Source organism: Mirounga angustirostris, unplaced genomic scaffold (genome assembly GCF_029215605.1).
Source record: "Mirounga angustirostris isolate CCGP_5_RB_7025 unplaced genomic scaffold, mMirAng1.0.hap1 SCAF_9, whole genome shotgun sequence".
Lineage (NCBI taxonomy): Eukaryota > Metazoa > Chordata > Mammalia > Carnivora > Phocidae > Mirounga > Mirounga angustirostris.
This window is the reverse complement of record NW_026991717.1, coordinates 98,127,241-98,199,329: the sequence shown is the minus strand read 5'-3', so window position 1 is coordinate 98,199,329 and position 72,089 is coordinate 98,127,241. Positions and strand designations below refer to the sequence as shown.

General features: G+C 41.4%; 1 protein-coding gene across 1 annotated transcript; it reads right to left on the bottom strand.

The window, feature by feature from the left end:
• Positions 1-28,205: 28,205 nt before the first annotated feature.
• Positions 28,206-46,890, bottom strand: PTGDR (prostaglandin D2 receptor). Its single transcript, XM_064571052.1, has 2 exons — positions 45,580-46,890; positions 28,206-32,664 (listed from the first exon to the last, which is right to left on the bottom strand). The coding sequence occupies exons 1-2, from the start codon at positions 46,414-46,416 to the stop codon at positions 32,425-32,427; spliced, it is 1,077 nt and encodes a 358-aa protein (XP_064427122.1). The 5' UTR covers positions 46,417-46,890; the 3' UTR covers positions 28,206-32,424.
• Positions 46,891-72,089: the final 25,199 nt, after the last annotated feature.

Genomic DNA, 72,089 nt, shown 5'->3' with positions numbered 1-72,089 from the left:
GGAGTTCGAGGTCTGTGTCCTTCCCCAGATTAGGGAAGTTTTCAGCTATAATTTGCTCAAACAAACCTTCTGCCCCCTTTTCTCTCTCTTCATCTTCTGGGACTCCTATGATATGAATGTTATTACATTTTAAGAAGTTGCCAAGTTCCCTAAGTCTACCTTTGTGATCCAATATCTTTCTTTCCCTCCTCTTTTTAGCTTCATTATTCTCCATAATTTTAATTTTCTATATCACTGATTTGTTCTTCTTCATCCATCCTCATTGTTATGGCATCCATTCAGATTTGCATCTTGGTTATAGCATTTTTAATTTCAGCCTGACTAGATTTTAGTTCTTCTTTATCTGCAGTACAGTATTCTCTAATATCTTCTATGCTTTTTTTCAAGCCCACTAGTATCCTTATAATTGTTGTTTTAAATTCTAGGTCAGACATCTTACTTAAATCTGTATTGGTTAAATCCCTGACCATTACTTCTACTTCTTAGTCTTTCTTTTGGGGTGAATTCCTTCATCTTATTATTTTGTCCAAGAAAAAAAAAAAAAGCGGCTAGACCCTAAGTGTGTTGGTCTCCTTGTTAAAAGAAGCTAGATCCTATTTCCCCTAGAGCTGAAGCTTTGCAGCACTCTGAGATCAGTAGACTTGGTCCAAGCAAGGGGCTCGGTATAAGTGGCTCTGGTCTCCACGTGGTGGTGCTGTTTAGCTCACTGAAGTAGGTCAGACTGATGGGCAGGGGGTAAAATGGTGTGGCTTCACCTTCTAGGCCTGGAGAGAGCTCGCACCTGCCACTCTTCAGGAAGCCCTCACAGAAGAGCAAACAATCTCCTCTCTTGTGTCCCTGGCTTCCATCAGGTCCCTGCCTTCACCTTGTCCGTGTCTGAGCTGTCAGCCTGCCAGGTGGCACAATAGTCCTGTGTTTTATCTCGGGCACTTGGCTGGGTTTCTAAACTCCAAATTTTAGGGACTCATGTGGTGAGGTCATATGCTGATCCTCTGGGGTAGGGTCTTGCCATACTTTGGCCATTTGGTGGTCTGTCCCACGAAAGTGGTTGCATAGCCTCCCAGTGGTTCAGAGTTTATGGCTAAGCAGAGCAGAAAGGTGACACCAAGATTCACTGCCCTCAGCCAGCATTCTCACTTCCATGACTGGGAACAGTGCAGCACATTGGCACCATCCATTCTTCTGTCCCCAGAGAGGCCTTGCCACTGCTCCCAAATGCACACAAAGCAGGAGAACCATATCTCCTCGTGGGAACCAGGGGATCCTCAGACCACACTGTCTGCTCCTGGCTCTCTATCCTCCTTTCCCACAGAAGCATCGATAAGCCAGGCACAACCCTGCAGTGGTGGACTTCTAAAACTTCAGATTTTATGCTCTGCTGCTTAGGATACCTTACGGTAGTCTCCGTAGGCAGGCTCCCTCCCCTCTACAGTCCCTGCAGCTCTTATCTCCCCCAAATCAACTCTCTATAGCTCCTACTTTCCATGATTGTACTTGTAGACTTGCAGTTTTATTCTCTCAGTCCTCAGGCTGATTTCTTTGGTGTTCAGAATGATTTGATATTTATCTAGCTATGTTCAAGGGATGAAGCAAGCTTAGGGTCCCCCTACTCCTCCACCATCTTAACTCCTCCTATTTTCTTTAAGATTAAAACAAAAAGCATTACCCATAGAAAACTCTACTCCTTGACCATGTTATCATTCTTTGAGTCCTGCCACTGCCAGAAAAGTGTTACTTGACATGGTTTTGAAAAGCGGTGAAAAATGAGTTAGCTTATGCCCTAGAGGTCTGGTCACTTCTATTTCTGTTACCTGTGCCCAAAACCCAATATGTAGTGTCGCAAACCATGAAATACCAACTCCTCACTATCCCTTCTCCTGAGTTTCTACATTTTGTTTCCTGCAGTGTCCTCACATCAAATCCAAGAGAAGTAGGAGGGAGAAAAATATGGACTCAAGTAGGATAGCGAATGAAAATGTGATTCATTTTTATTATGTGGGGACATATAGACATATCTTATGATTTGACATTAAATACTGTTGTCACATAGGTGTGTTTTAGTGATAATTGTGTGTTAAAGGAAAATTCTACAAGATCACTGCTGACTTCTGTTTTCTCTTTTCCATAGCCCTTATTGACCATAATATATCAACAACTTAGTTATCTACTAGTTTTTGCTTGTTAAAAAAAGGGATTGATAAGATGTTGGTTGAAAAAGGGAAAAAGAAAAATTCAAAAAGAAATAAAAAGACAAAAAAGACAGTTAAAAAAAATTAACTTTAAAAGACTAAAGAATCATGGTAAAAAAGCCGTGAATTCTATGTGCAGTAGTCCCCTAGCGCTGGAGTTCTGCCGTTCTCATTGATCGGTAAACTTGGTCTTGGCTGGCTGTTCTCGCTGATCTTCTGGGGAGGGGCCTGTTGCCATGGTTTCCAAATGTCTCTGCCGGAGGCGGAATTGCCCCGCCCTTGCCCCCTCCCCGCTAAGTAATCTGCTCGGGTTTGCTCTCCGGGGCTTTTGTTCCCTGCGAGCTTTCCGTACAGCTTTGGAGGCGGAGAGTGAAAATGGCGGCCTCCCAATCTCCGCCCCAGAGGAGCCGAGAACTCGGGGCCCCGCTCCCCAGTGAGCCCCCAGAGAAAAGCCGTCAGTCACTCCCGTCTCCCCGGTCTCCGGCCACAATCCGTGCTCACCCCGCCTGCGACCGCGCGCCTCTATCTCCGGCACTGGACCCCGGGTGGAGTCTCCAAACCCAGCAGATCCCTGCGGTGCGCTCCCGCGCGGCTCCTCCCGGGGGAGGAAGGTGAGTCTCCCCGGATCTGCCGCTTGTTGGGTCCCTGCTGGAGGAGCAGGGGCCCGACTGTGCCGCGGATCACGGTTTATGGCCACCCCGAGCTGAGAGCCCGCGCCTGGGCTCCGCCTCTGCAGCCGGCTTCCCTGCTCCGTTACCTGGGAGCTCTCCCGCACTCAGGCACCCCCGGTCTTTCTGTGACCCCGAGGGTCCTGAGACCACACTGTCCCGGAGGGTTCCACCCCCCGCTTAGCCACCAGAGTGACGTCCCTCGGCGGAGCAGACTTTTAAAAGTTCCGATTTTGTGCTCCGTGGTTCTATCACTTGCCAGAAGCGGCCGACGGAGGCCCCTCCCCCGCCGTCTATCCTCCCGAATATCGCCTCGGATTCACTTCTCCGCACGTCCTACCTTCCAGAAAGTGGTCGCTTTTCTGATGAGAGAGTTGTTGCTCTTCTTTTCTTCGATCTCCTGTTGGGTTTGTAGGTGTTCAGATGGTTTGATCCCTATCCAGCTGAATTCCTGAGAGGAGACGAAATCCAGGTCTCCTACTCCTCCGCCATCTTGCTCCGCCCCTTGGGGTTCCTAGTTTTTGCTTGTTAAGTGCCTCCCTCTGATAGAATATCTGTCTCTTTACTTCATTGGTGTGTCCCCAAAATTAGAACTGTGCCTGGCATATAGTAAGCACTCAATAAATATGTGTTGATATTGCATGGAGCACTGGGTATTATATGGAAAAAATGAATTATGGAACACTGCATCAAAAACTAATGCTGTAGGGCGCCTGCGTGGCTCAGTTGGTTAAGCGACTGCCTTCGGCTCAGGTCATGATCCGGAGTCCCTGGATCGAGTCCCGCATCGGGCTCCCTGCTCGGCAGGGGGTCTGCTTCTCCCTCTGCCCTCTTCCCTCTCGTACTCTCTCTCTCTCATTCTCTCTCTCTCAAATAAATAAATAAATAATAAATCTAAAAAAAAAACTAATGCTGTAATGTATGGTGACTAACATAACATAATAAAATTAAATTAAATTAAAAAAAACAAATAAATATATGTTGAATGAATAAAGAGGGCCTGGCAGGCTGGACTGGTGCTACTGAGAAGCCTAATACAATGAGTGCAGAGAAGTAGCCACTGACTTTTATAGGAGGTACTTCACTGGTGACCTGCTAAGAGCACTTTTGGCAGCGTGGTGGGGGAAAAAACCTGACATGAGAGGAGCTAGGGGAGAGAATGGGGAGAGAACCATAGATGAGAAAAGAAAGAATAATGAAGACAACTATTTGGATGAGTCTGGAGAGCTATGCCCTCTGAGAAATTCAGTGGTGGCTGGAGTGATTGTGAGGTAAAGAGTTTTCTTTTTAAAATGGGTGGTAGCATGTAGATGGAAATCACATGTATAGAGGGAGAAAAAGATGATACAAAAGAGGAAATCAGTACTTGCCAGTGCAAACAAGTTAAGAATTTTGAGAGGAGAAAGATTTAGGGCACAAGTAAAGTCATGTCAGAAAGGGGAGCGGGCACATTTCTGCCACTGAAGCTGAATGGAATCTGTGGTAGTTGGGAGGATGAGGAAGTTGTCCAAAAAGAGAAGGATGAGGAAATGTTGGCAATTCCAGGTAGAAATAATATGTAATTACCTCCTGGAGTAGGAAAGTGCATTTGTTGGGAAGGTGGTTGCTTATATTAGAATAAGCTGTGGTGAAAGTTGGCATTTGTAAAGGCAGCATTCCATACTCCCCCTCAAGCTGGATTTGCATCCATTATTCTCCATCTCAATGAATATGCATCATTGCTCATGTAGTTGCTCAAGCCAGAAACCTGGGATCATCCTTGGCTCTTCCCTCTCCCTTGACCTCTACATGTAACCACCAAAACCTGTTTGGACACTTTTCTGATTTGTCCACTTCTTTCTATCTGCACTTCCACTTTCTTAGATCTGGTTACCTGGTTACCTGGTTAGACTGCAGGTTAGGAGGCTTCCTAACTGGTTTTCCAGGCGCTAGTCCCGTTCACCTTGGTTCAGTTCTCCATATTACAGCCTGATTGGTCATTCCAAAAAGGAGATCTGATCATTACACTCCCCTGCCTATGTCTAGTCAGTGTCTTCCCACTGCATCAGGTTAAAGTTTAAATTCTTCAAGTTGGTATATGAAACCTGTCATGCTCTGGTCCTACCTACTTCTCTGTGAAGACAAAGGCAGTAGAAGAAACAATAGCAATACAATTTTAAAAATTATAAAGATAATGGACATAAAACTACTGATGTGGCAGGCCAGAGGTAAATACTTTTTATGATCATGAATTGTCGAGGTGACAATTAAAAGGTAGAAAATTGTTTACATGCAACAAAACACAGATATATAATAAAGAGTGTTACCTAAATTAAAGACAGAGAAGAACATTGGCAAAAAATATTAAACATACAATTGAAGACTAGGATAGAACCTGGAGGAAGACATTTTATCTGTAAAATTTAAGTTAAAAATATGTCAAAATAGGGAGTCCAGCCACTGTCCAAAGTTACAATAATTTGAACATCAAAAAAAAATTATTTAGGGGATTTGATAAAATCCACATGTCTATATATAAAGATAAAAAAGAGAAAGTCAAAAAACTCATAAGTCATAAATTGACTTCTTGCTTTGATAATGGGTAACTAAAGATAATTAAATATTTATCCAACTTCTCCTGTAATAAATTAGAGTAACAGAACAGCCTCAACTGATGAGGGAAAATTCTATTTCACAAAAGAATGCTAGCCTCAGAATGTAGAAGGAATGATAAAATCAGAAAATCATTATTCTGTCCCCTCTCTTAAAATTATTGATTTAGACAAGGATGTTCCATTGCTATATTCATAGCATTTAGGTATGCGATTCCTAGGAACTAGACATATTAAGGGCAAAACTAATACCACAGAGATCATTTTATTGATGCAAGGGGTACAAAGTATATTAATTATTCAATAAAAAGGGGCACCTGGGTGGCTCAGTCATTAAGCATCTGCCTTCGGCTCAGGTCATGATCCCAGGGTCCTGGGATCGAGCCCCGCATCGGGCTCCCTGCTCTGCAGGAAGCCTGCTTCTCCCTCTCCCACTCCCCCTGCTTGTGTTCCCTCTCTCGCTGTGTCTCTCTCTGTCAAATAAATAAATAAAATCTTTAAAAAAAATTATTCAATAAAAGACTCAAATTCTTATCCTAACTCAGGATTAGGGCAGCAATCAGTTAATATAATAATGTATCATGTATAAAATATGGAATATGTTTGTATGTAATAATGTCTATTAATAATGTATTTCTCTGACAGGTTGAAAATGCAACATGAAGTACAATATCATCTGTTATATATCCTAGCTAAAATAAAAATTTAAATTCATCAACTCTTTGGTTTTAACTCTCAGATTTCAGTTTCAAGAAGAACGAGCTGAATGGCATGACAAGGTGGCAAGCAGGCAAACTCAGAAAGGGGACAACTGACTGGGTCTCTTTAACAAGTAAGAGTCATTAAAAGAAAAAAGAGGAAGTGTGCTATATCCAGACACTTAAGGGACATAAATGACCAGATGCAAAGCATGGCCTTGGATTGGGTTGTCATTTGGACAATTGAACTATAAAGGTCATTTTGGGAACAAACTGTGGAATTTGAATCTGGGGCAGGTATGAGACAAGATGAAAATGTGTTGACATGAAAAGTTGGAAAACCTTAAGTAAAATAAGCAGATAACAAAACAGCAGATAATAGTCTCATTTTGGTAACAGACACACACACAAATATTTGGAAGCACATACACTAAGGTGTTAATAATGGTAATTTCTTGGTGGTAGGAATATGGTGTTATTTTAGTTTTGCTTCTTTTTTTGGGGGGTAACTTTCTATAATGTAAACATCTTTTTATATAATAGGATTATTATTATTATTATGAGGAGGAGGACGAGGAAGAAAGGTCAAAGAAGATGGGTGAGGGAACACCTTTGGGCAGGTGGCGAGGAACAGCGCCTCCACTTTGGCAACGGGTCCACAGCTGGGATGGAAGTCCAGGATCCTGGCTTTTTTTTTTTTTTTTAAATTTAAATTCAATTAATTAACATATAGTGTATTTAGTGTATTATTAGTTTCAGAGGTAGAGTTCAGTGACTCATCAGTCTTATACCCAGTGCTCATCACATCACGTGCCCTCCTTTAAAAAAAATATTTTTTTTATTATGTTCAGTTAGCCAACATGAATTGTCAAGGTGACAATTAATAGGTAGAAAATTGTTTACATGAAACAAAACACAGATATATAATAGTGTTACCTCCCACCAATAGTGTAAGAGGGTTCCCCTTTCTCCACATTCTTGCCAACATTTGCCGTTTCCTCTCTTGTTAATTTTTGCTATTCTAACTGGTGTAAGGTGATATCTCATTGTGGTTTTGTTTTATATTTTCCTGATGGCTTGTGATGTTGAACACTTTTTTCATGTGTTGGTTAACCATTTATACGTCTTCTTTGGAGAAGTGTCTGTTCATGTCTTCTGCCCATTTCTTGACTAGATTATTTGTACTTTGGGTGTTGAGTTTGAGAAGTTCTTTATAGATCTTGGATACCAGCCCTTTATCTGCATCATTAGTTTTGGGTGTTGAGTTTGAGAAGTTCTTTATAGATCTTGGATACCAGCCCTTTATCTGCCTCATTAGTTTTTGATACAGTGAAAGAAGTTGCTGTGGCCGATGTCAAAGAGGTTACTGCCTATGTTCTCCTCTAGGATTTTGATGGATTCCTGTCTCACATTGAGGTCTTTCATCCATTTAGAGTTTATCTTTGTGTATTGTGTAAGAGAATGGTCGAGTTTCATTCTTCTGCATGTGGCTGTCCAATTTTCCCAGCACCATTTATTGAAGAGACTGTCTTTTTTCCATTGGATATTCTTTCCTGATTTGTTGAAGATTAGTTGACCATAGAGTTGAGGGTCCATTTTCTGGGTTCTCTATTCTGTTCCATTGATCTATGTCTGTTTTTGTGCCAATACCATGCTGTCTTGATGATCACAGCTTTGTAATATAGCTTAAAGCCAGGCATTGTGATGCCCCCAGCTTTGGTTTTCTTTTTCAACAGTCCCCCTGCGATTTGGGGTCTTTTCTGGTTCCATACAAATTTTAGGATTGGTTGTTCCAGCTCTGTGAAAAATGTCAATGGTATTTTGATAGGGATTGCACTGAAAGTGTAGATTGCTCTGGGCAGCATAGACGTTTTCACAATGTTTATTCTTCCAATCCATGAGCATGGAATGTTTTTCCATCTCCTTGTGTCTTCCTCAGTTTCTTTCATAAGTGTTCTGTAGCTTCTAGAGTATAGATCCTTTACCTCTTTGGTTAGGTTTATTCCTAGGTATCTTATGGTTTTTGGTGCTATTGTAAATGGAATCATTCCTTAATTTCTCTTTCTTCAGTTACATTGTTAATGTATATAAATGCAACTGATTTCTGTGTGTTGATTTTGTATCCTGCCATGTTGCTGAATTGCTGTATGAGTTCTAGTAATTTGAGGGTGGATCCTTTTGGGTTTTGCACATAAAGTATCATGTCATCTGTGAAGAGAGAGAGTTTGACTTCTTCTTTGCCAATTTGAATGCCTTTTATTTCTTTTTGTTGTCTGATTGCTGAGGCTAAGACTTCTAGTACCATATTGAACAATAATGGTAAGAGTGGGCTTCCCTGTTGTGTTCCTGACCTTGAGGGAAAAAGCTCGCAGTTTTTCCCCATTGAGAATGATATTCACCATGGGCTTTTCATAGATGACTTTTATGACATTAAGGTATGTTCCCTCTATCCCTATACTTTGAAGAGTTTTAATCAGGAAAGGATGTTGTATTTTGTCAAATGCTTTTTCTACATCAATTGAGAGGATCATATAGTTCTTATCTTTTCTTTTATTAATGTGCTCTATCACACTGATTGATTTCTGAATGTTGAACCACCCTTGCATTCCAGGAATAAACCCCACCTGGTCCTGCTGAATGATCCTCTTAATGTACTGTTGGATCCTATTGGCTAGGATCTTGTTGAGTATTTTGGCATCCATGTTTATCAGGGATATTGGTCTGTAATTCTCCTTTTTGATGGAGTCTTTGCCTGATTTGGGATCAAGGTAATCCTGGTGTCATAGAACGAGTTTTGAAAGTTTCCCTTCCATTTCTATTTTTTGAAACAGCTTCAGTAGAATAGGTATTATTTCTTTTTTAAATGTTTGGTAGAATTCCCCTGGGAAGCCATCTTGCCCTGAACTCTTGTTTTTTGGGGAGGTTTTTGATTACTGCTTCAAATTCCTTACTAATTATTGGTCTGTTCAGATTGTCTATTTCTTCCTGCTTCAGTCTTGGTAGTTTATAAGTGCTCAGGCATGCATCCATTTCTCCCAGATTGCTTAATTTGTTGGCATATAGTTGCTGGTAGTAATTTCTAATAATTGTTTCTATTTCCTTGGTGTTAGTCATGATCTCTCCCCTTTCATTCACGATTTTATTGAGTTGGATCCTTTTCCTTTTCTATTGGATAAGTCTGGCCAGAGGTTTATTGATCTTATTAATTCTTTCAAAGAACCAGCTTCTAGTTCTGTTGATCTGTTCTACTATTTTTCTGATTTCTACTTCACTGATTTCTGCTCTAATCTTTATTATTTCTCTTTTTGTGCTTGGTTTAGGCTTTATTTGCTCTTCTTTCTCTGGGTCCTTTAGGTGTCATGTTAGCTTGTACATTTGGGATTTTCTGTTTGTTTGTTTGTTTCTTTTGAGTGAGGCTTGGATGGTTATGTATTTCCCTCTTAGGATCGCCTTTGCAGTATCCCATAGGTTTTGGACTAATGTGTTTTCATTCTCATTAGTTTCAATGAATTGTTTAAGTTCTTCTTTAATTACCTGGTTGACCCAAACATTCTTTAGCAGGGTGTTCTTTAACTTCCAAGTGTTTGAGTTCCTTCCAAATTTCTTCTTGTGGTTGAGTTCCAGTTTCAAAGCAGTATGGTCTGAAAATATGCTGGGAATAATCTCAGTCTTTTGGTATCAGTTGAGTCCTGATTTGTGACCCAGTATGTGGTCTATTCTGGAGAAAGTTCCATGTGCACTCAAGAAGAATGAATATTCTGTTGTTTTAGGATGGAATGTTCTGTATATATTTATGAAGTCCATCTGGTCCAATGTGTCCTTCACATTCTTTGTTGATCTGTTTAGATGATCTGTCCTTTGCTATGAGTGGAATGTTGAGGTCTCCTACTATTAATGTATTATTATCAATATGTTTCTTTATTTTGGTTAATAGTTGGTTTATATAATTGGCTGCTCCCATGTTGGGGGCATAGATATTTACAATTATTAGATCTTCTTGTTGGATAGACCCTTTAAGTATGATATAGTGTCCCTCTACATCTCTTACTATGGTCTTTGGTTTAAAATCTAATTTGTCTGATATGAGGATTGCTACCCTGGCTTTCTTTTGATGTTCATTAGCACGGTAAATGGTTCTCCATCCCCTCATTTTCAATCTGGAGGTGTCTTTAGGTTCACAATGAGTCTTCTGTAGACAGCATATGGATGGGTCCTGTTTTTTTATCCGGTCTGAATCCCTGTGTCTTTTCATGGGAACATTCAGCCTGTTCACATTGAGAGTAACTATTGAAAGATATGAATTTCGTGTCATTATATTGCCTGTAAAGTTCCTGTTTCTATAGATTTTCTCAGTTTCTTTTGGTCTATGTGACTCTGGGGTCTCTCCTCGCTTACAGAATCCCCCTTAATATTTCTTGCAGGGCTGGCTTGGTGGTTGCATATTATTTCAGTTTCTGCCTGTCCTGAAAGCTCTTTATCTCTCTGTTCATTCTGAATGAAAACCTTGCTGTATAAAGTACTATTGGCTGAATGTTCTTTTCATTCAGTACCCTGAATATGGGTTGCCAGCCCTTTCTGGCTTGCCAGGTTTCTGTGGACAGGTCTGATGTTATTGTGATGTTCCTCCCTCCATATGTAAGGAACCTCCCCTCCCTGGCTATTCTCAGGGATTATTTCCTTGGCTATAAAATTTGCAAGTTTCACTATTATATGTCAGGGTGTTGATCTATTTTTATTGATTTTAGGAGGGGTCTTCTCTCCCTCTTGGACTCAAATGCTTGTTTCCTTCTCCAGATTAGGGAAGTTCTCAGCTATTATTTGCTGAAATATACCTTCTAGCCCTCTCTCCACCCCCTCAGGGATCCCCAAAATTCTGATATTGGAACATTTTATGGTATCATTAATCTCTCCAATCCTTTTCTCATGTGCTACTAGCAGCCTATCTCTGTTTTCCTCAGCTTCCTTCCTTTCCATCAGCTGATCTTCTAGATCACTAATTCTCTCTTCTGCCTCATTTACCCTGGCTGTTATAGTATCCAGTTTAGACTGCATCTCATGCATAGCATTTGGCCTGATTAGATCTCATTTCTGCTCTTAGAGATTCTCTATTGTCACTAATGCTTTTTTCAAGCCTAGCTATTGACCTTATGATTGCTATCCTTAATTCTATCTCTGACATCTTGCTTATATCCATATCCATTAGTTCTGTGGCAGAGAACATTTCTCTGTTTCTTTTCTTTGTTGAGAGTTCCTCCTCCTAATCATTCTGTCAAGGGATGGTTGAGTAAATGAGCAGAGTCCAACGTCTCAACCACAACCCAAGCAATATGCACCCTAACAAAATCCGGAGTGGTCTGAAGCCACCACCAAAAAAACAAAGCCAAAATGAAACACAAGAATAAAATTTTTAAAATAAAAAAATTTTAAAAAGGGGGTAGGGGTAGGGGGGTTATAATCTCTCAGTATGGACAATACAGGGTGTTTCAGTTGTTCCTGGGTATATTTTGGTCTGTGTGTTAAAGGACACTACATCCCAAAATTATAAGAAAAGTAAAACTTGTATATATAAAGGTAAAATTGACTAGTGAAAAAAGGACTACAATATAGCATATATCTATAAAAAATTTAGGTGTGAAAAAATACAAGTTAAAAAGCTATGAAATATAAGTTGATATAATAAACATCTAGTTGAAATGAGAAAGTAAAAGAAAAAAAAAACAGAAAAAGCATAAGCAAAAGAAAAAATAAAAGGAGAATTTTATCTGACAAATAAACAAGTCATGAGGCCACACCTGGACCTCAATATATAATTTTCCCCTGATGTTGGGATTTTACAGTGCACCTATTCTTCCAGCCTGTCTTCCAGGGGAGGGGTCTGCCATGCTGTTTCTCAGGTAACCCTGCCTGGGCGGAGTTGCTCTGCTCCCTCTCAGGGTGATGGGCTCAGTGGAAACTGGTCTTCTGTGTGGCTTTTGTTCCCTGGGGGCTTTCTGCTCCTCTTCAGAGGATCAGAGCAAAAATGGCCACAGCCAAACCTCTGGTTCAGAGCAGAAAATTCACAGGCTGCCCTTTAATAAGCCCTCCAGGACAGTCTCCACTTTGGCATTGAGCCACTGAAGACTGCAGCCTCCCCTGGTGTGCGTCTGCAGCAACTCTCTCGGTGGTAGTCCCAGGGGCCCTGCAGTGCCACTGCCCTTTGTGCTTCTAAAACTGCGAGCAGCCGCGGGCTCAAGGGTGCACCCGAAGCTCCTGGATCATGTCTGAAAGCTGCTCTAAAGCCCTTTCTACACCGTTACTGCTTTGGGAGTTTTTGCCCGGTTGCAGGTGCAGGTTCCAGATTTTTTCATGCTGCCCAAGAGAAGAGCGATTATCAACCAGCCTGGCTCGAGGCTTATGGCAATCTGAGCTGAGACATGAGACATTTTGTGGCAAAACTGGGTTATAAGAAAGAGTTTATGAATCTTAGGGTTTTGAAATTTAAATCCAACAAACAGTTGAGAACGTTTAGAGTGAACTCAGAGTGAGGGCCAGAAGTAACCCAAGGACTTCTTTTTTTTTTTTTTTAAAGATTTTTTATTTATTTGACAGAGAGAGACACAGCGAGAGAGGGAACACAAGCAGGGGGAGTGGGAGAGGGAGAAGCAGGCTTCCTGCAGAGCAGGGACCCTGGGATCATGACCTGAGCCCAAGGCAGACGCTTAACGACTGAGCCACCCAGGCACCCCGTAACCCAAGGACTTCTAAAGCCAAACCCCAGCTCCTGTTGCAATTGGCATCATGGGAGAGACATTTCAGGCCCCAAAGTTGACCCTTGATCAGACTTGCCCTGCCCAGATAGAGCCCTAGTAAAATTAACCGCACATCAAAGTCACAAATTCTCTCCTTTTCTTCTGTGGAGCCCAGTCTTACTAGGATACCAAAAACAAAAACAAAAAGCAAAACCATTAAATGAGCTGACAGAATTTTTTTTTTTTTTTTTTGGAATTTCAGGGGATAGTTATTAGATTATAATTCTATGTCAGTAATGTTAGGGCTTTCAGAAAAGTTTGCATCCTAGATTTTTCCCCCTATTACTATCTTCCTCTCCACTGGGAACTTCCACTGAACAAGATTATATACTCATTGTGAGAAAGTCTAGGTCATGTAAAAGCAGCACTAATAACAGAAAATAAATGTTTTGTAGCTAGGGAGTGCCTTCTGTATATCCCTAACATCAAAGAAAACACATTAGATTATCTTTGAAGTCCCATGAGCTCTAGAATTCTGGACTACAAGTATGGTTATAACATATTTTAAGTACTTGTGCTCCACCTAGAGGAGCAATATAGAGAAATCAGTCTGTCAGCTTTTGTCAAGAGTTTTTAAATTAAATTCTGGTGGCATTTATTTTTTTAAAAGATTTTATTTATTTATTTATTGGGGGGGGCAGAGGGAGAAGCCAACTCCCTGCTGAGGAGGGAGTCCAACTCAGGGCTCCATCCCTGGACTCCGGGATCATGACCTGAGCCAAAAGTAGAGACTTAACCGACTGAGCCACCCAGGTGCCCCTCTGGTGTCATTTAAAAGAGAAAGAACTGATTTGGAAATAGTCAGAAAAACCTAGTTTCAATTAACTATAATTTTTATATTATAAAAGTAATAATTTTCCATAATCATACCACTTTAATGTGATTCCTGTTTCCAATTTGAAATATGTCCTTCCAGTTTTGTCTGCTATACAATACACAGAAAATGTTGCAACCTGCTTTTCTCTCTTAACTGTATTTTGTATGTAATATCACTGTAATTGTCATTCTTCTGAGTAAATCCCAATCATTCCTCCCATTGCTGATAGTTTCCATTATTTGATAACAACTACATGTAACATCTTTCTTGCATGTAGCATTTCCACATTTGGGATTCTGTTCTAGTACTGAATGTTAGAAGTGAAATCACTGAATTGAAGAATATGATCTTTTTTTTGGAATGACAGTACATATTTCCATATCACTTCCTAAGAGGGTTGTACCAATTTGTATATTATCATTAATGTATGAAAATACCAATTCCAGGAACCCTCCTAGCCCAGAGTATTAAATGTTTTATTTATTAAATGTTATTAAGATGTTTTCAAATGTTACCTTATTGTTTCAGTTTGCATTGCTTTGACTTTTGGTAAGGTTGAGCATTTTTCCCAGATTAAGAGTTTTAATTCCTCTTTTGAGAATTTCTGTTTACCTTCTTCAGCATTTGTCTTTTGGGGACTTAACATTTTCTTACTCTGTGAGCTCTTACTGTTAATGACCACTACCACTGCCTCTACTAACTAGCTATCATTTGTTGAGCAGCCATAATATGTCAAAGATCATGCTCACAGCTTTATGTGTATTTTTAACCCTTGTCACACCCTGCAAGGAAGAAGGAAATTGAGTCTCAGAAGAGCTAAACAGCTGACTCAAGGCCACATGATCTTGGACAGGTTACTTTCTACTACGGCTTCTGCCTCATGTAAAGATATATCTTAATTTTCTAATGAAGATATTAACCCTTTGCAATACTTTCCCTAGGCTTGTCAGCACTTTTATTTTAGTTATTGTTTGGACATACAGAAGTGGCATCTAATACTGTAAACTGTAAATCCTTTTCAAAGCCAAACCTATCTGGGCTTAATCAGGTAGTACAGAATAGCCATTTAAAGTGATAAAAAGATAAGACATGCTTGTATTTCTCCAAAGACAAATTAGGGTCTAGTTTCAAATTGTTAAACAGTTATTTGCCTATCATATATTGACTAATCTTTCTTTTCCTCATTGATTTATGATGCATTCTTTGTCATTCAGATAGTAAGATCTATAATTGGACCTGTTTTGTTGATCTAGTTATCCTTTGTACAAATACCATATTGTTTTAATTACCTTATCTTTGTAAGATGATTAAAACAGAATAGAACTAATCCTCCCACAACTTTTTTTTTCTTCAGAATTTTCTTCCCTTTTTATTTTCCAAGTAAACTTTTGGATCATTTTGTCAATGTAGGCAAAAACATATTTTTCTTTCAAAGAAGGAACTTAAAGCAATAGAGATTTTGATTGGGTTACATTAAACCCACAAATTAAATTCAGACATAGTTATTTTCATATGCAGTCTTCCTAACCAGGAATAAATATCTGGCTACTTTCCAAGTCTTATTTTATATATTTTTATATTTAAAAATTATTTTTATATTTTATATATTTTTATATTTTAAAAAAAGATTCTATTTATTTGAGAGAGAGTGAGTGAGAGAGAGCAGGAGTGAGGGGAGGGACAGAGGAAGAGGGAGAAGCAGACTTCCTGCTGAGCAGGGAGCCCTGTGTGAGGCTTGAGGCTCGATCCGGGACTCTAGGACCATGACCTGAGCCGAAGGCAGACACTTAACTGACTGAGCCACCCAGGTGCCCCTTTATTTTATATTTTTAATATAATTTGTATTTTCTTCTTCACGTGTCACTACATACCTTGTTAAGATTATTTCCAGGCATTATATGTGTTTTAAATGCCATTGCAAACAGGACCTATATTGTTTGTTTTTGTACAGGTTGCTGCTAGTATAGAAAAATGTTATTGATTTTTATATATTTCATATTAAGCCATATTTATAAGCTCTTATTAATTTTTAATAGTTTGTCAGATGATTCTTTTATTTGTATATATTTTTAAGATTTTATTTATTTATTTGAGAGAGAGAGAGCGCATAAGCCAGGAAGAGGCAGAGGGAGAGGGAGAAGCAGACTCTCCGCTGAGCAGGGAGGGGGATGTGGGATTCAGTGAGATCATGACCTGAGATCATGACCTGAGCTGAAGGCAGACACTTAACCAACTGAGCCACCTAGGTGCCCCCTTTTATATTTTCTAGAAACAAATAATATTAGTTAAGAATGATGCTTTTCTTTCGTATAACATTCTGTGTAGGAAAGAATTAACAGGGCAGGTCTGAGACAGCTGTCTTGGAAAGGCCTGCTTACAAGGTTGGCCTGTGGTTGGTTTCTGGGAACTTGGATTTGAGGAGGGTTCCCACTGTTCCCTAAGTGATCAAGGTTGATTACTGTGCCTACACTGTTTGTACAAGCAATATTGGTTTATGCTGAACACCAGCTTTCCCTCTAGGAGTCTGAAATTTTGGTATGTACGAGGCAGAGGCTGCCTATGTGAGCAACTCCCAATAAAACGCTTAGACACTGAATCCCTAATGAGCATCCCTGAAGGACAACACTTCACTAGTATTGTCTGGAGGGATGAAGCACGTCTGTGTAATTCCACTGGAGAGGACTCTAGGAAGCTTGTTCCTGGTTATCTCTGGACTTCACTCCATATGCTTTCTCCCATTGTTTATTTTGCTTTGTATCCTTTCCAAATCATAGCCATGAACACAACTATATATATGTTGAGTCTTGTGAGTCCTTGTAGAGAATCCTCAAAACTGAGGGTGGTCTTGGAGGCCCCTGATACAATTTGTAATGCTTATCTCTTAGGTGTGGTGTTTTTGTCAAGTGTAGGTATCAATATAAACAGACCTGCTCTGCCTGCCTTCAGAGGAGAAAGGTTTGGACCCTCCTGACTTTATCTCCTGCCACTCCTCTCTAATGCCTACTCCCCAGGGGCTCTGGGCTGGGGGTGGGGGTGGGGACCTTGAAAATGACAGCTGCCTAGTAGCTGTCTACAATTACAAATTTGTATCAGTGTCATATCTCCTTTATCTTTAATTTTGTTTTGTGTTGTTTTCCCAATTAATTAGTTAACTTTGTCTTTCTTATCTCTTTCCCCACTGCCAAAGAATCAGGTTTTAGTTTACTTATGTATATTTTTTTATCCTTTATTTATCTTTACCATTTTTAAATCCATTTTGCTTAGGATCTGAGTTCTTTTTCTAAAATTGCAAATAATGTAATCCCTTTCTCTTTTTTTAATATTATTTGTTGCTACAGATTTACCTCTAACATGCAGAACTGAATACACCCTATACATTTTTTTTTACTTTAACTGATCTTGTTATAATTATTTATTAAACTATTTTAGTGATCTCATTTAAGAGATTCCCTTCCTCTTCCCAGAGTTGTTTGATAGCCTGAAAACTTAAAAGAAGTCTTATTTTGGGTAATGTAGCAGGCTAGACTCTTCAGACTAATCTTCCAGTTGAAAACAACTAAAAAATGTGCAAAGATTTCAAAAGTCTAAAGAACATGAAAAAGATGGTAAGATAGGAAGGCTTTATTTATCCGGCCAAAATCTAAATGAAAATGGAAATTTAGAGGGAAAAGCAGAACACGGATGTTGCTTTTGCCTCTGAGAACATCTGCCAACTAAAAAAACTTGGTTTTTATTTGTTATGCCCTCTCAGGGCCCACAAGTTCAGAAATGCAAGTCTAAATTCTGGTAAAGATGGAGAGTTTAATAGGAAACCTACCCCCATAAGGTTAGGATCCCAAAGGGCTCTTTCCTCAGATTAAGAATGAACCAGAAGTAAACCTTGTTTTTCCCTCTCTATCCCCACCCCCGGGAGACTGTAAGAAAAATAAAATCCTTCGATGCTGAACAGTGCAGAGGCAGTAAAGAAAACCCTATGTTTTAACCACATGCTGGTAGTTTTAGCCACATGCTGGTAGTGATTGTGAGTTTGTAACCCCAATTCACCTTACCCGGATGGTCCAAAAAACCCAAGTAGTCCTGAACTGACCGTAGGCACTTGGCAAATGCAGTTCCTCTCTGGAGGAAGGTGCCACCACCTTAGGTGTCAGAGAATCTCAGAAATATGAGCAGTTAGCATAATTATCAGGCTCCCAAGGAAATGAGGGGAACCAGAAGCCAGAATCAACAGAAAAACACCTACAATGGCTTCAGGTATCCTTCATTATTGAAATTCTCATTTTGAATTCTAGGAACCAAATAGATTTGGATTTACTAGAATTTCCACACTGTGCAAAATTTTGCCACATGCTAGCCAAAGTGCAAAACTCAACAACTTAGTAGATTCAGATGATGAAACTCATAAATCAATAAGCAAAACCTCTTATAAAATGGGAAAAGATTTGCACACATACCCTCTTATAAAATGGGAAAAGACTTGCACGGATCCTTTACAGAGGGATATCCAAAGGCCAATAAACATATGAAAGGGTGCCTATCAGGAATATGCAAATTAAAACCACAATATGATACCACTGTATAGTCCCATAATGGCTAAAGTGAAATAGACTATACGAAGTATTGATGAGCATATGAATTGACTAGAACTTTCAAATACTGCTGTAGAAGTATAAATTGATACAATCCATTTTGGAAGACTGCTTGGCAGTATTTACCAAGGACAAAACCTTATGACCTAGTAATTACTTCACAGTTATATCCTTAGTAGAAATGCGTGCATGTGTTCCACAAAGATGTGTACCAGAATGGTTATTACTATTTGTAACAGCCCAGTTAGAAATAACTCAAATGTCCATCTACAACAGAGTGAATTAATCTATTAATAGTAAATTCACACTGTGGAATACTATACACTTCAGTGTTGAGAAGAAACAAAACTATCTGAACAACATGGGTGGATTTCATGAGCATAATGTTGAGTGAAAAATGCCAAGTATAGGGGGGCGGAGCAAGATGGCGGAGGAGTAGGAGACCTGGATTTCGTCTCCTCTCAGGAATTCAGCTGGATAGGGATCAAACCATTCTGAACACCTACAAACTCAACAGGAGATCGAAGAAAAGAAGAGCAACAACTCTCTCATCAGAAAAGCAACCACTTTCTGGAAGGTAGGACATGCGGAGAAGGGAATCCGACGCGATATTCGGGAGGATAGACGGCGGGGGAGGGGCCTCCGTCGGCCGCTTCTGGCAAGTGATAGAGCCGCGGAGCACAAAGTCGGAACTTTTAAAAGTCTGCTCCGCCGAGGGACGTCACTCGGGTGGCTAAGCTGGCTAAGCGGGGGGTGGAACCCTCCGGGACAGTGTGGTCTCAGGACCCTCGGGGTCACAGAAAGACCGGGGGTGCCTGAGGGCGGCAGAGCTCCCAGGTATCGGAGCGGGGAAGCCGGCTGCAGAGGCGGAGCCCAGGCGCGGGCCCTCAGCTCGGGGCTGCCATAAACCGTGATCCGCGGCCCAGTCGGGCCCCTGCTCCTCCAGCAGGGACCCCACAAGCGGCAGATCCGGGGAGACTCACCTTCCTCCCCCGGGAGGAGCCGCGCGGGAGTGCACCGCAGGGATCTGCTGGGTTTGGAGACTCCAGACCGGGTCCAGTGCCAGAGATAGAAACGCGCGGTCACAGGCCGGTTGAGCACGGAGTGCAGCTGCAGACCGGGGAGACGGGAGTGACTGACGGCTTTTCTCTGGGGGCTCACTGAGGAGCGGGGCCCCGAGTTCTCGGCTCCTCCGGGGCGGAGATTGGGAGGCCGCCATTTTCACTCTCCGCCTCCAAAGCTGTACGGAAAGCTCGCAGGGAACAAAAGCCCCGGAGAGCAAACCCGAGCAGATTACTTAGCCGGAAGGGGGCAAGGGCGGGGCTATTCCGCCTCCGGCAGAGACATTTGGAAACCACGGCAACAGGCCCCTCCCCAGAAGATCAGCGAGAACAGCCGGCCAAGACCAAGTTCACCGATCAATGAGAACAGCAGAACTCCAGCGCTAAGGGACTACTGCACATAGAATTCATGGCTTTTTTACCATGATTCCTTAGTCTTTTAAAGTTATTTTTTTTTTAACTTTTTGTCTTTTTCTTTTTGAATTTTTCTTTTTCCCTTTTTCAAACAACATCTTATCAATCCCCTTTTTTTAAAAAAAACATTTTTATTTTTCATTTTTAGAGTCATATTCTATCCCTTCATAGTAGTTACCCATATTTTTGGCTTATATATATAAGTTGTTCTCTCTTTAAAATTTTGAGATAGTTTCGTCTAACAGATTAAAATATACCCTAAATCTCTAGTATATGGTGTTCTCTATTCCCCTGCCTGATCACATCCTCTCCCTTTTTTTTTCTTTTTCTTTTTTCTTTTTTTAAGTCCTCTTTCTTTTTTCAAACAACTTCTTATCAATTCCTTTTATAAAATTTTTTATAATTTCCATTTTTACAGTCATTTTCCATCCCTTCATCGTATCAACCCTTATTTTTGTACATATATAAGTTTTTCTTTCTTTAAAATTTTGGGAGACACTTTCTTCTAAAAGACCAAAACACACCCCAAATCTAGTGTGTGGCACTGATCTATATACCATATAGATCATATTTGATCACATTCTGGTTTTTCTTTTGTTGTTGTTGTTTTGTTTTGTTTGTTGTTGTTTTTATCTTTATCTTTTTCTTTTTTTTTCTTTTTCTTTTTTCTCTCTTTCCCCTTCTTATCCCACTGCTTCAGGTCTTTTCTGATTTGTTTAGAGTATATTTTCTGGGGACGTGGTTACTCTGCTAGCATTTTGTTCTCTCATTAATCTATTCTCCTCTGCACAAAATGACGAGACGAAAAAAATCACCTCAACAAAAAGAACAAGAGGCAGTACCGACTGCCAGGGACCTACTCAATACGGACATTAGTACGATGTCAGATCTAGAGTTCAGAATCATCACTTTAAAGATACTAGCTGGGCTTGAAAAAAATATGGAAGTTATTAGAGAAACGCTTTCTGGAGAAGTAAAAGAGCTAAAATCCAACCAAGTAGAAATCAAAAAGGCTATTAATGAGGTGCAATCAAAAATGGGGGCGCTAACTGCTAGAATAAATGAGGCAGAAGAGAGAATCAGTAATATAGAAGATGAAATGCTGGAAAATAAAGAAGCTGAGAAAAAGAGAGATAAACAACTACTGGATCATGGCAGAATTCGAGAGATAAGTGATACCATAAGACGAAACAACATTAGAATAATTGGGATCCCAGAAGAAGAAGAAAGAGAGAGGGGGGCAGAAGGTATAATGGAGCAAATTATAGCAGAGAACTTCCCTAATTTGGGGAAAGAAACAGGCATGAAAATCCAGGAAGCACAGAGAACCCCTCTCAAAATCAATAAAAATAGGTCAACACCCCGACATCTAATAGTAAAACTTACGAGTCTCATAGACAAAGAGAAAATCCTGAAAGCAGCTCGGGAGAAGAGATATGTAACCTACAATGGTAGAAACATTAGATTGGCAACAGACCTATCCACAGAGACCTGGCAGGCCAGAAAGGACTGGCAGGATATATTCAGAGCACTAAATGAGAAAAATATGCAGCCAAGAATACTCTATCCAGCTAGGCTGTCATTGAAAATTGAAGGAGAGATAAAAAGCTTCCAGGACAAACAAAAACTAAAGGAATTTGCAAACACAAAACCAGCCCTACAGGAAATCTTGAAAGGGGTCCTCTAAGCAAAGAGAGACCCTAAAAGCAACATAGACCAGAAAGGAACACAGACAATATACGGTAACAGTCACCTTACAGGCAATACAATGGCACTAAATTCCTATCTTTCAATAGTTACCTTGAATGTAAATGGGCTAAATGCCCCAATCAAAAGACACAGGCTAACAGACTGGATTAAAAAACAAGATCCATCGATATGCTGTCTGCAAGAGACTCATTTTAGACCCAAAGGCACCCCCAGATTGAAAGTGAGGGGGTGGAAAACCATTTACCATGCTAATGGACACCAAAAGAAAGCTGGGGTGGCAATCCTTATATCAGACAAATTAGATTTTAAACCAAAGACTGTAATAAGAGATGAGGAAGGACACTATATCCTACTTAAAGGATCTATCCAACAAGAAGATCTAACAATTGTAAATATCTATGCCCCTAACATGGGAGCAGCCAATTATATAAGGCAATTAATAACAAAAGCAAAGAAACACATCAACAACAATACAATAATAGTGGGGGACTTTAACATCCCCCTCACTGAAATGGACAGATCATCTAAGCAAAAGATCAACAAGGAAATAAAGACTTTAAATGACACACTGGACCAAATGGACTTCACAGACATATTCAGAACATTCCACCCCAAAGCAACAGAATACACATTCTTCTCTACTGCCCATGGAACATTCTCCAGAATCGACCACATCCTAGGTCATAAATCAGGTCTCAACCGGTACCAAAAGATTGGGATCATTCCCTGCCTATTTTCAGACCACAATGCTTTGAAACTAGAACTCAATCCCAAGAGGAAAGTCGGAAAGAACTCAAATACATGGAGGCTAAAGAACATCCTACTGAAGAATGAATGGGTCAACCAGGAAATTAAAGAAGAATTAAAAAAATACATGGAAACCAATGAAAATGAAAACACAACTGTTCAAAATCTTTGGGATGCAGCAAAGGCAGTCCTAAGAGGAAAGTATATAGCAATACAAGCCTTTCTCAAGAAACAAGAAAGGTCTCAAGTACACAACCTAGCCCTACACCTAAAGGAGCTGGAGAAAGAACAGCAAATAAAGCCTAAACCCAGCAGGAGAAGAGAAATCATAAAGATCAGAGCAGAAATCAATGAAATAGAAACTAAAAGAACAGTAGAACAGATCAACGAAACTAGGAGCTGGTTCTTTGAAAGAATTAACAAGATTGATAAACCCCTGGCCAGACTTATCAAAAAGAGAAGAGAAATGACCCAAATCAACAAAATCATGAATGAAAGAGGAGAGATCACAACCAACACCAAAGAAATACAAACAATTATAAGAACATATTATGAGCAACTCTATGCCAGCAAATTAGATAACCTGGAAGAGATGGATGCATTCCTAGAGATGTATCAACTACCAAAACTGAACCAGGATGAAATAGAAAACCTGAACAGACCTATAACCACTAAGGAAATTGAAGCAGTCATCAAAAATCTCCCAAAAATCAAAAGCCCAGGGCCAGATGGCTTCCCAGGGGAATTCTACCAAACATTTCAAGAAGAATTAATACCTATTCTTCTGAAACTGTTCCAAAAAATAGAAATGGAAGGAAAACTTCCAAACTCATTTTATGAGGCCAGCATTACCTTGATCCCCAAACCAGACAAAGACCCCATCAAAAAGGAGAATTACAGACCAATATCCCTGATGAACATGGATGCAAAAATTCTCACCAAAATACTAGCCAATAGGATCCAACAGTACATTAAAAGGATTATTCACCATGACCAAGTGGGATTTATCCCTGGGCTGCAAGGTTGGTTCAACATCCGCAAATCAATCAATGTGATACAGTACATTAACAAAGGAAAGAACAAGAATCATATGATCCTCTCAATAGATGCAGAAAAAGCTTTTGACAAAGTACAGCATCCTTTCTTGATTAAAACTCTTCAGAGTATAGGGATAGAGGGTACATACCTCAATATCATAAAAGCCATCTATGAAAAACCTACAGCAAATATTATTCTCAATGGGGAAAAACTGAGAGCTTTCCCCCTAAGGTCAGGAACGCGGCAGGGATGTCCACTATCACCACTGCTATTCAACATAGTATTGGAAGTCCTAGCCACAGCAATCAGACAACAAAAAGAAATCAAAGGCATCCAAATTGGCAAAGAAGAAGTCAAACTCTCACTCTTTGCAGATGATATGATACTTTATGTGGAAAACCCAAAAGACTCCACCCCAAAACTGCTAGAACTCATACAGGAATTCAGTAAAGTGGCAGGATATAAAATCAATGCACAGAGGTCAGTGGCATTCCTATACACCAACAACAAGACAGAAGAAAGAGAAATTAAGGAGTTGATCCCATTTACAATTGCACCCAAAACCATAAGATACCTAGGAATAAATCTAACCAAAGAGACAAAGGATCTGTACTCAGAAAACTATAAAATACTCATGAAAGAAATTGAGGAAGACACAAAGAAATGGAAAAACGTTCCATGCTCATGGATTGGAAGAACAAATATTGTGAAGATGTCAATGCTACCTAGAGCAATCTACACATTCAATGCAATCCCCATCAAAATACCATCCACTTTTTTCAAAGAAATGGAACAAATCATCCTAAAATTTGTATGGAACCAGAAAAGACCCCGCATAGCCAGAGGAATATTGAAAAAGAAAAGCAAAGCCGGTGGCATCACAATTCCGGACTTCAAGCTCTATTACAAAGCTGTCATCATCAAGACAGCATGGTACTGGCACAAAAACAGACACATAGATCAATGGAACAGAATAGAGAGCCCAGAAATGGACCCTCAACTCTATGGTCAACTAATCTTCGACAAAGCAGGAAAGAATGTCCAATGGAACAAAGACAGTCTCTTCAACAAATGGTGTTGGGAAAATTGGATAGACACATGCAGAAGAATGAAACTGGACCACTTCCTTACACCACACACAAAAATAGACTCCAAATGGTTGAAAGACCTCAATGTGAGACAGGAGTCCATCAAAATCCTAAAGGAGAACACAGGCAACAACCTCTTTGACCTCAGCCGAAGCAACTTCTTCCTAGAAACATCGCCAAAGGCAAGGGAAGCAAGGGCAAAAATGAACTATTGGGACTTCATCAAGATAAAAAGCTTTTGCAAAGCAAAGGAAACAGTCAACAAAACCAAAAGACAACCGACAGAATGGGAGAAGATATTTGCAAATGACATATCAGATAAAGGGCTAGTATCCAAAATCTATAAAGAACTCATCAAACTCAACACCCAAAGAACAAAGAATCCAATTAAGAAATGGGCAGAAGACATGAACAGACATTTTTCCAAAGAAGACATCCAAATGGCCAACAGACACATGAAAAAGTGCTCAATATCACTCGGCATCAGGGAAATCCAAATCAAAACCTCAATGAGATATCACCTCACACCAGTCAGAATGGCTAAAATTAACAAGTCAGGAAACGACAGATGTTGGCGGGGATGCGGAGAAAGGGGAACCCTCCTACACTGTTGGTGGGAATGCAAACTGGTGCAGCCACTCTGGAAAACTGTATGGAGGTTCCTCAAAAAGTTGAAAATAGAGCTACCATATGATCCAGCAATTGCACTACTGGGTATTTACTCCAAAGATACAAAAGTAGGGATCCGAAGGGGTACGTGCACCCCGATGTTTATAGCAGCAATGTCCACAATAGCCAAACTGTGGAAAGAGCCAAGATGTCCATCGACAGATGAATGGATAAAGAAGATGTGGTATATATATACAATGGAATATTATGCAGCCATCAAAAGGAATGAGATCTTGCCATTTGCAACGACGTGGATGGAACTGGAGGGTATTATGTTGAGTGAAATAAGTCAAACAGAGAAAGACATGTATCATATGATCTCACTGATATGAGGAATTCTTAATCGCAGGAAACAAACTGAGTGTTGTTGGAGTGGGGGGTGGGATGGGAGGGATGGGGGGACTGGGTGATAGACAATGGGGAGTGTATGTGCTCTGGTAAGCGCTGTGAATTGTGCAAGACTGTTGAATCTCAGATCTGTACCTCTGAAACAAATAATGCAATATATGTTAAGAAAAAAAAAAAGAAGAAGAAGAAGAAGGTAGCGGGAGGGGAAGAATGAAGTGGGGGAAATCGGAGGGGTAGACGAACCATGAGAGATGATGGACTCTGAAAAACAAACAGGGTTCTAGAGGGGAGGGGGGTGGGAGGATGGGTTAGCCTGGTGGTGGGTATTTAGGAGGGCACATTCTGCATGGAGCACTGGGTGTTGTGCACAAACAATGAATCATGGAACACTTCATCTAAAACTAATGTTGTAATGTAAGGGGATTAACATAAGAATAAAAAAAAATTAAAAAAAAAAAAAAAAAAAAGAAAAATGCCAAGTATATACTGTGTGATTTTATTTACATGAAGTTCAAAAGCAGAGAAAGTTAATATATGATATCAGAAGTCAAGAAAGTGGTTACCCTTGGGTGCCTGGGTGGCTCAGTTGGTTAAGCGACTGCCTTCGGCTCAGGTCATGATCCTGGAGTCCCCGGATCCAGTCCCGCATCGGGCTCCCTGCTCAGCAGGGAGTCTGCTTCTCCCTCTGACCCTCCCCCCTCTCATGTGCTCTCTCTCTCTCTCTCAAATAAATAAATAAAATCTTTAAAAAAAAAAAAAAAGAAAGTGGTTACCCTTTACGGGTGAAGTTAGTGGCTAAAAAAGTTTTGAGGGTCTAGGATTGTTTTTCTTTCTTTCTTTTTTTGATCAGTAAATGCTAAGTTAATTTTATTACTTATTTCTGCAACTTGTGGGCATAAATAATAGAATGATATACAGTTTGGTTATCCATTATTTGAGGAGATTTTTGGAAACCCTTATATTTTGGGCCCATAATCTCAGGCTTTAACATACACCAGAATCTAAAGAATTAACTATATCATTTCCCTACACTCTCTTATATATCCTAAGTAGGTTTTCTTTCATCTTTATGGATCTACTAAAATCAAAGATTCCAAACTGCTTGTCACTTGAATAAGAGGAAGTGTATTACTCTCTGCCCATGGTATAAAATGTTACAAAAGCTCTGAAGATGGAGGGTCCTGTGGGAAATCGAGACTCACCAGCCTCCCCTGGCCAGCACTGTGTGATTGATGCTGCTTCGCACCCCCCACACTCACTAATGAAAGCGTGCTTCATGCTGGTCTCCTCCGTAAATATAAGCAAATTATAGTGCATCTGCTCGGAAATCGTCACTGCTTTCCTACAGATGCCACTCCAGATGCAGCACTGACTATCCTTCATGGACAGCCCGCCTTCCCAAGGGAAGAACAAAAGCAAAGCTTGTCAAACTTTAGCATGCATTCCTGTCACAGGAATAAAAATCACAGTATGGGAAATACAATCAATGGCATTAGAAGAGTGTTGTACGGTGACGGGTAGCAGCTACCCTTGTGGTGAGCATAGTATAAAGGATAGAGAAGTTAAAACACAGCTGCGCACCAGAAACTAATGTAACGTTGTGTGTCAAGTATACTCAAATTAAAAAAAAAAAAAAAATTCCTGGAGGGGTTGTTATAACACAGGTTCCTGGAATCTACCACCACGAGTTCTGATTCAGTAGTTCTGGAAGGGGCCTCCAAATTTACATTTCTTTCTTTCTCTCTCTCTCTTTTTTTGTTTTTATTTAAATTCCAGTTAGTTAACATACAGTGTAATATGAGTTTCAGGTGTACAATTTAGTGATCCAACACTTACATACAACAAGGGTCTGGGATTCTGATGGTATTGTTTCTTGGTCTGAGTGCTGGGTACTTAGGTATGTTTACTTTGTGAAAATTCATTCCATCATCTACTATGTGTATTATACTTTAACAAAAGCTAAAACCTTAAAAAGAGATACGGAAGAAGACCAAAGTAAATTGGGAGGTAAACCAAATTAATCAATAGATCCAGCCTAATCTCAATAATAATGATAATAATAAAACCAGCAGGTTTTGTTGTTGTTGTTGTTTGGTTGGTTTTGGTGGAACTTGGCAAGGTTATTTAAAAATTTATATGGAAACACAAAGCAGGGCCTGCTTCAAAAAGAACCAGATGGAAAAAAAAAAAAAAGAACCAGATGGGAGGACTGAATGTACCAGGTATTATAAAACTATAGTAACTAAGATAACAGGCCAGTTATCTTAGTACAGTTATCTTATAGTACAGAGAGATATCTAGAAACTTGCTATGTGACCAAGATATGACATTTAATATCAATGGGGAAAAAAAAACTTTCCAGTAAAAAGTTCAGTTGGAGACAACTGGTTATTTATATGGTAAAAATACAAAATTAGTTATCTACATAATACCATATGCAAAATAAATTATAGTCGGATTAAAACCTAAAAGTTAAAGGGCGCCTGGGTGGCTCAGTTGGTTAAGTGTCTGACTCTGGATTTTGGCTCAGGTTCTGATCTCAGGGTTGTGAGATCGAGCCCCGCATAGGGCTCTGTGCTGGGCGTGGAGCCGTGCTTAAGATTCTCTCTCTACCTCTCCCTCTGCCCCTTCCCCTCCTCCAAAAAAAAAAAACAAAAAAAACAAAAAAACAAAAACAAAAGTAAAAGATAAAACTATAAAGCTTTTATAGAATAATATAAAAAATATTTCATGATTTCAGGTTTCAGGCTAGGAAAAAAAATTCTCAAATAAGACAAAAAAGGTTAATCATGAAATAAAAGCTTAATAAACTAGATTTGAATAAAATGAAAACCTCTATTCATTAAAAGTCACCATAAAGAGACTGAAAAGAGGGATTACAGAATGGAAGACGATTTTTGAAACACATAGAACTGACAAAGTATCAGCAGGTCAGACATCTTCAAGTCAGTAAGAGAAGACAGACATTTTATGAAAAATCTAGGCAAAAGACCTGAACAAAAACTTTATAAAAAGAGAACTTCCAAGAGCCAATAAAGGTATGAAAATGTGTGCAATGTCATTATTATCAAGAAGGAAAACACATTAAATCCTTAATGAGATGCCATTACAAACTTACCAGAAGGGCTAACATCTATCAAGTCCAAAAATACAAGTAGAGCATTGGGAGCTACCTAAATGAGGCTGCTGTGTGGTGTGAACTGGAAAACAATTTTTATAATACGGTAAAATCAAACGTGCACATACCCTGTAACACTGCCATTCCACTCCTAGGTATATGCCGACATAGTATGTCCAACCCAATGCATGGTAAGAATAGTCAAAGCAGCATGATTTGTAATAGGTAAATCCAGAAACAACCTACATGTTGACTGACAGCATATGATATAGTCATACAACAGAATGCTATTTGTCAATGAAAATGTATGAACTGCAGCTACTCATACAGCAAGGCTGAGTCTCAAACAGACTATATCGTGGATGCTGCCCAGATCCCCTTTGGGGAGCCCTGGCTAGTGCTCCACCCCTCAGCTCCTGTATTGGTTGCTAATGGCTTGCAGCAGGCCCCTAATCTGGACAATTGTCCTTGGCCAAAAGGGTACTCCTGGTACACACTGGCCGAAGACTTTTTATGACATGCTGTCACAAGTATCTCAGTGGGACCAACATTGTGGTACTTTCCATGCTCCAGGGCTCCGCTGGGGTTCAAGCTGAAGCAGAGACCTCATCCTTGCTTAGCTCCTATCCCTGTCCTGCTTCCTCTGCCCCCTTTCTCCTGAGATCTCGAGCTCCACAAATTATATACACCTGAATCCCTGTCTTCACCTTTGCATGTGAGGAATCTGACCTGAGACATATAGCTAAGCTAGAGAGAAAGACACAAAAGGGTATATATATTATGATATACACATAAGTGGTAAAATAAAGGAAGTCAGAATAGTGTTCACCTCTGGAGCTGTGATCAGGGAAGGTACACAGGGGGCTTCTGGTACTGGCAATGTTCTATTTCTTGACCTGCATGGTGTCTCTGTGGATATTCACTTTATAATTATTACTTAAATTGTATGTGCGTGGGGTGCCTGGGTGGTTCAGTCGTTAAGCGTCTGCCTTCAGCTCAGGTCATGATTCCAGGGTCCTGGGATTGAGCCCCGCATCGGGCTCCCTGCTCACCAGGAAGCCTGCTTCTCCCACTCCCACTCCCCCTGCTTGTGTTCCCTCTCTCGCTGTGTCTCTGTCAAATAAATAAATAAAATCTTTAAAAAAAAAAACTGTATGTGCATGTTTATGCACCATTTAGCATGTATGATATATGCAAAAAGAAGAAAAATTTATAAGTAATTAAAGAGATTTTTTGTTGCGAGTTAAATAAGAACGTATCAGAGAAGATGAACTGTTTAATTTGTGCTTTCTTACATTTGTTGAGATCTTCCTTGTAGCCTAATATATCAAGGCTTGTAAACTATTTCATGTATCACATTTATCAATAAAATATGCTATGGATTTTTTTAAGATTTTATTTTTAAGTAATCTCTATACCCAACATGGGACTCAAATTCACAACCCCGAGATCAAGAGTCACATGCTCTACTGACTGAGCCCTCCAGGCACCCCTGTGCTATGGATTTTTATGTCATTGGTATAATGATTGTATTAGTCATCTATGACTGCTCAAAAAATTACCCCCAAATTTAGCAGCTTAAAAAAAAAAACAACACTTTCTCTCACGGTTTCTGTGTATCAGGAGTCAGGGCACGGCATAGCTGGGTCCTCTGGGTCTCTCACAAGATTGCAGTCAAGGTGTTGGCTGGGACCACAGCTCCCGCAAGGCTGGGACTCCAAAGGCTCCACTTCCAAGAATGCTCACGTGGTTGCAGGATTCACTTCCTTGTGGGCTAATTGCACTGAGGGCGTCAGCTCCTTGCTGGCTGTTGGCTGAGCAACCTTCCTCAGTTTTTTGCCTTGTGAGCCTCTCAGAGCATGGCAGCTGGTTTCCATTAGAGCAAGCAAGCAAGGCAGAAGCCAGTCTCTTTTGTCTATCTAACCCAGATGTTTACATCCCAGATCTTTTTTGCTGTTTTCTATTCATTAGAAGAAGTTTCTAGGTCCAGCTCACACTTGAGAGGAAAGGATTACACCAGAGCATGAACACCAAGAGGGGACCATTGGCAGTGATATAAATCACCAGCTGGCTTGTCCATTGTTGCTTGGAGAATTGCTAACCATCATTAAACAAACAAAACCCTGACTGATATTCATCCTAGATCACAGTATACAGAATTTCGCATGCACAAAGCAGCTAGATCACAAACATCTAAGAGCCAGAGATTCTGTTCCTTGGGACTTTGATTTTGGGGTTCCTGTTTGAAACACCGTTCATTTTCTCTGCCCACCACAGTTTTACATATGGGATGGATCTTCCTCAGTGACACAAGCTTCTTATTGAACCTGTTTGTTTGAGCTGCTCTGAAGAACCAATGCATGATTTTCTTGTGGTGCCTTTGAGACCCCAAAAGTGATCTGTAAGTCTTTATCATAGCTTATGCTTAAAAACAGACCATCCTAAATATACTCTCCCTACTGAATAGGAATCCAAGTTTTGAGTTATGTGGAACCAGAAATATGTATTTAAACAAATGTCTTTTTGTCTATTTGATCTACCTTTGATTGATGAGGAGGCCAGCTCAGAGTCTGAGTGTGTTGGGGTACAAAGGGACCCCAGAGGGGCTGAAACCTCTCTAACATGCCCCATGTGTTCTTTTACCAAAGGTGAAAGTTCTTACTTACGAACTGGGCTTACGGTTTCTTGTTTGGTTTATTAGCTGCAGCTGTATTTTCCCCACTTCTCCCCTTTGGCCATAGTGTTGCTAACCTTTGTAAACATTTAAATGTACAATTAAAGTGCTCACTTGTGCTCCATCTGAGCCACATTCTCTCTAGTTTTGAAAGCATAGTTCTCAGGAACCTCAACATGATCTTACGGTTTCCACAAAGAGCAGAATATGACTGTTAATAGGTAGATGTTAAGGTTGTTGCTATCATCCTCAATTGAGGTTGGCTGAGTCCTGGGTGGGCTTTGCTCTGTGCTGAATGCCCTGCTGCTTCACATAGCCAAATGCAGTAAACATGACTCTCTGGTAAGTCATACATCCCTGTTTTTCAAAGAAGCATAAATCCCTCCTGCAAAGAATCCATCAATATGATAAACCTATAAAACGAAGTTTCCAAAAATTGCAACATTTTGTAACCCACTCCCAAATTTTGATACCTTAACACACAAGAAACTAGACTCCAAAAGATAAAAACTAATTTTTCTTCTCTGGGTTGTGGACCATAGTCACACCTTGTCTGTGTCTACTTATTTATAGATCACCTCCCCACATGAGCCTCCAGAGGGCGGCTGGGGAAGGTCTCCCCAAACCCTGACCTGGCTGTATTCCCCATCTCATTTCTCTGTGGAGCATCTATAATTCAGGCTATTACGATACAGAGTCAACAAATCAGGTTTCACTAGAAATGAATAGGGTAAGAAATTTTAAGAACACACATCACATAATTGTAAACAGTGGTGTTTCTGTTAGCTTTGAATAAAGACCTAGAGGTCTCTAGACCTGTCAAAAAGATTAGGGACACCAGAGGTCTCTAGACCTGTCTAAAAAATTAGGGACACCAGAGGTCTCTAGACCTCTCTAACAAATTAGGGACACCAAGCACAAACGTTGGAACAATTAATATCATCATATCATCGCTTTAAGACTTTTAACATTGGTTACAATATGTGAAATTGTAGTTGCTGTTAACAACTCGAAATGAAAACATCTACCGAACTGGCTCATGAATATAGAGTGACTGCACATTGTTAAAGATGTTATCAAATAGTTTTGAAAATACATTTAGATGTTTTGTTATAGGAGATAACTTTTAAAATGTAAGTTTTTTTTTTTTTTAACATGGTTCTTTGACAGAAAATGTAACATATTCCTCAGCTTACCAGAGACTGGGTGGTAAAACAGTGTCACAGACTGGACTCCATGTTAGTTCGGCAGGAATTGCTGGGCCAATTTCTGTACATAAGAGGCCTTATGAAAATCTTGTGAAAAACCTTCCGAAATACTGGTGTTCTGAAAATTATGAAAATCCAAGGGTCCACAATGGAGATTACAGATAGAAAACGCAAGGCTCGGAGGTCTTCCATTTCTTCAGAGGTTGCATCTTTCTCATGGGCAGTTTTAAATGCTCCATAGTAAGCACGATACTGTTTTAAGGAAAAACATCCCATTATGATATTGAAAGTTTGATGACAGAAATAAATGCACTTACCTTACTTTAGAAACATTAATTTCTTATGAACATGGCAGCTTGGCTTGGAAGATTCATTTTTGGTAAATGTATAAGCCGCAAAGGCCACTGCTGTGAATGGGGGTGAGTGAGGAGCCGAGCAGGTGCAGGGCTGAGCTGAAGGCTCAGTGGAAGAGGGGTACTCCTGGGAGCCCGGGTCTCAGTCCCTGGAGGCTGTTCTGCCTGCTGTGAGGCTGCAGGGCTGGAGTCTCCAGGTCCCTCCACGCAGAGGAAGAGTTGAGGTGGAGCCAACCCAGTGCACTGAATCTCTTATGAACAGGGTCAGCACACTCCCGTAAACACAGAGGTTCTCTTTCCTTCAGTTATCCTTTCTTTCTTCTGACTGCTTCCTGTCCTCTTATTAGCCCAGAAATAAGCCTTACTTGGTGAAACGTTATGTATATGGAGACAAAAATGATACAGAAATTTTAATCAGGAAATACTCCAGTGAGAAGACTGGAGGAGATTTAGAAAAGGATTTCTTTAATTCCTGTGAATTACTTATTCTTAGAATAGATGGTTATTACCTTTACTGTGGTTAACACCCTCTTTTCAGACTAGAACACACACACACACACACAGAAATATAAGCCCACTTACTTGCGCCTGACCACCCCTATTGTCTTGATCTTCCTGGAGGTGTCAGTCCTCCTTGGCGCCCTGCAAACTGCCCCCTCGCATGGCTTTTCCTGCCATTGAGCCAAAATGGCCGACATGTCGGCTAGTACCACAGCTGCCTCCCACTCTGTTGGAGGCCAGCCATTCCTTTCTCCATGCCTACTGAGATTCTAAATCCATAATGGGACAAAATGGACTCTAATAGGACAGAAAATATGTAAACTCAACATCTGTGGAAGGGGATATGAATAACTGCCCAGACTAGACCCACTCGGGGCAATCAAGAAACATGAGATGTGTTTTCCCATAATTGTTTCCTTACCTTTTACTCTCTTTTTTATAGAGCATTTCAGCAGGCTCAGACATTCCCGTCTACCCCACTTAAGAAGATATACTTGTAGGGCACCTGGGTGGCTCAGTCGGTTAAGCATCTGACTTGGGTGCAGGTCATGATCTCAGGGTCCTGGGATTGAGCCCCGTGTTGGGCTCCACATCAGCAAGGAGTCTGCTTGTCTCTTTCCCTTTCTCTCTGCCCCTCCCCCCACTTGTGCTCACTCTCTCTCAAATAAAATCTTTAAAAAAAAGAAGATATATCTGAATGCCCTTTCCCATCATCAATTACTACCGACTACTACTAATAATAATGGCTACTGCCCATGTAGAACTTACTATACCCAGGCACTGTTCTAAGCATTCTATTTTTTAAATTTTTAAAGATTTTTCTTAATTTATTTGAGAGAGAGAGAGAGTGAGAGAGAGCACAAGCAGGGTAAAGGGCAGAGGGAGAAGCAGACACCTCGCTAAGCAGGGAGCCCGATGTGGGACTCGTTTCCGGGACTCCGGGATCGTGACCTGAGCCGCAGGGAGACGCTTAACCGACTGAGCCACCCAGACACCCTAAGCATTTTACTTCAAAAACTTCTTTTTACCCTCACAAAAGTCCTATGAAGTAAGGATGACCGTTATCGCCATTTTACAGATGTAGAAACTGAACATTTTACTTTAAAATCTTTTGGATTTTACATGCCCAAATCCTAGCTCCTTTCAAGGTCTGTCTCAAATACTACGCCCTTCAGGAAGCCTCTCTGAGAGAGTGGCTAAGCCCAGCAGCTTTGGAATCTGACTATGGGGTTGGATGAAATCCCCTCACTGGCTGTGTGAAATCGGGCATGTAATTCCATTTCCTCATCTACACAATGGGGATAATTGTACCTACCTTCCTTCTGTGACTGTTAGGAAGTCTGAACAAGATGGTATGAGTAGGACCTTGACAACAGGTCCTAGCACATAGTAAGAACTCAAAAGTTTGTTATTATTATTTTATCAGTTAGTAGGGACTCCTTTTCTCCTCTAAACTCCTTTATGGCCCCAATCACTCCATCCCTCACCCAGTATTACAGCTTACATGGGCAGATGTAATATTTTTCTTATTTTATATCCCCACAATGAACTACAGTGTGTTGAATGTTGTAGGTACCAGCTGCATGCTTAATTTGATTAATGGTTGACAATAGGCTATACACTTAAGCTGATTTAAAAAGCAAATACTTTATGTAAGTTTGTTTTTACATTTGCTCCTTCTTCTTGAAAGTGAAGTACAGCAAAATATAATTCCAACTATTTCAGAATACTTGATTAGTTGGGATCTGAGTAATGAAATGACATCTACATAACCAAAACCATTTTATTTCTATGTAGTATTTATCCATGTCAATTCTATTGCATATAATTAGGTTATTTGTATTTTCAAGTCACTTGATTTATATTAGAAATGTATTGTTCTATACCTGGCTTTTTAATTTTAATTTTATTTTAATTTTATTTTTATTTATTTTATTTTAGGTTTACTAAAAATGTGACAGAAATTAATTCATTTATGACAGTGATCAAAGTACATATTCTATTAATTCTGAAAAAGGTATCAATTTGAACTCAATTTAGACTTTCAAAAAATCTGTTGCTCAACACTATTCCTTAGAACACACTTTATAAACTGCTCCTGTAAAAGATGGCTAGATTAATGAATAACCTCAGAATATACACCCTACATGCTTAAAGTAGTTCAATTTTCACAGGGAATGGTGTGAGAAGAGCTCCTTCTATTGGACTTAGGAGTCCATGAAAAAATGTTGCTGTTGTCAGTTTGCTGGAGACTCATGTAGCTGGACATCCCTGCTGAGGAGAGCTCTCTGGATTCTAATGCCCCTTCCATCCAGTTCATCCATCACAACACCCTAGACCTCATCCTCTGCTCTAGCCCTTCAAATCCACTTTCAACCCTTTTCCCTGGGCCCATGTTTTGCCCACCATCCCTTACGTATTTCTATCAGCTTCTTTTGAAAGGAGCATCACACTCATTCTTTTTGCCCACCAGAATGAAATACATACATATCTCAATACATGCAAGATGTCCTCCATCATGTCTCTGACTCCATGGATTCTGATATATGCAATTACACAAGCTCATACTTATCTTTACCTGGCTTGTCAACCTCTCAAGCTATTATGTCCAATCTCTCATTAGATCCCTCTCTCATCTGTCCCTGCTCACCTACCATCCTCCAATACGTTAGGTCTCTAAGGTAAAATGAATTTTTTTTAAAGATTTTATTTATTTATTTGACAGAGAGAGACACAGCAAGAGGGAACACAAGTAGGGGGAGTGGGAGAGGGAGAAGCAGGCTTCCCGCTGAGCAGGGAGCCCGATGCGGGGCTCAATCCCAGGAGCCTGGAATCATGACCTGAGCTGAAGGCAGATGCTTAACGACTGAGCCACCCAGGCGCCCTGGTAAAATTAATTTTGATGAAAATATGTTATATGCATTAGAAAATGTGCTGCAAACGGCTTCTAAAGCTCATCCCATATTCTCTGTACTTTCTTCCTGAGGAAGTTTTCAAGTTGGAAATTTGAAAATTCAATTTGGGAAAGTACCTTGCTCTAATGCAACATTATAGCAAAATTAATTTAAAAGATCAAACCCCAACACACTTTTCATTGGCTTAATGAAATACAATATTCATGCTATGAGCAAGGTTTCTTCTTAAGGTTCTTTTCTCCCTTCATATATAGCCTTATTTTTCCCAATCACTAGACCCAGAAGAGTGATTAGAAGAGTGATTTTCAAAGTGTGGAGGTTTCCAATACTCTGTCAGTGTGTCTTCAGAGTCAAAACTATTTTCATAAAACCGAAATTATGTGCCTTTTTCACTCACAGGTGTACAGTAAGTTTTACTAACATCATCACTCCCACATCTAATGGAATATATAGTGTGTATTCTTGTGTTTTCTATACCTTTCTAAGGTAGTTGATTTGGGGTATACACATATGTACATTTTCTTTTCTTTTTTTTTTTGTAGTTTTTAATTTTATTATATTATGTTAGTCACCATACAATACATCATTAGTTTTTGATGTATTGATCCACGATCCATTGTTTTCGTATAACACCCAGTGCTCCATGCAGTACGTGCCCTCCTTAATACCCATCACCGGGCTAACCAATCCCCCCCCCCCTCCCCTCTAGAACCCTGTTTGTTTCTCAGGTCCATAGTCTCTCATGGTTCATCTCTCCCTCCAATTCCCGCCCCCATTTTTCCCTTCCTTCTCCTAATGTCCTCCATGCTATTCCTTATGTTCTACAAATAAGTGAAACCATATGATAATTGACTTTCTCTGCTTGACTTATTTCGCTTAGCATAATCTCCTCCAGTCCCATCCATGTTGATGTAAAAGTTGGGTATTCATCTTTTCTGATGGCTGAGTAATATTCCATTGTATATATGGACCACATCTTCTTTATCCATTCATCTGTTGAAGGGCATCTCGGCTCTTTCCACAGTTTGGCTATTGCAGACATTGCTGCTATGAACATTGGGGTGCATATGGCCCTCCTTTTCACTACATCTGTGTCTTTGGGGTAAATACCCAGTAGTGCAATTGCTGGGTCACAGGGTAGCTCTATTTTTAAATTTTTGAGGAACCTCCACACTATTTTCCAAAGTGGCTGTATCAATTTGCATTCCCACCAACAGTGTAAGAGGGTTCCCCTTTCTCCATAACCTCTCCAACATTTGTTGTTTCTTTCCCTGTCCATTTTGTCCATTCTAACTGGTGTAAGGTGGTATCTCAGTGTGGTTTTGATTTGAATTTCCCTGATGGCTAATGATGATGAACATTTTTTCATGTGTCTGTTAGCCATTTGTATGTCTTCTTCAGAGAAGTGTCTGTTCATCTCTTCTGCCCACTTTTTGACTTGATTATTTGTTTTTTGGGTGTGGAGTTTGAGAAGTTCTTTATAGATTTTGGATACCAGCCCTTTATCTGTAGTGTCATTTGCAAATATCTTCTCCCATTCTGTGGGTAGCCTCTTTGTTTTGTTGACTGTTTCCTTTGCTGTGCAGAAGCTTTTTATCTTTATGAAGTCCCAAAAGTTCATTTTTGCTTTTGTTTCACTAGCTTTTGGAGATGTATCTTGAAAGAAGTTGCTGTGGCCCATGTCAAAGAGGTTACTGCCTATGTTCTCCTCTAGGATTTTGATAGATTCCTGTCTCACATTGAGGTCTTTTATCCACTTTGAGTTTATCTTTGTGAGTGGTGTTAGAGAATGGTCGAGTTTCAATCTTCTGCATGTGGCCGTCCAATTTTCCCAGCACCATTTATTGAAGAGACTGTCTTTTTTCCATTGCATGTTTTTTCCTGCTTTGTCAAAGATTATTTGACCATAGAGTTGAGGGTCCATATCTGGGTTCTCTACTCTGTTCCATTGGTCTGTATGTCTGTTTTTGTGCCAGTACCATGCTGTCTTGGTGATCACTGATTTGTAATATAGCTTGAAATCAGGCAATGTGATGCCCCCAGCTTTGTTTTTCTTTTTCAACATCTCCTTGGCGATTTGGGGTCTTTTCTGATTCCATGCAAATTTTAGGATTGTTTGTTCCAGCACTTTGAAAAATGTCATTGGAATTTTGATTGGGATGGCATTGAAGGTATAGATTGCTCTGGGTAGCATAGACATTTTAACAATGTTTATTCTTCCGATCCATGAGCATGGAATATTTTTCCATCTTTTTGTGTCTTCTTCAATTTCTTTCATGACTGTTTTGTAGTTCCTAGAGTATAGATCCTTCACCTCTTTGGTTAGGTTTATTCTGAGGTATCTTATGGTTTTTGGTGCTATTGTAAATGGAATCGTTTCTCTAATTTCCCTTTCTACAGTTGCGTTGTTAGTGTATAAGAAAGCAACTGATTTCTGTGCATTGATTTTGTATCCTGCCACATTACTGAATTGCTGGATGAGTTCTAGTAATTGGGGATGGAGTCTTTTGGGTTTTCCACATAAAGTATCATGTCGTCTGCGAAAAGAGAGAGTTTGACTTCTTTGCCAATTTGAATACCTTTTATTTCTTTTTGTTGTCTGATTGCTGTTGCTAGGACTTCTAGTACTATGTTGAACAACAGTGGTGAGAGTGGGCACCCTTGACGTGTTCCTGATCTTAAGGGAAAGGCTCTCAGCTTTTGCCCATTAAAGATGATATTCGCTGTGGGTTTTTCATAGATGGATTTTATAAGCTTGAGGAATGTTCCCTCTATCTCTATACTCTGGAGAGTTTTAATCAGGAAAGGATGTTGTATTTTGTCAAATGCTTTTTCTGCATCAATTGAGAGGACCATATGGTTCTTCTCCTTCCTCTTATTAATGTGTTCTATCACATTGATTGATTTGCGAATGTTGAACCACCCTTGCATCCCGGGGATAAATCCCACTTGGTCGTGGTGGATGATCCTTTTAATGTATTGTTGGATCCTATTAGCTAGGATTTTGTTGAGGATTTTGGAATCCATATTCATCAGGGATATCGGTCTGAAATTCTCCTTTTTGATGGGGTCTTTGGCTGGTTTGGGGATTAAGGTAATGCTGGCCTCATAGAATGAGTTTGGAAGTTTTCCTTCTGTTTCTATTTTTTGAAACACCTTCAGTAGAATAGGTATTATTTCTTCTTTGAATGTTTGGTAGAATTCCCCAGGGAATCCATCAGGCCCTGGACTCTTGTTTTTTGGGAGGTTTTTGATCACTGCTTCAATCTCGTTACTGGTTATTGGTCTATTCAGGTTGTCAATTTCTTCCTGTTTCAGTCTGGGCAGCTTATAGGTTTCCAGGAAGACCTCCATTTCATCCAGATTGCTCAGTTTATTGGCATATAGTTGTTGATAATAATTTCTAATAATTGTTTCTATTTCCTTGGTGTTAGTCATGATCTCTCCCCTTTCATTCACAATTTTATTAATTTGGGTCCTCTCTCTCGTCTTTTGGATAAATCTGGCCAGTGGTTTATCAATCTTATTAATTCTTTCAAAGAACCAACTTCTAGTTTCATTGATCTGATCTACTGTGTTTCTGGTTTCTAATTCATTGATTTCTGCTCTAATTTTAATTATTTCTCTTCTAATGTGTGGCTTAGGTGTCATTTGTTGCTTTTTCTCTAGTTCTTTAAGGTGTAGAGTTAATTGGTGAATTCAGGATTTTTCTATTTTTTTGAGTGAGGCTTGGATGGCCATGTATTTTCCCCTTAGGACCGCCTTTGCAGTATCCCATAGGTTTTGGACCGATGTGTTTTCATTCTCATTGATTTCCATGAATTGTTTAAGTTCTTCTTTGATTTCTTGATTGACCCAAACATTCTTGAGCAGAGTGGTCTTTAGCTTCCAAGTGTTTGAATTTCTGCCAAATTTTTTCTTGTGATTGAGTTCCAGTTTTAGAGCATTGTGGTCTGAGAATATGCAGGGAATAATTTCAATCTTTTGGTATCAGTTGAGACCTGATTTGTGACCCAGTATATGGTCTATTCTGGAGAAAGTTCCATGTGCGCTTGAGAATGAGTTTTCATTCTCTCCACCACCTTTTCAGGGTGGAATGTTCTGTAAATATCTAAGAGGTCCATCTGGTCCAATGTATCATTCAAAGCTCTTGTTTCCTAGTTGATTTTCTGCTTAGATGATCTGTCCATTGCTGAGAGTGGAGTATTGAGGTCTCCTACAATTAACGTATTGTTATCAATATGACTCTTTATTTTGGTTAACAGTTGGCTTATGTAGATGGCTGCTCCCATGTTGGGGGCATAGATATTTACAATTGTTAGATCTTCTTGTTGGATAGACCCTTTAAGAATGATCTAGTGTCCTTCTGTGTCTCTTATTACAGACTTTAGTTTAAAATCTAATTTGTCTGATATAAGAATTGCTACCCCAGCTTTCTTTTGAGGTCCGCTGGCATGGAAGATAGATCTCCATCCCTTCACTTTCAGTCTGGATGTATCTTTAGGTTCAAAATGAGTCTCTTGTAGACAGCATATGGATGGGTCCTGTCTTTTTATCCAATCTGCAACCCTGTGCCGTTTTATGGGAGCGTTTAGGCCATTCACGTTGAGAGTGATTATTGAAAGATATGAATTAATTGTCATCATGTTTTCTGTGAAGACATTGTTTTTATAGATTGTCCCTGTATATTTCTGTTGTAGATCACTCTTGGGGTCTTTCTCCTTTATAGGATCCCTCTTGATATTTTGTGCAGGGCCAGCTTAGTGGTCACATATTCTTTCAACTTCTGCCGGTCATGGAAGCTCTGCATCTCTCCATCCATTCTAAATGAAAGCCTTGCCGGATAAAGTATTCTTGGCTGCATGTTCTTCTCATTTAGCACCCTGAATATGTCTTGCCAGGCCTTTCTGGCTTGCCAGGTGTCTGTAGATAGGTCTGACGTTATTCTGATGTTCCTCCCTCTGTACGTAAGGAATCTCTTCCCCCTAACTGCCCTTAAGATGGTTTCCTTGGTTCTAAGATTTGCAAGTTTTACTATTACATGCCGGGGTATTGGCCTGTTTTCCTTGATCTTGGGAGGGGTCCTCTCTGCCTCTAGGACTCGAATGTTTGTTTCATTCCCCAGCTTAGGGAAGTTCTCAGCTACGATTTGCTCAAATACATTTTCTAGCCCTCTCTCTCTCCACTCCCTCCGGGATTCCAATTATTGACATTGGAATGTCTCATGGTGTCACTTATTTCTCTGATTCTATTTTCATGGATTCTGAGTTGTTTTTCCCTGGCCTCCTCTTTTCCCTTTTTATCTATTATACTGTCTTCCAGATCGCTTATTCTCTCTTCTGTCTCAGTTACCCTAGCTGTTAGATTATCTAGATTGGATTGGATCTCATTGATAGCATTTTTAAGTTCTGCCAATTCAGCTTTCATTTCTGCCCTTAGAGACTCTATGTTGCCATTAATTGATTTCTCCATTCTAGCCATTGTCTTCACAATTGCTAGCCTGAATGCCATCTCTGACATCTTGGTTATATCTGCATCCATTTGTAAATCGGCAGCATAAGTCATAATCTCTGAGTCTTTTCTATTTTGGGGGCTCCTCCTCCTAGTCATTCTGTTGATGGGTGTTTGAGGGAATGTATAGAGTCAGAATTATTGACCAGAACCCAAGCAAGATGCACCTGTTTTCTTGGGACCTTAGGGTTGCTGGCCTCTCATTTTCCCAGCCTGTCTTCTGCAGGAGGGGCCTTCTGCGCTGTTACTCAGGCAACCCTGTTTGGGCGGAGTTGCCCTGCACCCCTGTGGTGGGGGATGGGCTCAGTGGGAATCAGTCTTTGGGGCTTTTGTCCTCTGGCGCCTTTCCCTGGCAGCTTTCCACGTCTCCTCCGCGAGTCAGAGCAGAAGAGACCATTTCCAACCCTCTGCCTCAGGGCAGAGAGACCTCAATCTGTTCTTCAGTGAGCTCTCCAGGCCACACTGTCTCCGTTTCTGTCCGTGCTGCTATAAACTGCAGCGTCCTGGGTTGTGCGCCCCTCCGCAGCGCTCCCAGTCCTGCCTCCAGGTCGGGGAACATCTCTGCCCTTTGTGCTTCTAAAACCGCCAGCTGCTCCCAATTCCCGCGTGCCCGACTCTGCTGCTTGGGGTTTCCACCCCTGGGGGTTGCAGTTCACCCGCACGACCCCGGCGCATCGGGTGTCCATCTCAGAGGCTGCAGATCGCGTGCGCGCGACCGTCGCTCCGGTTTCTGTCTGGGGGGCTGCAGTTCACGTGCGCGCGACCCCACCGGTCTGGTTTTCCACCCCGGTGCTGCCCTAAAGTTCTTTTCCCAGGCTATCGGTCTGCGAGTCTGTGCCCCGTCCGCAGCGCGCGAGGCTGTCACTCACCGGTGGTGTAGGATCCCCACGTCCAGGCACCCTCCTGCCTGTGCTCTTAACATGCTTTTTTCTGTTTTACCTGCTATAATCTCTATAATTGTATTATCATTCATTAACTCATTGTGAAAGCCCAAAGTTTTCCTTACACCTATGCGAAAACACAAGAAGTACATTTTGTTAAATTGTTTTGCAATAATGTTTAAAATTTCTCTTATTTTAAATTTCTAATATGATAATACTGATAGATATAATCTACAAAAATAAAAGTTCTTTGCATCCTTAATAATTTTTAAGAGTGAAAAGGGGTTCTTAGACCAAAAAATGTTAGAAAACCACTGCATTACAAAATAATGCTCACTGGGTGATGTCTGGAAGTGTTGAATCGCTATATTGTACACCAAAAACTAATATTACACTGTATGTTAACTAACTGGAGTTTAAATTTAAAAAATTTTTTTAAAAAGAAAATAATGCTATTTCCTGAGGAGATCATATTTCTTGGTTAATTTTCTATATCCAGCAGGCAATAATAATAAATGGAAATTATAATTAGGAATAATAGTACTGATTTTTGATGCCAGGCACCTGGCTAGGGGCTTTATATATATCAAATCTTCATAACTATCTTATAGGGCAAGTATGGTTATCCTTGTTACAGATAAGAGAACTGAGGTTAGGGGCACCTGGGTGGCTCAGTTTTTAAGTGACTGCCTTTGGCTCAGGTCCTGATCCCCTGGGATCCAGCCTGGTGTCAGGCTCCCTGCTTGGCAGGGAGCCTGCTTCTCCCTCTCCCACTCCCCCTGCTTGTGTTCCCTCTCTCGCTGTCTCTCTCTCTTTGTCAAATAAATAAACAAAATCTTTTAAAAAAATAAAGAAAAGAAAACTGAAGTTAGAAAAGATAAATAAGCCACTATCACAGCTAGTAAGTGATAAAGGCTAATTCAAACCCATGTATTATGCTAAAGCCCTTATCCTTTCTAGAAAGTTTTAGTTCCTGTGAAGAATGCTGTCTGAGTTGCATATCCTTGGAACATTACAGTTTTTTATAAAATCATTTTCAAATCCATTATTTCCTTCCATCCTCACAATCCCCTATAAGTCAGTTATTCAAGTCCCCTGAGAGACATGTCCAAATGCAATGCTCTCGTATTATACTCTATTATGCTCTTTTCTGCATTATTATTCCTAAGACATTCAAACTGAGGACATAACATCCATGCATTTGTCTACTGTCTGCTTTTCCACAGCATAGGTAAGTAAGGCTATGAGTTTAGAGCAGGGGTCTGCAAACATTCTCTGTAAAGAGCTCAAGAGTAAATATTTTAAGTTTTATAGATCAAGAGGCAAATGATGAGTGTTTGGTAGGTACTTTTATAACAAGAGAGAAAACACATTTTCACAACTTTCATTGGTGAAATTTAAAATGTAATAATAATTAAGTACTTTGGGGGGGTAATTCATGTCTACTATGGAGAAAAATCGAAGTCTTTTTTTTTTCTTGGAATAGTATTTGAGCTAGTTGGAGTTTAGAGTTCCTGTGCACTATCATCAAATTGATTTCAAAATCGGTTCATTTGCAAAAACTCTTCTTAATTCCACCCACTGTACAAAAACAACAGCAGGATGGATTTGGACTGTGGGCTGTGGTTTGCCAACTCCTGCCTTAGAGTGTGGTTCTCCCAGATGGGATCCCTGGATGAGCAGCTTTCACCTTACCTGGGAACTTGTTAAGAATAAAATTCTTCAAAAACATCTGAACCAGAAACTCGGGGGATGGGTGGGGACAGCCATCTGTGTTTTTAAGAGCCCTGCTGGTGATTCCCAGCAGGCTAAAGTTTGAGAACCACTGCTAAATATCTATGCCCATATCTTCTCTATTCATATAGATTTATTTATTCATTTTTTGGGAATTCTGATCTTAACCCTGCATGATGATGCCACAGACAACTCTTTTCCCACACATTAAGGCCTTCGTTTAAGGACAATCACATTATATTTCACCTCTATGCAATCTTGAAAGTAACATCCAAAATTGCTGCATTGCCATAAGAAACTTAACATTCCTATTCACAGAAGTCTCAGGGTTCAAAGGCACTGAATTGGCAGTGAATTGATTTAAATGTTGTTCGTGTTGAACAAGTACACTGGGCCTGGGGGAGAGGAGCAACCCTCAGAAAGTCTTCTCAGCATCAGCCGCTGCCAGAAGTCTTGGCCGGGATCCCAGGGGGAAATACCTTCAAAACGACTGATTAATTCCATTTCCACCACCACCGCCATTAGTAAACTGAAACCCGGGATAATGACTTCCGTGTCACCCCGCTTGCCGAGACAGACACAAGACCTGTCAAGGCAGGTTATCCAAACAACACCACTGGCTGAACCGTACCTACACCCCTGCCTATCCAGACAGCCTCTCCGCCTCTGTCGCCACCATCCTCCGCGGCCGCAGCACCAAGAACAGCAGCCGCCACGCCTCCAAGTTTCCCTACGAGTTTTTAAAAACTAATCTACCTTTAGTCTCTCACCTGTGCAAATCACCCTGGCATGAGTACACCTTCCCTTACTCTCTTCCCACGCCAGCACCTGGGGAAAAACGACCAGGTGCATTAGCCCGTATCTGATGCCATTAAAATCATCGGCAGGTCTAAGAAATAAAACGTTACCTAGCCACCGGGAAAGAAAGGACTCGTACTGCCAAGGAGGAACAAAATTCTGCTCCTCAAAACAACCCCGAGATCTTCCCAGAGGGAAGAGAGATGAGGGGATGCTGCTAACCGGAGAGGTTTTGCGGGGCTAGGAAGACACCATCAGACTCGGTCTCTCCCTTCCTTGTTCGGGCTCAACAAACTCGGTTCCAAGTCCTCGGGGCTGTGGAGGTAACCAGATGTGGGGAGCTCCACGACAAACCGTCCTGACCCAGGGCGCAGCTCCTCCTGCGCGGCGTCCAGCACGCTCCACCCTTCCCTCCCGCACCCGCCGCCGGCCGGGCTCCAGTGCCCCCAGATGCCTCAGCACGAAGGGACTCACTATTAAAGGCAGGGAGCACATGGTGAAGAGCACGGTCATGAGGGCCAGCAGCAGCAGATGGTCCAGCTCCTCCAGGGGCTGCGCGGCCGCCTCCCTCTCGTCGGCGCCAGGCTCCGCGCGGTCGCGAGTGCCGGAGACTTGGCGCCGCGGGAGCCGCCGGTGCATCACGTAGAGGTTGCGCATGGCGCTCAAGTTGCACAGCACGATGGCGAGGACCAGCAGCGCCATGAGGCTGGCGTAGAGCACTGAGTAGCCCAGCACCAACAACGAGCGCTCCTCGTGCACCATCTGGATGAAGCACCAGGTGCCGGGGCAGTACTGCACGAACTTCCCGAAGCCCGCGAAGGGCAGCGCGCAGAAAGCCAGGCAGAAGGCGCCCACGACCGGCGCCACGAGCGCGCCGCGGCGCAGGGTGATGTGCCGTCGGTAGAAAAAGGGGTGCCCCAAGGACAGCCAGCACTCCAGGGCCATGGCCAGGAGCTGCAACGTCGAGGCGAGCCCAAAGAAGGACATGAAGAAGGCGAAGGCTTGGCACAGCGAGCTGCCCGACGTGGGCGCCAGTCCCCACAGGCTCCGGTTCTGCGCGTAGGCGGCCAGCACGAAGGGGCTCACGAGGGATTTGCCCAGCAAGTCTGTGACCGTCAGGCCGCACACCAGCACGTAGAAGACCGAGGGCGGCGGGCGCGGCGGGCACGACCCCAGCCCCGAGCGCGCCAGCAGCCCCAGGGCCAGCAGGTTGCCCAGGAGGCCGGCGCTGAAGAGCACCCCGCCCATCGTCGCCGAGTTGCCCTTCTCCACGGAGGTGGTGTTGTGGCAGCGGGAGAGCGGCGGCCGCATGGCGGGCGGCGCAGCGGGCAGGAGCGGGGCTGCGGGAGGGCCAGGGCCCAGGCGTCTGCGTATGGGAACCCCCGGCGGCTCCGGACGAGAGGCTGCGCCGCAGAGGCAGCTCCGCGGGCATAGGGGTGTTAAGCACGGCAGGCGCCTCCTTCTAAACTCTCGGGTCACACCCCGCCTCTCGGGGCGGGCCGCGCGGCCGAGTGCCCACCCCGCGCTGCCATTGCGGAGCCCCCAGCAGCCGCGCAAAGATCTCCGCGCTGGGAGGGTCGAGCCCTCGCGCCCACAGTCGGAAAGAAAGAAACGTAGCCAGAGCCTGAGCACCCGAGGCCTGTCCTTCCTACGAGGCAAGGGAACTGCTGAAGTGGACGGGAGATTAAGCCGCAGCCACTAGGGAAGAGAGGGGCGTGAGGAGCACGTGGTGGCGAACTCTTGGGAGACGCGCGGAGGGGAGGCTGAGAAAAACCACTGGTTTCTGAATTCGTGCGGTAAGGAGGGGTAAAGGTAACTCACATTTGCATAATACTTAAGCCTTAGCGCGCGGCGTCTTGCAGGTCCTTGCAAGTTGAACAATGATCTTTATTGTATAGGTGAGGAAAGTGAGACCTCGGGTTGTTAAGCTGTCTTTGCCCAAGGTGACAGAGCCAGTAAGTGGCAGAAGTGGACCTGGAACCGGGATCTTGTATTTATAGAGTCCATCGGTCTTGCTTCCATACCTTCTCCTCTGGAGAGGTTGGCTAGATTTCAGGGAAGTGGCTCCAGGAAAAACCAAGAAGAGATGCTAGCCTTGGGTACCATGAATCACAGTGGTTGTGTGTAGACGGTGGGAGGAGTATGGTTAAGAGCACTAATGCTGTTATCGTATAGACGTGGGTTCGAGTTCTGATTCGGCCTTCCACTCACTGCTTTTGTGAGCCTGAGGGCCTTGCTTAACTTCTCACGAAGTAACCTCTAGCCAGCCTGCTTGGCTCTTCTGAGGTGCAGGGATCACATTTGTAAAGGGCAGACACCTAGGAAGTGCTCGGTACAATGCAATTGTCAGGATTTTCACCTGTTTTAGTAGCAGAAAATTTAACTGCAGTTTTTAGCATGGATTTTGAAACCAGAAAACAGTAGACTTGATTTAGAGCTTTCTCTGTTTTGTGACTACTAGAAAACATTGGTTCCCTTCTGGCCTTTAACTTGCCTGCATCATAGAGGCAAGGGAGTTCACGCTGGTAAGTGTGATTTCTTTCTATAACCCTTGATAAGCTAGGAGAGCAACTGGCTTTGAGTGTGGAATTTGAGTGGGATTGATTATTGGGACCATATTACACCAGCAAATAGATTATGCTTGGCTTCAAGAAGCTCATTCTTGGGCTCAGTGCCTGTTTGGATGGATAGACTCGGGGGAGAGAGCAAGACTCTTGAGTTTTCGATATGAAAGCCAGAGAAGCTGCCTCCAGACTGAAAGTGTGGCCAGAAATTCAGGCCATGGAATAGAGGTGAAGAGTCCAGTCTTTGCAATTGGATAGTTCTGGAATTGGATAGCTGTGGCCCTGGTTTAGTTTACTCAATCTCTCTTAGTAAATCTCCTTGCAAATGGGATATGGGATTTATGCTGACCTCCCACAGGGTGAGTTCCCTTGTCATCCATCTTCTCCCACTCATCCCCACCTCCAGCCCTTAATGAAGAATGAAGGGTTTAGAGGAGCATCACTTGAGTTGATGAAGTGGAAGAAGGAGCAGGCTCTAAAACCAAGACACAAAATCTGATGACATCTGAGGTCTCCTTTTCAGACAAACAGACACACACACACACACATACATACAAACACAAACACTCACAATTTACTCTAATTATGCTGTGTTACCAGTTTCCTGAAGTCCCACTGTGGTGCCCAGAGGAGGTCCAATGGACTAGCTTAAAAACCTCCTCTAAGGACGTTGTCCCAGAGTGTTCTCTGAAGCATACCTACTCCAATTCTTTGCAGCCTTGTTGTTCTGTTACAGCTGCCTTCACCTCTGTACCCCTTCTAAGATTCGTGCAGGAGAGAGGAGCCCACAAATGTAAGCAACTTTTTAGAAACAACTCCAAAGAGTGACTGAAGGGAGAGCTGTGATCCTTGATAGTGTTTATATATGTCATGCCTCAAATGTTGATGGCCTTGCATGGGTACAATTCAGGAAACCACATGTTTCCTCCTGGCTAACATAGCTGGCCTTTACCATGGGGTTTCCGGCTGCTTTCCTGCCCACTTCGCTCCTGTTCACCCTGCTCAGTTCTCAGGCTTAACTTCGGAATCTCCTAAGAAGTCTGATTTTACAAATTTACTGTTCGGCCAAGAAAAGTGTAATTTGTTCATGCATCATGCACTTTTTGAGCTCTTACTTTGGTGCCAAGCATGGCAGTGAGGGATGTGGGGACTGAGCAGTGCACAGCAAATAAAGGAAGGCAGATGTCATGTCCTGTGACTTTTACATGGCTACAGATTTTTATATCAGTTTTCAGAGTAATAAGGCTAAACTTCTTTTTTTCTGGTAAGAGGAAAACTTGTAATGAAAATATCTTGGGCCCAATTATAAAGTAAATTATCTTCATTATTTGCAGAGCTGTACTAGGCGGCTTAATTGGCTTAAAAACAGTCTGGAAAAATATGCATGGCATAATGTGAGTAGACAAATCTGAATATATAATTATGATTTTGTGATTGTAAAAACCATATGTGCTCATGAACAAGACCTAGAAGTTGACATAGGCACAGGAAACATTGACGTAAATTTGAGAAGTGATGGTAGAAAAATTTCTTTTTGGCTTTCTGATATATCCAATATAGTATCTCTAATAGTTATCTCAAAAGATTTTAAGCAGAAATCAAGTGTATGCTCACAGCCTGGTTTTAGGAGGGGGAGGAGAAGGAAAAAGAATAGTTTTTCCTAGGTCCTTCTTGACTCTGCTTCTAAATCTTATCCATCCCTCACTCCTAGTGAACTGCAAGCAATATTTCAGGTTGTGGATTGTGAAAAGCAGAGAATGGAGAAGAGGAAAGCTAAAAAGCAAAGAACGAATAAGCTACCAATTTTGGAGTATCCTCTGCATGCTCAATTCATGCTGGAAGAAGGTTCTTTACATTTAGTAGGTGGGATGATAGGACAGCAACGTGCTGATGATGGGTAAGGTCTTTGGAGTCATACTGTGTGAATTTAACTCTCAGCTTTGCCCCTTAATAGTTTCATACGCGTGAGCAATCTTCTAACCTTTCTAAACCTCAATTTCCTTGTTTGTAAAAATGAGGGGAGGACAGATAATTGTACTAAACCCGTGGGGTAGTTATGTGGCTTCAGTAAAAGTATCTGCAGAGAGCAGTAGTTCTCAACCTTGGCTGCATTGTAGAATCACCTGGAGAGAGCTTTACACGTTTTTGATGCTTCAGCATCCCCAACCAATTATATCAGACTCTCTGGGGATGCTTTCCCAGCTTCAGTATTTTTGAAGGTCCCCAGTTCGTTCCACTGCGCAGCTAAGGTGAGAACCACTACTAGTTCGTGTTAGTGTGAAGCACGGTGCTATGACATGCTTTGCATGCCTCTGCCAGTGGAGTTAATGTTTTCATTCCTGCCAACAGCACCAAAGAATTTTTTTACCTCCCTTTTTGCAGGTAAGGAAAATGAGACTCAGGTTAATAACTTCTTCAAGCTCACATAACTAATAAGGGATGAGGATAGAATGGCATCTAGGTCTTTCAGTTTCCTTAAGCCTCTGCTTTGGAGAAAAGGAAGAGCAGAGGAGATAAGAGAGTGAGAGAAAAAGAAAGGACTCTGCAATTCCCTGTGTGTGCTCAGAAGTTGGGAGGCAGAGTTACCAGCGGGGTCAGACAGCATGCCTGTCCCCTACATTTCTGCTAGCTGCGTAATATCTTGGGACCACGTCAGCACAAATGTCATTTCAGCATCTGTTTGCTAAAATTTGCAGGTAGTTTAGTAAAGTCTTCATTTTGTCTGATTTTGATTTCAGCTTTATAGGGTCCCCCAACCTTTCATCCAGCAAGAAATTCCATTTTGATATCTTTTGCTGCCAGAGCAAGAGATTAAATCCTTCAGAGATTCTGGGGAGTGGGAGTGTCTTGGCCAGCCTCGGTTGACCTTTTGTGTCCACGTGTAAATCCGAATCAGAATCTCTGTATGTTCAGACTTAGAGAAAACATACTCTCAGTTTTAGCTTAGCTGTAGTTTAAACCCTGAAGATCAGCATGAATTTTTGAAAATCTCTTTGGGTGATGACCTACGAGTACATAAATGGTGGAGTAATACATTCGTTAACTCAATGATAGGTTGTGACAGTTCACCAGATACTTAGGTTTTCTGGCATTTTGCTTGTGGTTCGAAGGGAAGTGGTTGGAAGTGTGGCCGGTTCCCTGTAAAGCAGACTCTAAGATGGAGATTAGCATGTAGGGTATTTATTAGGGAGGGCTTTTGGATTGACACCTGTGAAAGGGAATAAACAGAAGCAGGATTGGACAGAGAGAGAAATTGTGCTGTGATACAGTTTCAGTAAAAGGTCTTACCCAAACCAACCAGAAACTCGAAGATGAAAGGGGCCCCAGGTTATCCTGAGTTGGAGGTGAGGGCCTTTACACTCTTGGTGGGTCAGGCACTGGGGCCCAAGGGAAGGGAACATGGCCTTGGGTGCAGCCAGTCTCTTGAGACAAAGCAGTACCTGGAGGAGGCTGACAGCTAAGGGCTACGTGTTGGCATCTGGAGGAATAAGTCCTTTTGTCTGGAAGGCGATCTACGTGGCACATCACAGTGACCACTACCGGGACAGTGCTGATGGGCATCTCAGCTGAGACCCAGGGGCAGGGGCCCTTAAGCTCCACCTATACCTATCTCAGGTTTAAAGGAGCCTCCCTAAACACATTTTCTGGTGACCTCAGGCAAGATAGGCCCATGCCTAGGTCATAGCATTCAGAGCTGTTTTTAATTCATACCATTTTGATCTAGCTTTCCTTAGCATCATCTTGATTTTTTATTTCATCTCTCTGATCACTCAACAGTCTTCAGATTCTTCCCAGAAGTTCCTCACCCTCATCCCCAAACCTAAGTGACCCACTCTCTTGGGCTCCCTCAAATGTCCCATAGCATTTACTATATTATATTGTGTTGTGTGTTTGCATGTTCAGGTGTGAGTCTCTCAAAGGCAAGGGTCATGTCTTGTTCAACTTTGTCCCCCTAACCCCATGTCTCAGCTAGGCACACAATAGGCTCTCAGTAAATGTTTACTGCATGAATGGATAACCATGATACCTTCTATTTTTCCTTGTCCTGAAAGGCTCTCTTCTTGAGTCTTAAACGATTTTGATCTTTGATACTAAAAAGCTAAGATATTCTTTCATATTCAACTACCAGGCAGAAAGCCCAGCTCAAATAAATATAAGCTGCTTGCAAATACAAGTCTGGGTCTTAAAACTGTTTCATATACCTGGCTGTGGCTCTGGAGGAAGACCTAAAGGAAATAGTTGTGATTGACTTTTGAAATCAGTTGTTTCTCTGTGTCCATGCTAATTTATATGGAAGATGGATTATTTAAAATAACACATATTCTTAGTAGAAAAACCTTGAGAACAAACAACTGGAAGAGTTGGAAACTTCCAAATTTAAGGATGAATTATTACTCTCAATATGATTGGGGAGAGAGAAGGAGAAATTATCTGCTTTAAATATTTCTGCAATCATCTTGTGATAAATGTGCTCCTATAACAAAGTAATATGAATTGAACAAAGGATAATTTGCAGGCATGCCACTTTTAACAGCAGATCAAGGGTGGTCAGTAAACGTCATCTAGGTGAGGAAATATGGTAAAGGAATGTTGGGGAAGACTTTGATTTAGAGTCTGCGGAGTGAATGAAATGAGCAGGAGTATTGTTAATCTGGGCAGTGAGACAGTGATCTCTGTATGTCTTATAAACCTCATCTGTATTTATTTTGTACTTGGCAAAAAATGTGATTGTGAACAACAGCCAACAACTCAAATTTTGCAATTTTGGCTCTCTTTGGGGATTTTTTTTAAAAGATTTTATTTATTTATTTGAGAGAGAGAGAGCAAGAGAGAGAGAGCATGAGCAGGGTGAGGGGCAGAGGGAGAAGCAGACTCCCCACTGAGCGGGGAGCCGGATGCAGGGCTCAATCCCGGGATTCTGGGATCATGACCCAAGCCGAAGGCAGATACTTAAGCAACTGAGCCACCCAGGTGCCCCACTTTGGGGATTTTAAATACAAATTCGTGGTAAGCTTATCTCATCCATTTGCTTATCTCAGTAGTCTTCAAACTTTATTATTTATTTATTTATTTATTTATTTACAACCGTAAAGGCTGATGAGTCTGATTGTGACTGGGAACTACTCTTATGTCATGGTTTATGACAAAAATAGTAAGAGAAAAAAATATTGAGTGATAAACTTGTGATGGCAGAGAGTAAAGAAGACATGCTAATCTTTGGCTTAGAGGACTGATCAAATGAAATTTTCTGCCCTGGAGTGTACTGAGTCAGGGAGCAGGGACTGTGGCCTTTTCCAATCATGCCTGCTGATTTGGCTGAGCCAGAATCCATTATTGAATTAGCTTAGCTGTGAGGCAGAGACTGCTAGTTTCCCACCAAATCCATTTCCTCTTCTTGGGCAGTCACATAAACTACCTTTTTTCTGACTTCCTTGTCATTATGTGTCACCATATATCTACATGCTGTCCTCCCTACCCTTTTCCCATCTGCTAGCTGAATGTAAAGGACTTTAAGGTACTAGGAAAAGGTAAGCCAATATATGGAAAGAGCTTGTGTCCTGGAATGACCATGGAGAAGGCTTGCTGTTGGCCAGGAACACACATTTTGGGTGTTGTGTAAGCAAGTAACAAAAGTACTATTGTATAAGCTGATAAGAATTTAGAATTTATCTGTTAGAACAGCTGGCATTAATCTAACAAAGACAATCTTGTCAGCTTATATTTCATAAGGCCAACACCACTGCAAGAGAGGGATATGGTTGGAATTGGGCTGGTAAGGAAGAAGGGGGGAATGGGACATTTGGTGGTCAACCAGCAGTCTCTGCCACAATGTGTAATAGTTTAGATATTGCAGAGTGATTGAGGAAAATGAGAATGAGGAAAGATCATTCCGTTTGGCAACTAGAAAGTCACTGATGACCTTTGGGAACCCAGAGTAGAGTCATTATTAGATTGCAGAAGATGAAGGAGTACACGGGCCATGCGTCATTGAAAACAGCAGTTAGTTTGGGCTGTGAATGGAAAGAAAGAAATGAAAAGTTTGAGTGGCAGAGGGATGAAATAAAGGATTTTCAAACTGGGGTAAACTTGTTCACACTTTGAGACCTGACAAAGGAAACCCAGAGTAGAAATTCTAGAGAAAGAAGAGTAGAAAAGCAGATTAAAAACTCTAGAGAGGGCGCCTGGGTGGCTCAGTTGGTTAAGCGACTGCCTTCGGCTCAGGTCATGATCCTGGAGTCCCGGGATCGAGTCCCACATCGGGCTCCCTGCTCAGCAGGGAGTCTGCTTCTCCCTCTGACCCTCTTCCCTCTCGTGCTCTCTGTCTCTCATTCTCTCTCTCGCAAATAAATAAATAAAATGTTAAAAAAAAAAAAAAAACTCTAGAGAAAGAGAAGACTGAGAGAAGAAGATTCAAACATACTGGGATGGGACTTGGCAGGGAAGAAGAGATGAGGAAAGGAAAGGAAAAATCTTCTCCCATGATAGGAGTTAAGAAAAGGTGGTGCATATAGAGACAGATATCTTGAGGTGAAAAGTGGGCTCCATGGTAGAGCTGACCCTAAGTAGCCTCATCTGTTCATTTGCCAAATACCAGTGTAGACAGAGCTGTGAATGCGAAAGACGTGGTCCCTGCTTACATAGACGGGGAGAGGTGATCATTGAGCAAAAAATTAAACAAGAAGAGTGAGGCGATGAGTTTGTCTTGAAGGTATAGAGTGTCTGGGATATAAAAAATGAGAAGAATGGAGCAGCCAGTATGGGGAAGGCCCTGAGGCACCTCTAGGATGTGGTAGTGGTTAACAAAAAGCAGCTGAAGTGAGAATGAATTTGTAGTGAGTCCTTTAGCATACTTTACTTTCTCATCCATACTCTGTGACCCGAAGGCAGGACTGAAAACACCTGGGTCACTTTAGGGAGTATTCTGTCTCTAATGTTAAGTGTGGTGATTTCTGGAACAATGGTCCAAATAAGTGAAAATCCTATACAATCAATTATTTAAAATCCATTAGTTTTATGATCTTTGTGTAAGTTAGTTGAAGAGAAAAAGAACCCTAATAGGGATAAGTTACACTTTAGTAAATACCAATTTCTATCATTTGCAAGGTATTTTGAGCCCAGATTGAACATACATTAAAGAGTTCTTAATTTCTCGAGCATGGTTTGGAAAAAGTTAATGATTTTATTTTATTTTATTTTTTAAGATTTTATTTATTTGACAGAGAGATACAGCGAGAGAGGGAACACAAGCAGGGGGAGTGGGAAAGGGAGAAGCAGGCTTCCTGTTGAGCAGGGAGCCCGATGCGGGGCTCGATCCCAGGACCCTGGGATCATGACCTGAGCCGAAGGCAGACGCTTAACGACTGAGCCTCCCAGGCACCCCAAAAGTTAATGATTTTAAATTGAATTACTGTGATAGAGACCAACCGCTCACTCACCCAGTTTCCTCTTTTTTTTCTGGGCACTCAGCTAGACGACATCTCTCAGCCTCTCTTACATTCAGATGTGGCTATTGCCTGAGTTCTGGCCCATGGAATGTAGGAATGTAGGCGGAAGTGATGCATGCCACTAGCAGACTCCACCTATGAAAACTAGCCATTTGTGAGCCTCTGGTCACTCTCTTCTTTCACCTGCTGGCTGAATGCAGAGCATCCAGTGGAGGACTCCGAATCCCAGGGATTTAAGGAGCCAGGCTCACTGAATTCCATATGAAAGGCTGCCCCCTGAAAATCCAGTTGAACTCTACTGAGCGTAAACTATTGTGTTAGGCCTCTGAAATTCTGAGGCTTGCTTGTTATAGCAGCTATCTGGCATTTCTTTCCCTAAGTAATCAAATTAGTAATCAGATGGGAAGTGGGCTTACTTAATAATGAGGCAGTTGTCTAGTCGGAATATGGCAAGCCCTTCCTAAACTTGAATTTCTTTACACAAAATTTTAATACATACCAATTGATTTAATACCTTTCCTATAATTGTGAACATGTTGGATAATGTGTTTGTATATTTCTAGTCACTGATATTAAAGATTAATGGGAGAGTTGCTAAGAGGAAAGGGAGGTGAAGTATACGTCAGAGCCTGGGAGGCTTTGGTTTTGAACTCTTTATTTAACGATTCTCTTGGTGTATGCAGGTATATTTTTTAAACTTCTTAAATTTCCAGTTTTAAAAAAAAGATTTTATTTATTTATTTGAGAGAGAGTGAGAGAGAGGGCATGGGGGTGGGGGTTGGCAGGGGGAGAAGGAGAGCTGGGGAGAGTAGGAGCAGGAGAGAGAGAGCAGGGAGCCTGATGCGGGACTCGATCCCTGAGCCAGAGGCACACACTTAACCGACTGAGCCACCAGTGTGTCTGTATTTTTCAAATTTCTTTCCCTGTTCCTAGGATTTAAAAAACTTGGCATTCCCCCAATAACTCCCCTCTAGCATACCTCAGCACATTGCTGATGAGAGAAACGTAGCTCCACTCTCTCCCCACAGTGTCAGGAATGCAGGTACAGGATTCAGGAAGAAATTTACTTCAAATTCTTTTATTTTCCTATGGCTGCATTCCAAAAGGCCTCCTCCCAGGCTCCTTCATACACTTCACCTCCTTTTTCTCTTCATAACTTTTGTACGAATCCTTAATAACTTACAGCTTAGGTATATGCGATCCAAAATTTTAGAGTTATAAAATTAGTTTGTGTTTTTTACATATTCCAGTCTTTGTGTGAGATTCTCTATCCTATCATGTATTTTATCAAACATTTTAATTACTGTTACTTTAAAGCCTGTGGTGAATCATTCTAACACTTCAGCCATCTATAAGTACATTTCTATTGTCTGCTTTTTCTATTGGTCCTGCCTAATATTTTTTTTATTAAATACTGGGCATTGTGTAAAAATACTGTAGAGGCTTTCATGAAGTTATCTTTCTCCAGAGAGGGCTCACCTAACTTTTAGTGGATAACTAGAGGAAGGGCAAAATACCTTAATCTGTTCAGGGACTGAGCTGACTTGAGGCTGGGTTGCAGTATTTTGGGCTATCTTGGCTAGAGGAATGAGGGGGGCTGAAATCCAGCTGGTAACTCTACTCCTAAGCCATGATTCCTGTTGTGACCTGCATCTGCCCAAAGAAAAGGGTGTTCTGTTCAACTGACGCAAAGGAACGCGTATGGACTAGTAGTCCATTTTCACCTCTTCTCATCACTTTTGTTTTTGGGAAAACGAGGCACGGAAATAGGCCTCTTAGGGCAACCTAAGTTAATGGCTCTGGCTTTCCAAAACCTGTAGTTCTGAAATTCCAAGAAGCTCGTAAGGCAAATATACTAAAAAGAGTGGCACTGGCCCCTTTTAAAAAAAACAAAACAAAAACCAAAAAACAAAACCCCATGAATGTGGCATCATGATATGTTAAGTCTACATTTAATAATAATTGTGTAAAAGAAAAAACAAAAACATTGTCCTGAGATGTTCTGATGTCTAATTAATTCAGGGCAGGACTGAATGGCAAGCTATCTGAAGAGTAACTCCGGCACATTTTCTCTAAAATCCCACAGGTATGTTCAGTGAACATTTATAAGCCTTCTTGGTTTCAAGATGATGGGAGCAAAGAGAGGAGAAGACATGGCAAATAATTAGAATCTCAGCTAAAGCTAGAAACCAGGCTGCCTGATCTAAGTGGTCCTTTAAGGCTGACCCACAATAGACATAAATAGACAAAACCTTTTTACTTATTTAAGTCACTTTATTTGTACACATTTGGGCCCCAGACAACAAAAATATCATTTAAGGGCACCTGGGTGGCTCAGTTGGTTAAGTGTCTGCCTTCGGCTCAGGTCATGATCCCAGGGTCCTGGGATCGAGTTCTGCATCAAGCTCCCTGCTTAGCGGGGAGCCTGCTTCTCCCTCTCCCTCTGCTATTTCTCCTGCTTGTGCAATCTCTCTCTCTGTCAAATAAATAAAGTAAAAATCTTCTTAAAAAATCATTTAAAAGTAACCCTTGCAGTAATTTTTAACTAAAGGAAGCACAACTTCACTGAGTGTTATATGTAAGTGATGAATCACTAAATTCTACTCCTGAAACCAATATTACACTATATGGTTTTTTTTTTTAAGATTTTATTTATTTATTTGACAGAGAGAGACACAGCGAGAGAGGGAACACAAGCAGGGGGAGTGGGAGAGGGAGAAGCAGGCTTCCCACTGAGCAGGGAGCTGACGCAGGGCTCGATCCCAGGACCCTGGGATCATGACCTGAGCTGAAGGCAGACGCTTAACGACTGAGCCACCCACGTGCCCCTACACTATATGTTAACTAACTAGAATTTAAATAAAAACTTGAAACATGGAATGAATGAATGAATGAATGAATGAGTAAGTAAGTAAATAAACAAATAAATAGGAAGCACAATTTGATTTAACTGGAATGAACTTTGCAATTATATAATATTTTCCATGTATTCATCAATTAGGGTGAATTACATGAAACAAAAAGAAAAAAGAGCTGAAGCTTATATTGCATTTTTCAACTGTTTATTTTCAGGAGATATTTATAGGTGGTTTCTATTTGCACATTTATTAAAGTTCATTCAGAGTAATTGATGAATTTCCAATTAGACATACCCAAATATGAAAGAAGGAGATCTCTGGGAAAAAGTCTCTCTTGTGACTTTTCATTCTTTCTTAATATATGTATCTGTGTTCTGTCCAGGGGTCTTTGCTCCTTGCCCTGCTCCATTCCATCTGGATATTCCCTGGGTGACTAATGTCAGTATAAGCAAGAAAGTATTAGGCCTCTTCTGTTCTATCTTTTCCATTCCCAGCTGTTGGCCTTAGATAGGGCATCTGAAATGGGAAGGAAAAGCTCTAAGGCCAGCCAGCATGACTCTCCAGCAGTCCCGCCCAGAAGTAGAGTTGATGACACAAGCTGAATCCTTAGTCCATTAGGGCCCAAGATTTTGGAAATTCAGAAGCCCTTTTCTTCTCAGAACTACGGGCTCTAACACAAGTCGAAATCCTAGCTAGAGGGGCGCCTGGGTGGCCCAGTCACTGGGCCTCTGCCTTCGGCTCAGGTCATGATCCCAGGGTCCTGGAATCAAGCCTCGCATTGGGCTCTCTGCTCAGTGGGAAGCCTGCTTCTCCCTCTTCCACTCCCCCTGCTTGTGTTCCCTCTCTTGCTGCATCTCTCTGTCAAATAAATAAATGGAACCTTTAAAAAAAAAAAAAAAATCCTAGCTAGAAACTCAAAAGCCAGGCCTTCCTTTCTTTGCTTCTTGGCTGTTTTTGTTATATCTTTTTCTTAAGGCAAAGGTAGAAAGCCCTATCTGTTTGTTCTGGGGGACAGGTAGAAAGGTTCACCACATTAGGTATCATACCAATACAACAACTAAAACCCTTCATAATCTGGCCGAGTCCCTCTCCTCTCTTTTTAGCCTTTTAACTTATTCCTTTTCTTTTCTTTTTTTTTTTTTGAATTTAAATCATTTTATTGTTATGTTAATCACCATACATTACATCATTAGTTTTAGATGTAGTGTTCCATGATTCATTGTTTGTGCATAACACCCAGTACTCCATGCAGAACGTGCCCTCTTTAATACCCATCACCAGGCTAACCCATCCTCCCCCCCCTCCCCTCTGGAACCCTCAGTTTGTTTTTCAGAGTCCATCGTCTCTCATGGTTCATCTCCCCCTCTGATTTCCCCCCCTTCATTCTTCCCCTCCTGCTATCTTCTTCTTTTTTTTTTCTTCTTAACATATATTGCATTATTTGTTTCAGAGGTACAGATCTGAGATTCAACAGTCTTGCACAATTCACAGCGCTCACCATAGCACATACCCTCCCCAGTGTCTATCACCCAGTCACCCCATCCCTCCCACCCCACCCCCCACTCCAGCAACCCTCAGTTTGTTAACTTATTCCTTTTCTTCCTCCATCCCCACTCCAGCCTGCCTGCCACTCACCATTTATCCTATAGTCCAGCTGTACAGAACAGTTTTCATTTTCTGAACATGCTGTGCACTTTCATGCCTCCGTTCTTTGCTCATGTTGTCTCTGCCTAGAATGCTCGTCCACCCTCTTATGCCCTCCACTGCTGAAAGTTTACTTGGTCTTTAAAGTTCAACTCTTTCATTACTTCCTTGGAGAAGCCTTTTTCCTGTGCCTGTCCTGGGTTCTTCTCTGGGCTTTGCCAGCATGTAGTCCCTACTGTTTACAAAAAGAAAAAAAAAACATGTATCATACCATTTTAAGGTCAACGTTGGATCTCCCCCACTAGTAGTTAGCTCCGAGAGGAGGGAACATTTTTCTATCTTGGAATCTCTAGTGCCTAGCACAGTGTCCAGCATGTAGGAAGCATTCTATAAATGGTTAGTACTTAAATAAATTAATTAATGAATGGGAAAAAAGTGGGGAAGTCTGGAGGAGGAATAAATTTAGATAAGGGGAGGCGATAATGAATTAGATTTTAGGTACTTTAAGTTTGAGGATACCAGTGGGGCATTCAGATAGAGACTCTCTCTCACCTACATTCTCCCAGACCCTCCTGGATTCCCAGTCCTGCTACATGTGTCTTGAAATGATGCTGACTGTATCTATTCAAGATCAGGACTATGTCAGTTAGGGTTGTGGCAGGAAAGAGATACCACATTTAAGCAGGAAAACTGAAGAGGGTTTAATGGACTATTTACAAAGACGTTAAGGGAAATAACGTTTCTTGGTCTTGCAAAGGCAAAGAGTGGTTACTGGCATTTATGAGGGTGGAGCCGGAACTGTGGTTCTAGCTATAGCTGTAGGTGAGGCTGCTGGAGAGAAGTTGTGGTCTTCGGTGGAGGCATGCAGCCACTGCCAACCTAAGAGCACACAGGAGGAAACTTGAGAAATAAATTTCCTGCTCTCTCTTTCCCACCTGGCCCCAACTGAACATCAGTGGATCAGTGGGCAAGGGCAACTGTTTGATATTATCCATAAGGGTCAGCCTTCTGGGGCATGGAGCAGGTAGAAAAGCATGGAGAGTGGACCTGGAGGGCAAACCGAGGCTGTCTAGCACAGAGGCTATCTGAATCAGCCATCAGAGATGCCTTGAAGCCCTTCTACATGCTCTCCTTTAATGGAGTATGCCTCTTGGGCATATGCTGTGAAAGGAAACCCCACGGTTTAGGCTGGATTGAGCAAATGATTAGCTACAAAGCAGGGAATTCAAAGGGATGAATTAGAATTGTAATGAATATGGAAGCTAGAAGTCAGAGCTGGCTGCAGAATAGCAAACATAAGTCTAAGGAGTGAGGCTGTTAGAGGAAGGGATAAAGGAGTTGGAATAATGAGACCAGGAAGAGCATGATGTAGAGGGCAGGATTGGTGGAGGCAGCCAGTTCAGGAAGAAAAGCACAGAATTATCATATGGTTTCACTCATATGTGGAACATAGGAATAGCGTGGAGGACCACAGGGCAAGGGAGGGAAAACTGAATGGGAAGAAACCAGAGAGAGACAAACCATGAGAGACTCTGGACTCTGGGAAACAAACTGAAGGTTACGGAAGGGAGCCAGGTGGTGGGTATTAAGGAGGGCACGTGTGGTGATGCGTACTGGGTGTTATACACAACTAATGAATCGTTGAACACTACATCAAAAACTAATGATGTACTATATGTTGGCTAATTGAACTTAATAAAAAAAAAGAAAAAGAAATAATAAATAAATAAATAAATAAATAAATAAATAAATAAATAAATAAATAAATAAGCACAGAAGAGGTGAGGTTGTTACAGATGAGCTCTTAACAAGGCCTAGCATCACAGTAGGGTGCAGAGAGGTGTGAGCCTGCTAGGTTAATTATGCCAGGCCAGACCCAACACAACTTTTGTTAACCTTCCACTGATTTTTTTAAATCACTACTGCAATTCTTAAGTCTCTGAGACAACCGTCCAACCTACCTCTTTCAGCAGTGGCCCCAGCCTCCTACTTTAGTAGGGGGATTGAGGTCCTCAGGAGTAGACTTGCTCAACCTCCAACTCATTACCTCACTTCCTGCCTTCCCTTCCTGTTGTCTCAGAGACGTGTTACCTTTCTGGCTCCCTCAGCATTCTGAGCCTTCCCCTGTGTCCTTGATCTCTGTATCCACCCTCCCTATACCGCCCCCCCCACCCCCGGCAAAAGACTTTGTCACTTCAGTTGTTTTCTCTCTTTAGCACTTTAACTTTCCTCTACACAAATAAGCACAAGTATAGTTAGCCTGAAAAACAAAACCACAGACTGATCCTGCTTTTCTGGCTACTGTCCTCTCTTTCCTTACCTTAGGCACCAGAATTCTAGAAAGGTGGCTGCCTCTCAGCCCCACCACTTGCTTCATATTTAATCCTCTGAGTTTTGGCTTCTTTGACACTGCTCTGCTGAACAAACATTCCTAAAGTCTCCAGAGCCCAACTAATCATTTTTCTCAGTCTGGGGCTATGGACTATTTGAGAGATTTATCACTATGAATGACTTTGCCTTCTTGAAATTCCTCTCTTCGTATCCATGATCCAGTGTTCTCCTGGATCTCTGCCATGCTTCTTGCACCACCCCCCACCCCCCACCTTCTCTGGCCACATTGGGCACGGTGTGGTTCTGCAGTCAGACTTACTGGGTTCAAATCCTGGCTCTGCCACTTCCTATCTATGCAATGTTGGGCAAATCATTATATCTTACTTTCCTCATCTGTTAAACAGAAATGGGAATAGTACATGTCCCTTTGAGTTGTGTGAGGATTCACTGGCATATTGAACATAGGGCACTCTGTAGATTGCCGGCTTGTAATAAATGCTCAGAGTTAGCTGTCAGCATTTTAATCTGTCTCTTCTTGTCTCTGATATATTTTCTTCTACCAAGGGTACCTATACATCATTTCCTAGGCTTTCTCTGTGCTTCCCATCTTACTCACATCATTGCCTCTCCCTGGAGGGTCCCCCCACCACCACCACCCTCATCTATTGAAATCCTTTGACTTCCTTAAATGCCACCTTTTCTAGGAAGCCCTCTCAGGTCACTCAAGCCAAAGCTGATTTGTTCTCCAGTGAAGTCTCATAGTCTTTTGCTCATTCTTCTGGCATATTATGCCTTGTGTTATAATCATTTAATTCCATGATTTATCTTCCTTACAAGATTCTAAGTTCTTTGATGGCAAAAGAACACCTAGTCAGTGTTGAATAGTAGATGATCATGAATGGAGTAATATGGGGCCATGTATCCTAATCCAGTGAGGAAAGCATTACATTAGATTCAGTGGAAATGTCTTTACAGAGTATCTACATGATCTGCAGAGACTACTGAATAGAGTCCACTTAGAAGATTCTGAAATAAATTACATGGGAACAGCAAAAGAATGAGCAAATAGATTCATTTTTTAATGAATATAAAACCCTGGGAGAAATATATAGGAAGCTGAAGGTTGTAACCTTAGAAAACAATTTGATTTTAATGTACACAAGAATGAAATGCTGAGTCAGAGGGGTTTAAGAATTAAGTAAAAAAAAGAAAGCTTATATATTGAGTCCATCCATGCCTGTTCTCAGAAACTCAGGAAACAACCAAGAGAGTTTGAATTTAGCTCAAGAGGGGAAAAGGGAAGAGATATTGGAACAGATCTTCCATACACAGTTGGTCTTCACTAAATATGAGTGAACAAATGAGTTAAGGAATGAATTTGTCAGGGTAAAATCTTATTGCTTTAAGATCACCATATTGCACCGAGTAGATGGAACTTGGTTAATTTGCCTATGTGACTTTGACAGTGAGCACTTCTCACTCTGCTAATATTTGTCACTAATGTACATTTTCTCCTGCATGTTCTCCCTTCTCCTGGGCTCTTTCAAGATAGTTTCAAGATAGTTTTCTTCTTCTCTGGCCACCCATTCTGTTTCTCTTTCTCAGCATTCAATTCTTGGAGCACCTCACTTCTGTCTTGCTCTCTACATCCTCTCAGGGTAATCCATTCATCCATGTCCATGATTTCAGCTCTCCTTCATCTGCTCATAAGCCTCAAATATGAATTTCCAGGCTCCACACACACATATCTGACTATCTTCTTGAAATCTTCACAACTCACTTGTCACACTGAGCTGAAGTCATCGGTTTCTACCACCCAGCCTGAGATACAGGCGCCTCTTAGCTAGTTACTAACTTGGCACTCCACACTTCATCCTTTTAGCCTTTATTTAGAATAGAGGCTGAGAACTTCTGTGAGGAAGAGTAGAGAATGAATTGTTACTGTTCCAAAACCCCAGCCTCTCTTCTACTTTCCTGGCCCAAATCAGCTTGGTACCAGACTTGGATATCCCATTCAGAAAAACAAAACCAACATGGCTTATCAGAACCTACATTTTTAGGAGTCAGGTGAGTTACCATCTTGGGAAGAGAGGAGTCTTACCCCAATCTGAAGTGGCTTATGAGAGTATTCCTTAGAACTACATGTAATAATCTCTTTCACAGAAGGTCTGTAGACAGTTTTCTGCATCTCTTTATATTGCCAGTGATGTTTAAGGCCCCATATAGATAAGGTCTCCAGGAAGCCGCCCACCTAGTAGACTCTGCCCTAACTCAAGGCTCACTCCCCTGCAGAATTAGCAATCTCAGTAAATGTTACCACATCACATATTTCCTCAAGTCAGAACACCAGGTATCATTCTTATTTCTTCCTTCTCTTACTCAATCACCAAATCAGATCTGCTTCTAAATTTCTAAAATAAATGAACTTTCTTATTTTAAATAACTTATCCATATATCCTCTTGAATTCTTGTGCAGAGAAGGATATCATCTATGTGTGTAATGACCATTTTGTTTTTTTCCTTCCAGTCAGTATGCCTTTTTATCTTTTCCTTGGGCATCCAGTAAAATGTTAAATGGAAATAATGATGGCATCTATCTTGTTTCTTCTCAAAAGGAAATGATTCTAATGATTCATCGTTGAGTATAAAATTTGCTCTAAGTTTTTGGTAGATACTCTTTATCAAGTTAAGAAAGTTCTCATGTATTTCTAGCCTGCTAAGAGATTTTTTTTAAAGTCCTAATGTGTGTTATCTTTTACTATTTTTTTTCTAAATATCTTGAGATGATCCTATTTTTGACCCACATAAATTGGCAAGAATCATGCTTCTCTATTTACTCTGTAGATTGTTCTGCATTTTTCTTTTCTCATATTGCTCTTACCTAGGGTTAGTATCAAGCATATACTTGGCTCATTATATAAGATGGGGAATGGACCTCTCTTCTTCCTCATTAGAACAGTTTGTAGAAGATTGAAATTATATGTTTCTTAATGGTTTGCTAGAGCTCACTTATAAAACTGATTAGACCTAATGTTTATTTTATTTTATTTTTAGAAGCAGATTTTGATTTCTTTAATAGTTATAGGCCTAATCAGGGTTTCTTCTTGAGTTTCCTTTGACTAGTTTGTTTTTCTAGGAACTGTTCCTCAATCCAAATTTTCAAAATTTATGGATATAAAGTCTCTCTCTCTCTAAATGCAATATAATTTACTTCTTTAATTGCTCAGTACTCTTCAAAAGTGTCAATATCATAAAAAAGAAGTAAAGTCTAAGGAAAAGTCACACATTGGAGGAGACTAAGGAAAAATAACAATTAAATGCACATGAGGGCCTGCATAAGATCCTGGAACAGAAAAAGAACATAGTGGAAAGGCAAGTGAGATTTGAATAAGGTCTGAAATTTAGTTAATAATACTGTGCCAATGTTAATTTCTTGGTTCTGATCTTTGTACTATGGTTATATAACATTAAGAGAAATGGTGAAGGTATATGGGAAATCTATTCTTGCAACTTTTCTGTAAGTCTAAAATTAGTTTAAAGTAAAAAGTTTTAAAAAAGAAATCATTCTGGTAGTTGTGTAGAAAATAGACTGGGGGTAGGGACAAACTGGACACAGAGAAAACAAGTAGACATTCAGGAAAGGTGGTTTGGAAGAGTAAAGATGGTAGCAGTAAAGATGAGAAGTGGTTTACTAATTTTTAAAGCTATCATAGCTACACCTCTGTATCATTTTTTGATTGATAATATTATTTATTTGCACCATCTCCCTTTTTAAAATTGATAAATTTTACTAACATTTTATTGATTTTGTTAGTCTTTTTAAGGAACTAACTTTAAAAAAATTCTTTAAATTTTTCTTTCTTTTCCATTACATTCATTTCTGTTCTTTATTTCCTCAGTAGGTATTTGCTGAGCTTATTATATTCCAAACACTGTTCTAGTCACTTGAAATAAGTCAGTAAACAAAACTGACCAAAATTCTTATCATTAAACCTACCAAGTCTTAAGTCAGATGAGCTCAGCTGCACTCCATTGTATGAGGGAAATGTATATCTGAGATCAAGCTCAAGTAGGACCAGAGGGCATAAATAAGCTGTATTAGCCAGTTATCCAAATCCTCATGTCACCCCCACATTTGCACCAGTGCCCCTGCCCTTAGTTATGGCCATCTGGAGAGACCCATATGACCAACTGAAAGAGGCATAATCTCAAGTTTGGTTTACAGATGAGTTGGGTTGGTATGTTGTGTAAACTAAAAATGAACAGTGGCTGCATTATAGTCACATTCAGGAGTGGCCTTGAAGGACATGGAAAATGAAAATCTTTCCAATGGCTGGAACCGTGAGAGGTGTACCTGGTCATCTACTTTATGTTGAAGAAGTGGCCTGAGCTGAGAGTGCATATAGATTCCTGACCAACAGCCAATGGCCTGGCTGTCTGGAAAGGAAATGTACTGGAAAATCAGAGACAAGGAAGTCTGGTGTAAAAATATTTGATGGACATATGGGAGGAGGTATGAAGTATGATGACCTTTGTGTCATATATAATGCCCACCAGAAAGCATCTACCATGGAAGAGGCTCTGAACAACCAGGTAGACAAATTGACTCAGCCAATTGACATTAGCCAGCCTTCATCATCAGCCATCCCAGCAATGGCATGATGGGCACATGAATGGAGTGGGCATGGCAATTGAGATGGAGGCTACAGACCTGATTTAGCTACTACTGCCTCTAAATGTCTGCCCTGTCAGCAATAGAGACCAATACTAAGCAACTGGATATGATACTATTCCTTGAGATCAATCAGCCACCTGGTGGCAAGTCAATTAAATTAGGCCTCTTTCATTCTGGAAGGATAAGCAGAGAGATACTTTTTCTGGGTATACTTTGCCTTTCCTGCCCATAGACTGAGCCTCAGCCAGCATCCTTATCTATGGGCTTATACAATGCTTGATCCACAGGCATGGGATCCCACACAGCAAAGGAGATCCATTTCACATTAAGAATGTGTGGGACTGAACCAATACCCATGGGATCCATATACCACATCCCCCAGAAGAAGCAGGCCTTATAGAATTCTGAAACGGTATTCCAGAGGTGCAGCTGAAGCACCACCTCAGAGACAACATGCAGAGAGCCTGGGTATTATTTAGGATGCAGTATATGTGCTAAATCAGAGATCTCTGTATAGCACTGTGTCCCCATTAGGAATAATACACAGGTTGGGGAACCAATAGGTGGAAGCATGAATGCCCCCCATTACTCCCAGTGATCCACTGGGGGGCATTGTGCTTCCTGTCCCTACAGCTCTGGGATTTGCAGGGTCAGAGACTATGGTTCTCCAAAGAGGCTCACCTTACCAGGGAACTACTGAACTACAAACTACAGTCACTATCAAAGCACTTTGGATTCCTTGTATCTAGAGTCAAGCAGGAAAGCAGAGGTATCACTATCTTGGCAGGAGGTAGAGCTGTTGTTACACAAGGGGGCAGGAAGAATACATGTGGAACTAAACAATCTACTTGGAGCCTCTTGGTGCTCCCTGGCTCCTTGTAACTGTGAATGGACATATGTAACAACCCCAACCTGAGAAGACACCTCAGGAATGAGGGTTGGGTCATACCACCAAGGAAGGCACCAAGACCTGCTGAGGAGATAGCTGAGCGTGAGAGAAATTCAGAATGGATAATGGAGGGAGGAGATGATGAATGTCAGTCATGCCTTGGTAGCAACTCCAATAATGCACCTCCTCTAAGTTTTCCCTTAAGACTGGAGGACATGGGAACCATGAAAGAACTGCTCCCCAGCTGCTTCCACTTACATAGAAAACTGTGCATAGATCTGTGCAGCTTAAGGGGTGGACTATGGCTGGTATGGAAATGAGTCACTGAGATCTGCTATGGAGAGTGTAGTTGACTAACAAGCCCTCTATATCTACCACCATGTTCACACACAACATGGCACATGACTGGCACAGCTGGGATATGAGTGAAGACTCATTCCTATTGGTCATGGAATAATTCTAAAGGGAAACTGGCTCAAAGACTGCAAACTAGCTGTAGCTCCTCCACTACAAAGAGTAAAAAAACCACATCTAGATGGGTAGGAGAGGCAGAGATGTGGTCTCACCAAAAAAACCATCCCTCATGCAATGACTAATAATCAGGAAGGATCTTACAAATACGGAGTTCCCTCCTGAAAGTGAGGGGTCTGTGTCCCAAATCAGGCACCTCAACCCTTGGGACTTGCCCGAGAGAGACAAAGCCCCCCAAACATCTGGCTTTGAAAACCAATGGGGCTTATGTGCAGGAGAATCGTAAGGCTAGAATTTCCATCCTTAAAGGGCTCACTTGCAGACTCATTCACCACAGGATCAAGCACAAAAGCAGCAGTCTGACAAGTACTTAGACTGTACATGAAGGAGATTCATTTGCCTTAAAGTGTCTGCTGGAGGGGCAGGGGCTGTTAGGACTCCAGGGGTGGAGGCACTGGCAGGTGCTATTTCTTGTTCTCCATCCACCTTACTAATGCTGGCAGGTGCCATTTTTGCACTCTCCCTCTAACCTGCTAGCACCCCCCAGCAATCCCACCAGAGTCAGGCAGCCAAGTACCCTGTCCTTGTGCTGCCCCTGTGGCATCACCAAATCCATCAGGCACATATAGCCCATAAAGGGGACTCCCCTTGAGCGCCTGGCTCTGGTGACCAAGAAGGACCATGATTCTGGACCCCATGGGTCTGAAACAATCAGAGACAGTTCTTGATAGGCTACCACCCTCAATGCACTGCTCAGCAGATAGCAGACAAAAATATACCCAGTCTTCCTATGAAAAAGGCCTAGTTACTTGCCCTGGAGCTTCAGCCTGAGTTGCATGCTTCAGGATTACAATACATCTAGAGGGTATGGAGATGCTCTCAGGGAATGCAGACTGGGAGACATCATTTTTACTCTCTCCTTTGGCCTCACTACAGCTCACTGATACCTCCCAGAAAGGCTTATACACTTGTCTAGGGCCCTGATTTTTGAAACTGTTGCCAAGAGTACACCTTCAGATTGTCTGGTCTGGAGGCCAACAGGGTTTACATTTGCAGTCCCACAGGACTGTGTATATTGCATACCTTAAAAGATGCTGCCTGAGAGTCCAGCTTCCAATCAGCCTGAAACTAGGGGTTGACTGAGATCCCTCCCTCTGGAACACACAGGTCTTGACATTCTCTCAACAAGTGGGACCTACCAAGAATAAATCAAGATGCTTAGACAAACTGCAAAGGTTTCAACAGACAACCAAGAGCTAGGGCAAAGTTAAACAATAAGGTTCATCTACTACACAGGCCACTTCTTAAAGATCAGGAAAGGTAGCTGTTTCACCTAATACATAGAAACAACACAGAGTTAAGCAAAATGAGGAGACAGAAGAATATGTCTTTCCAAACAAAAGAACAAGATAAATCCCCAGAAAAAAAACCCAATGAAATGGAGGTAAGTAATTTACCTGATAGTTCAAAGTAATCAAGTTAAAATAAAGTACTTTACATCAAAGTAAATATGCTCACCAAACTCAAAAGCAAAATGGATGGACACAGTGAGAACTTTAAGAAAGAGATAGAAAATATAAGAAAGTACCAAACAGAAGTCACATATTTGAAGAATACACACTTAATGAACTGAAAAATACATTAAAGGGGTTCAAAGCAGACCAGATGGAGCAGAAGAAAGAATCAATGATCTGGAACTCAGAGCAAATTTGATAGATGATAAGAAAGTAAATCTTAAAAGCTCCCATCACAAGAAAAAAATTTTTTTGTAGCTTTGTGTGGTGACAGATGGCAATGAGACTTATTGTGGTGATTATTTTGAAATGTATACAAATATTAAATCATTATGTTGGACACCTGAAACTAATGTCAAATATACTTTAATTTTAAAAAATAATAAAGTTAAAAATTAAAAAAAAAAAGAGAGGCAATGAGAAGACAAGAATTGGAGATGCTGAGTGTAGGCAACTTTTTTGCAAAGGGGAACTGAGAAATGGTTCAGTAGCCTGCAGGGGAATTGAGGTCAAAGAAAAGGCTCTTACGATGTAAGAAATCACAGTATATTAGTATGCTGTTAGGAATGATCCAGTAAAGATAAAAAATTGATGGTGTAGGGGCACCTGGGTGGCTCTGTCAGTTTAAGCGTCTGACTCTTGATCTCAGCTCAGGTCTTGATCTCAGGGTTCTGAGTTCAAGCCCCACATTGGGCTCCATGCTGGATGTGGAGCCTACTTAAAAAAAAAAAAAAAATTGATGGTGTAAGCAGAGACTGAAGTGAGAAGGAGCGAGGTTCTTGCGTAGGTAAGAAAGGATGAGGTCACTGAGGTCACTGGCAGGGAATCTCTTCAAAGAGTCTTTGCTCCAACTCCCCGCTTCTCCCAGTCCCAAGCCTTGTCTGGAGTCAGTTCAGCTCCAGTCCCTGAAATAGAAGGACACAGTTTCCCACATTTCCACAGAGACTTTTGCATCAGCTCAGGCACTGTCCTCTCCAATTTTCAGTTCCCTCTTCATGTTTGGTGTCTAGGGATTTCACTTGTAATTTTGACTGTGCTTTTAAACCATTTTTTAAACTTCTATGCATTTCATGGCTTTATATTTGGAATTTTTCTCCTGGCTATCTCACCCTACCATATTACTGGAAATGAGAGTGCCCTAGAGTGATTTTTCTCAAGTATGGAGCTGATTAGGCCATATGTAAAATCCTTTGCTGGTTTACAATTACCATCAGAATAAAATCAAGGCTTCTTATGATGACCTAGAACACCTGTCATTCCTCTCTGGGCTTCTAGCTATCCATCTCTGCAGCCTCAGGAGATACCACGAGTTCTTGGACCCACCTTGCTCTCTCCAATGGGCCCTTGTCTTTGCATATGCTGCTCTCTTCCCTGGAAAGGCACATCTCTTTCATATGTGTCATGTTTGCTTATGCTTTTTGGACACATTTCAGCAGTTGCCTATGAGACATCTTTGCAACTCCTTTTATCCCCAAGAGTGTTTTAAATGCCTGTCTCATGCCTTCCCTCAGCCAGTGCTTAGCTCCTGTAAAGCTTTTCACCCTGGGCGTCATAGTGTGTTTTTACTTCGTGGTCCAATCAGCTCCTGGCTGCCTCCAGCACTCCCAACATTTCCATATGTTTGGCATGTAATAGCTTGGTAAATGTTTGTGTTGGTATTTGTCTTGGGTGCAGTACGGTTTTCAATATGAGTCACATAAGTTCTCAAAATCGATTCAACTCACTGGAGAGAGAAACATATCTTAACAATTTATTAAGGTAAAAATATATTTTATTGATTGCTACAACATTTATACATCATTGGCACAACCCAGAGAAATACAGACTCTCAGAATTTTAAATCTTGACTCACGGAGATCACTTAACCCATCTCCTCTATTTTCTGGGTAAAGAAAGGTATCTTCCTTCGCACTGATGTAGGTGTCTTCCAGCAGTGTCTAAGTGTGTGTTGCTGTGCACACGTTCTCATGAGCCTGGCTGTTTTCAGGGTCCTGTACCCCGGAGAGTAAATTTGGGTCTATTTATATATGTTCATCGGCAATGTATCGTTTTTCCTTTGTGAGATGTCTGTTCATCCTTTACTCGGTTTTGATTGGGATGTTGATATTTTTCATATTTATTTGTAAATGCATTTTATAACTAAGGGCATTTCCTTATGAGAAACCCTTTGTTTCTGGTGTACACATGCAAGAGTTTTTCTAGGTTCGTTTAACCTTCTTCACAGTGTCTTCTTCCGTGCCGGTGGTCAAATATGGCCCTTTTCCTTTTTTGGCTTCTGACCTTGGTGTCATTCTAGGAATGTCCTTCTTCACTCTAAGATTATAAAACTGTTCAATACTTAATATAGTACATTTTATTTTGTTTATTTGTTTATTTATTTATTTTTACATTTCAGATTTTAGTCCACCTAATTTTATTTTTGTGTGTGATGTGAGGAAGTAATACTTTACTTTTTCTCACAGGTTTGGCTAATTGCTCCAGGGCCGTTTCTCCAATTTTAGCTGTTACTGATTCACTGAGTTGCCGTGAAGGCCCTAGCATATTTTCAGTAAGAGCACAGAGTTTGGGGTCAGAGAGGTCTGGGTGCGCATGG

Coding starts and splice junctions, on each gene's coding strand:
- PTGDR (XM_064571052.1), bottom strand. CDS start 46,416: ATGCGGCCGCCGCTCTCCCGCTGCCACAACACCACCTCCGTGGAGAAG. Junction 32,665..45,579: donor TGTGCTCCCTGCCTTTAATA/GTGAGTCCCTTC, acceptor TCCTTAAAACAG/TATCGTGCTTACTATGGAGC.